This window comes from Jaculus jaculus, chromosome 17, assembly GCF_020740685.1.
Source record: "Jaculus jaculus isolate mJacJac1 chromosome 17, mJacJac1.mat.Y.cur, whole genome shotgun sequence".
Taxonomy (NCBI): domain Eukaryota; kingdom Metazoa; phylum Chordata; class Mammalia; order Rodentia; family Dipodidae; genus Jaculus; species Jaculus jaculus.
In genome coordinates this window covers 29901464-29973552 of record NC_059118.1, presented here as the reverse complement: position 1 = coordinate 29973552, position 72089 = coordinate 29901464, and the positions used below count along the sequence as shown (strand labels likewise).

General features: G+C 43.7%; 2 protein-coding genes and 3 non-coding genes across 5 annotated transcripts; 3 read left to right on the top strand and 2 right to left on the bottom strand.

Annotated features, from left to right (window-relative positions):
• Window positions 1-5614: 5614 nt before the first annotated feature.
• LOC101616439 (proline-rich protein 23A-like) lies at window positions 5615-6346 on the top strand. Its single transcript, XM_012949892.2, has one exon. The coding sequence runs from the start codon at window positions 5615-5617 to the stop codon at window positions 6344-6346; it is 732 nt and encodes a 243-aa protein (XP_012805346.2).
• Window positions 6347-16563: 10217 nt separating this feature from the next.
• On the top strand, window positions 16564-16666 carry LOC123455647. Its single transcript, XR_006634036.1, has one exon. It is a non-coding gene; the product is annotated as a U6 spliceosomal RNA (small nuclear RNA).
• Window positions 16667-33706: 17040 nt separating this feature from the next.
• On the bottom strand, window positions 33707-33809 carry LOC123455643. The gene has a single exon (XR_006634032.1). It is a non-coding gene; the product is annotated as a U6 spliceosomal RNA (small nuclear RNA).
• Window positions 33810-37546: 3737 nt separating this feature from the next.
• On the top strand, window positions 37547-38149 carry LOC105944417 (proline-rich protein 23A-like). The gene has a single exon (XM_012949891.2). It carries the CDS (start codon window positions 37547-37549, stop codon window positions 38147-38149), a length of 603 nt encoding a protein of 200 aa, XP_012805345.2.
• Window positions 38150-58592: 20443 nt separating this feature from the next.
• On the bottom strand, window positions 58593-58699 carry LOC123455652. The gene has a single exon (XR_006634041.1). It is a non-coding gene; the product is annotated as a U6 spliceosomal RNA (small nuclear RNA).
• Window positions 58700-72089: the final 13390 nt, after the last annotated feature.

Genomic DNA, 72089 nt, shown 5'->3' with positions numbered 1-72089 from the left:
CTTGGCACGTAAGGAACCTAGTATACAAATAAAGATCTGTGCTATTAAAAAAGTGGCACTGGCAAAATCAGATGCATAATATTGAAATTTTTATAAGGATTTTTAACAAAATAAAATAAGGGAAAAGTGAGGCTTAGGAACAAGAAAGTACCAAATGTGACATCACTGTGTTTTCTTCAATTGGATAAAATAAATCACCAAAGATACACTACATAAACATTCAGATTAAAATGCATTTTATTTATTAAAACAGGATACAGATAGCTGAAAAACAATTAGAGATCTATAGAAGCAAATTGCAAATTATCATAGAAGAAAGGAGACAAAAAAAATACCAAATGGTAAATAAGAGATCTTATAGGAGAAGTTGCCTAACTTATATGTACATGGAGATCCAGAGGAATAAACAGAGAAAATGGAATGGAAGACAATATTTGAAAAGACATAATGAATCAAAACTGCTCATGGTTGGTGAGAAAACATTCATTTAATCAATATGGATTTTTGAGTGGCCATTATACAGCAGTGTTACAAAATTAGGAGTACAGCAAAATAGTTTTAAAAGTCATTGCTGGGCTGGAGAGATTGCTCAGTGGTTAAGGCACTTGCATGCAAAGCCTAATGACCTGGGTTCAATTCCCCAGTACCCACATAAAGCCAGATGCACAGTGTCACATACACCTGGAGTTAAATTTCAGCAGTTGGAGACCCTGGCAAACCCACTGTCTGTCTGTCTGTCTGTCTGTCTGTCTGTCTCTCTCTCTCTCTCTCTCTCTCCCTCTGTGTGTGTATATGCACAAATAAATAAAATCATTTAAATTATTTTAAAAAATCATTGCCATTATGAGCTTATGCTCTAGTAAAAAGAAAACAGACTGAAAGCAAAATAAATAAAATGTACAGCATATTAAATACAGATGGTCCTCATTTTACAATGGAATTATATGCCAATAAACTCCCTGTTAAACTGAAAATATCTAAGTCAAAATTGCATTTCATTCACTTCAACTTAGAGAGCATCGCAGCCTAGCCTACTGTCCTAGTTAATATTGATTGTTAACTTGACAATCACCTAGGAAACAAATCTCTGGGCATGTTTGTGAGGAGGATTCTAGGTTAAGTTAACGGAAGTCCTAATTGTGAGTGGCATGATTCCATGGGCTGGGGTCCTGGGCTCAGTTAAAAGGAGAAAGCAAGCTGAACACCAGCATGCATTGCTTTCTACTTCCTAAATGGCAAATTGAATGTGACCAACTGCTTCATGCACCTGACACCATGCCTTCCCCTCCATGATGGGCTTTATCGCTCTGAACTGTAAGCCATAATAAGCCCTTTCTCCCTTAAATTGCTTCTTCTCTAATATTTTGTCACAGCAAAAAGGAAAGTAACTAATACACGTGTCCTACTTTAAACATGCTCAGAATACCTACACTGACCTATAGCCAAACAACTCATTGAGCACAAAGCATTTTACAACGAAGTGTGAATTATCTCATGTATGCACATCCGTGTGCTTTTGTAGAGATAATTGGCTAGGAAAAAAAAAAAACACATACAAAACACAATCTCCAATAAATACCAGGAACACAGAAAACTGTAGAGCATTGGTTGTTTACTCTTACCACCATGTGGCTGGCTGGAAGCTACAGCAGTCTGCGGTTGCCCAGCCTCATGAGAAAGGATCATACTATATACATTTCACTAGCCTAGGACAAGAGTAAAATTCAAATGATTAATTTCCACTAGCACTTTTAGAGAACCAGATTGAGGAAAACATGAAGAACTCAGATAGTGACCTGAAGTATTGAGGTTTGTCAAAATAGTGGAAGTAGATCTACCATATGACCCACGTATACCATTCCTGGGTATTTACTCCAAGTCAACATATCACAGACATCCCTGCACATCAATGTTTATTGCAGCACTACTCAATAATAGCTAAATTAGGGAACCAACCTAGATGTCCAACAACAGAGGAATGAATAAGAAAAATGTGGCATATATATAAAATGGAAATTTTCAACCATAAAGAAGAATTAAGTTAGGTCATTTGAGGTAAATATAACTAGAGGTGATTACATTAAGTGAATTAAGCAAGTCTTAGACAAAGATTACGTTTTCCTTCCTTTGTGGTTCCTAGATTTCATATAGTCACATAAGAATCATGTGCATATATATTAATGAAAGTAAAAATGAAAATGTCGAGGGGACTAATGGAAGGCAAGAAGGGCAAGAAAAAGTAGGAAGGAAAAAGGCTTGGTGAATATGATCACAAATAATATATACTTGTAAGACATTTTTCAAATATTTATTTATTTGCAAGCAGAAAGAGATAGACTGTGCATGCCAGGGCCTCCAGCCGCCGCAAACAAACTCCAGATGTATGCGCAACTTTGTGCATCAGGCTTTAAGTGGGTACTGAAGAATCGAACCCAGGTCATTAAGCTTTGCAAGCAAGCACCTGAACTGCTGAGCCATATCTCTAGCCCCAATAAATTTTTAAATAAATAAGATTTAAATATCTAAAGGAGAAAATTGATTCAGAAACTGAAAGGGGTTAATTAGAGAGAAGTCTTATTCTAAAATGGGAGAGGTGATGTCTGTTACATATAAAGGATTTTTAAAATATTTTATTTATTTATTTATTTATTTATTTATTTATTTATTTGAGAGAGAGAGAGAGAGAGAGAGGATGTTGGAACATGCCTCTAATCCCAGCACTCAGGACCAAAAGTTCAAGGTCATCCTCTACTACATAGAACATTCAAGGCCAGCTTGGGATACATGAGACCCTGTTTCAAAAACAAAAATAAGCAATGATAAATACCAGCTATAGATATAGATATATGTAGACAAATATTAAATGCTAAATTAAAACCTTTTAATATTTTATTTATTTATTTGCAAGCAGAAAGAGAAAGGAGAGATGGGGGAGAGAATAGGCGCACAAGAGTTTTTTGCTACTGGAAATGATTCCAAATGCATGTGCCATCTTTGTGCATCTGGCTTTAGGCGGGTACTGAGGAATGGAAGCTGGGTCATTAGGCTTTGCAAGCAAAAGCCTTTAACTGCTGAGCTGTATTTCCAGCTCTAAAATCATAATTATACTGACACTATTTCCATTTATGATTCTATCAATAATAATTTTATTTTCGTTTCATTTTGTTTTTGAGATATTATCAGTTCAGACTGATCTCTCTCTGTTGTAGCCTCCATTTCCCAAGTCTTGAGATTATGGTCAAAACAGCCAATCCTGGCCTATTATTCACAATTCTATGACAACCCTTAACCTCCTACCATAAATGTTTTACTTTAGTATTTAAAAGAACTTTTGGGGTGTCTGGGAAGATGGCTCAGCAGTTAAAGGTGCTTGCTTGCAAAGCCGGAGGGTTTGGTTCAATTCTCAAGCTGCACACATAAAACACACTGCCCAAAAATTGGCAAAAGTGGGCTGGATAGGTGGCTTAGTGGTTAAGGTGTTTGCCTGCAAAGCCAAAGGGCCCAGGTTAGATTTCCCCAGGACCCACGTTAGCCAGATACTCAAGGGGGCCCACGCATCTACAGTTCATTTGCAGTGGCTGGAGGCCCTGGAGCACCCATTCTCTCTCTTTCTTGCTCTCACTCTCTCCTTCTTGGCCAAATAAATAAAAATAAAATATTAAAGATATGGCAAAAGTATCTGTTGTTTCTTTGCTGGCAAGAGTCCCTAGGGCACCCACCCATACACACACATAAATAACTATTTTAAAGGGGGGAAGGAGGCTAGAGAGATGACTTAGCGGTTAAGGCATTTGCCTGCTAAGCCAAAGGACTTCGGTTCAATTCCCCAGGACCCACAAAGCCAAGAGGCACAAGGGGGTGCATGCGTCTGGAGTTCATTTGCAGTGGCTGGAGGCCGTGGTGCGTTCTTGCACTCTCTCTCTCTCCCTCCCTCCCTCTTTCTCTCTTATAAATAAACAAACAAACAAACAAAAAACACTTTTCCTAGAACTGGAGAAATAAGTCAGTGTTTCTTTTTTAATGCTGTTGTTCTGTAATTTTTTTTATTTTTATTTTATTATTTTTATTATTTATTTATTTTTTTATTTTTTTTGGTTTTTCGAGGTAGGGTCTCACTCTAGACCACGCTGCCCGGGAATTCACTATGTAGTCTCAGGGTGGCCTGCAACTCATGGTGATCCTCTTACCTACCTCTGCCTCCCGAGTGCTGGGACTAAGGGCATGTGCCACCTCATCTGGCTTTTTCTGAAATTTTTAATAGAGAATTTAAGTATACGAATATAATGTAAATTTGGTTCTGTTCCTAGCCTTTTAGCCTTTTTTGTCCCTCCTCCTCCACTACCCATCTCCTGAGGACCTTTCCTTCCTGTTTTCGTGTCTCCTTCTTTCTTACTTCCATTTTTCCATGTCAAAATGTCCATGGTAAATAAAAATATTTTTTTAAAAATTTAAAAAACGGCTGGAGGGATGGCTTAGTGTTAAGGCATTTGCCTGCAAAGCCAAAGGACCCAGGTTCAATTCCCCAGGACCCACCATTAGCCAGATGCACACGGGGACGCACGCGTCTGGAGTTCCTTTGCAGTGGCTGGAGGCCCTGGTGCACCCAATTCTCTCTGTCTCTCTCCCTCTTTCTCTGTCAAATAAATAAAGAAAAATATTTGTTTTAAGTCCACGGCTCAGAACCACACCGGTCTTGTGAGGGTCTTAGTAACCACAGTGGGGTCATAAAATGCACCACTTGGTTCATGTCAGGAGAATACCACCCTCTTAAACCTGCGTATCCTAAAGCTCTAAGTCAGTGTTTTTCATTTGAACTTTGTCTGTTTTGGAGACATGGTCTCAGTTCGTAGACCAGGATGTCCTCAATCCTGAGAAGATCCATGTTCAGCATCCTCAAGGCCCGCATTCCAGTCTTTTTAGCACCAACTGCAAGCATGGGCTGAGGGAGAAGTGCCCGGAACACAACGCTGGCTTGAGCAATACCACGACCATCAATCAGAAAACGCTAGCTTAAAATAATTATCGTTTGTCAATTATTATTAATTAATAACTTGACAAAGACTGGCACCAATCTCATGCGGCACGTGAGTTGGATTCCTGTGGGCGTATCGGCGGCGTCTTTTTTCCCCCAGTCTTTTTAGAACCCCCGAAACTATCGGAAGGCACGGGGTTCGGAACGCGAGCCATCTTGGAATTCCAGTCCGGATATGACATTGCTCTTCCCGGACGAGGATGCACGTGATTCCGCCCCCTGCAGGCCACGAAAGTGCTTCTCCGCAGCGACGTGCCAACGACCTGGGCGGCTATTGGCCAGCCGGAGACACACCCGGGCGGAGCCTGACGGGACCCTTCTGGGCTGCATTAGGTTCCGGTACGTCATTTCAGGCTCCCGCGGCGACCACGGCGCCTCCGCCGCCTCCGCGCCCCGGCGTGCGTGCGTGCGGGCGGGCGCGCGGGGGCAGAGCCGGGCCCGCGAGCTCGAGGCCGGGCCCCGCGGCTGCTCCCGGGGAGCGCGGTGCGGGCTACGCGCCCCCCGCGCCTCGCACCTGTGCATCCGTCCCCGCGAGGGCGGCGGCGAGCCCGCGCCCCAGGCCAGGCCCGCGGCGCCGTCCCCATGCTGGGCGTCCGGCCCCGCAGCCCCGGCGCCCGCCCCGCGCCCTGGTGGGCGCCGCAGCCCGACGGAGCCGGCCCCGCCAAGCGCCGCCGCCGCCTCCTCGACGAGCCCGCCGACCCCGAGCCCCCGGCGCCGCCCGGCCCGCCGGACCCCGCGGGCTCCCCCGCCGCCGCCGCCGCCGCTGCCGCCGCCGCCACCGCGTCGGTGCTGGTCGTGGCCGCGGGCTGCGCCGTGCAGGTCAGCGTGGACGGCGTGGACGTGCTGCTCGAGCCCGAGCCCACCTCGGTGCTGCAAGTGTCGCTGCAGGGCCACACGCTCATCCTCGTCCCCGAGGGCCTCCTGGGCTTGCCAGAAGCGCGCCCCGGAGAGCTGGGCGACGACGTCGTGGTCATCGAGCAGGGCGGCTTCTGCGCGGCCACCCCGGAGGGCGCCGGCCATCAGGAGGTCTGCCTCGTCGAGGACGCGGACCCCGAGTTCCTGGTGACCTGGGTGGACGCTGCCGCCGGCTGGGAGCCGGGCCGCGTCGCTGGACCGCGTCCTCTGTCGCCCTCGCCTAGTCCCGAGAGGCGCGCGGCGGGACCCGAGGGCGACCTGGTGCACCTGCTGAGCCCCTTCCCCCGCTCCCCTGGGTCGGCGCTGAAGCCTCTCCCGCCGTCGCCGCCTCCGAGTCCCCAGGCGAGCGTGCAGCGCCCTCCGCGCCCTTGGTGCAAGGCCCGGAGACGTCTCTTCTAGGGATGAATGATTGCTCCGTTCTCTTTAACACTTTCCTGGAGGTCCGATGAGAATCCCAGAGCTCTGCATGATGAATACCCAACAACCAGAAAATGAGCCTCCCGAGGGCAGACAGTTGCTTTTTTCCGTGGGCGCTACGGATGGATGGTACGAAACAAACACCTCAAGAGGAGAAAGAAGCTAGTCTTGAAAATTCGGCCCTAGAATACCAGAAAATATGCTTTCAGATTTCTGGGCTTGCTTCTCAAACCGCTTCCATTGCCCGTCGTTTTGCATTAGTGTTTTTCTTTCAAAATCCACTCTTGATTCAGCATAGTATGCATGACTGTTCCTGTTTCGTTTCAAAGCAAGAACTCACTGGGTTTTTAACGCTGAGTTTCCCCATGAATTTATGAAGTTGACGCCATGACTTGCCTCCTCCTGGATCTTTCCAGCTTCTAGACTAAGAAACTGCCAAATCCTGCGGTGGGGTGTGTTGGTTACCATACATGAATGTATGTTGTTTGTAGCAATCTCTTAACGAACTGAAGTTGTCTTCTACTCCCCTCATTAAAAATGAGAGTTTATGCTGAATTTTATCATGATTTCAGTATACATCGGGATAGGTGCATTTTTATATGATCATACTGGAATATGTTCACATTGTCACTCCATATTATATGTTTTAAATTATGTACTTTTTTACATAAACTTTTAATGTTTAAAATGTTAACTTATTACTATGTTTACTTTGTTCTAAAGTAAAAATAATTACTTTTTAAAAAAATTTTTTTGTTTTATTTATTTGAGAGCAACAGGCCAAGAAAGATAGAGGCAGAGAGAATGGGTGTACCAGGGCCTCCAGCCACTGCAAATGAACTCCAGATGCATGCATCACCTTGTGCATCTGACTTACATGGGTACTGGGGAATCGAGCTTTGAAAGGGGGGTCATTAAGCTTCACAAGCAAGTGCTTAACAGCTAAGCCGTCTCTCCAGCCCCTAAAATTAACTACTTCTAAAGTATGTCAGTTATTTCATAATACAATAATTGTTCAGATTTACCACCATAACTTGCCAATTGTTTATCTTTTTGCTTTTATCCTCCCTCAGTCTGGCCTCAATTTTCTCTCTCAAATGAAAATATATTGCAGTACTGGAAATTCAACCTAGAGCCTGACACATGCTAGGTGCTTTACCACTAAGCTACATGCCATCTTTTACATTTTGTTTTGAGACAGAATCTCACTAAGTTGCCAAGGCTTCAACTCACTCTGTAGCCCTAGAAAGCCTTGAATTTTCACCATCTGTCTCAGTCTCCTAAGGAGCTGTGTGTGTGAGCCTGTGCCACCAAGACCAGATGAAAAATATATTGTAAATTTTTTATTTATTTGAGAGAAGGGGGCAGACAGAAAGAGTAAATAGGTGTGTCAGGAGCTCCTGCCACTACATATGAACTCCAGACACATGCGCCACTTTGTGCATCTGACTCTATGTAGGTATTGGGGAATAGAACCCAGGTCGTTAGTTTTTGCAGGCAAGTGCCTTAACCGTTAAGTCATCTTTCCAGCCTCTCCCCGTCCCCCAAAATATACCTTTTAATATGCATTTCATTATATTCTGTGTCTGTAAGTCAGAAAATTTGTGATAAATTCTCAGTATTATATGACTGAAAACATGAATTTATATTCATTCTTCAGGAATCTAGGATGGGTTTACATTAAACCTGACATAGGAATGGCTGGATGGAAAAAAATAGACAGTGAACAAGTTCTATTTTATTTGCAAAAGTTCATTAACATATGTATAGTGAGCCAGGTGTGGTGGCACATACCTTTAATCCCAGCACTCAGAAGGCAGAGGTAGGAGGATCGCTGTGAGTTCGAGGCCACCCTGAGACTACGTAGTTAAATCCAGGTCAGCCTGAGACAGAGTGAGACCCTACCTCGGAAAACCAAATATATATATATATATATATATATATTGGATTCTAAGACAGCAGTTCATCCTAGCTATTGATGACAAAAGGGAGGCAGGGATTCTAAATGTGACCAGATGCTTATACCTGCAGCCTTCACTTGTTTCCCTAGCTCCTGGGGTTTCTTCATTATTATTATTAGCAAGCAGAGTGAAAGGAGAGAGTGAACCAGGGCTACTAGCCACTAACAATGAACTCAGATACATGCACCACCTTATGCATCTGGCTTTTTTACATGGGTACTGGGGACTCGAACCTTAGGCTTTGCAGACAAATGCTTCAATCACTAAGCCATCTCGCTAGCCCTTTAACATAGTTGAAAATATGTGCTTGCCTTTGATATTGTCCAGTTGTTCTGGGATATGACTAGAAGTAAACACTTTCTCTTTGGCTTAATGGAATGTAGTAAACTGCCACGGTTAGAAATGATCTCTTCTTGCTCCCAAAAATTATTTGTTGCCTGAATCCCGCAAAATCTTAGGTTCTATCTTAGAATATTTCATTTATCTCTATGTTGAAAATTCAGTCAAATACATAATGGCACTGTGCAATCTTCTATGACTTGAAGTATTTTAACATCTTAATTGTCTTATAATTAACTACACCTTCTCGTTTCCAGCATTCTCTTAATCATACTTCCATAAGAAAACTCATACTTCAAGGGTCTTGGAAAATGGACCAACAGTTAAAAGTGCTTGCTTGCAAAGCCTGCAAGCCTGGGTTCAATTTCCAAGTAGATAAAGCCAGGTACATAACTTGGCACTTGCATCTGGAGTTTGCTTGCAGTGGCAAGAAGCCCTGGCGAGCCCATTTCCTCTGTTTCTCTCAAAAATTAAAAATATTTTTAATATTTTACTTTCATTTATTTGTTAAAGAGAGAAGGAGGCAGATAGAAAGAAAGAGAAAATGGTGCCCCAGAGCCTCCAACCACTGCAAACAAACTCCAGACGTGTGCAACACCTTGTGCATCTGGCTTACGTGGGCCCTGAGGGAATCGAACCTGGGTCTGTTGGCTTTGCAGGCATACACCTTAATCTCTAAGCCATCTCTCCAGGCCTAAAAAATATTTTTTTTAATTCTTATTTCAAAATATTTTAATTTCAAGATTTTTATCTTCTTACTTTTAAACTTCCCCAAGTTAGAAACAAAGTCCTAAGTTTGTTTCAGGTGTACAATTCCATCACTTGCATCCTAAATTTTTATAAAATATGTGAGTCATTCAATTTCTTTATAAAACCTTACTTAATTTTGATCATTGTTTTGCCTCATATCCTTAGTAGTTTTCATTGGTGGACACGGTTTGAGTAGACATTTGAGTAGATGTTTTGCACCCTTCCTTGGTTGTATGTTATATGTGATGTGTGTTATGCATGTAGTGTATGCACGTGTGCAAATGCACATGCCCTGTGTCCACAACAGGAAGAAAACCATGCTCCTCATTCCCTTCACTGGCCTATTTCCTTGCTCACACTCAACCCAAAGCTGGGCTGGGTGTGGGGGCATTACACCTAAATCAACAAGCCCAGCATTTCACCAGTCTCTGCCCCACCCTAGTCTCCCCTCCCCCTAGTATAAACACCCAGATGTTTACATGGTTTGGGGGAAAATCAAATTTAGCCTAGGGACTTAGGTCCTCATACATGAGCAGCCACTCTACTGCTGAGCCATCACGTCAGCCCTTACATCCCACTTTGTTGTTGTTTTTTGTTGTTGCTGTTTGTTTATTTCAAGGTAGGGTCCCATTCGAGCCCATACTGATCTGGAACTCACTCTATAGCCCTAAGCTGGTTTCAAACTCACAGTGAATCTCCTACCTCAGACTTCCTAGTGCTGAGACTAAAGGTGTGTGCTACCATGCCAGGCACATCCTACATTAAATATATATATATGATTTGGAAGCAGAGAGAGAAAAGAGAGTGGGGCTTCCAGTCACTGCAAATGAACTTCAGATGCATGAGCCACTTTGTTCATCTGGCTTTACATGGGTACAGGGAAATCAAACCCATGTCATTAGGCTTTGCAGACAGGCACCCTAACCACTTAGCTATCTCTCCAGCCTAAATCCTACATTTTTAATCCTTATGTTTTCTACTTGCTAGTTCTCTAAGGACCTCAACTCAATCACCTTTTGAATTCTTATAACTTGTCTCTAAGGAAATCACAAGCCTAATTCTTTTTTAATACTTTATTTTTATTTATTTATTTATTAGAGACAGAGAGTTGGAATGGACACATCAAGGCCTCTAGCCACTGTAAACGAACTCCAGATGTGTGTGCCACCATGTGCATCTGGCTTACATGAGACATGGAGAATCAAACCTGGGTCCTTGGGCTTCGCAGGCATGTGCCTTAACCACAGAGCCATTTCTCCAGCCCAAAACCTAATTCTTAAGCAGTCATCCATTAGCTGCTCATTTCCAGCCTCAATCTGTCTTTTCTCTATTTATTTAGGCTTTTCAAAGTAAAGTCTTGCTGTAGCCTAGGCTAGCCTGGAACCCTGTGTAGTCTCAGGCTGGCCTCGAACTCACAGAGAGCCTCTCCCTCCATTTCCCTAGTTCTGGGATTAAAGGTGTGTGCCACCACACCCACCCTGCTCTATCTGTCTTTTCAAGATCAGCCACAGGCACTTGACCATAGACAGTGAGGAGACTTTCAGTCCTGCAGAGCAGTGAAAATCCTAATTACCACAATATTTGTTAGTCTCAGTACCATCAATACATTAATATGTTGGCTGTATACTCAGTGATTGAGAGTTCTACTTCATTTCTAGTCCCTAGAGTTTCTAACTTTTGGTTAAAAAAAATAGAGTCTGTGAGGCTGGAGAGATGGTTTAGCAGTTAAGGCACTTGTCTGCAAAGCCTAATGACCCAGGTTTCCTTCCCCAGTACACACATAAGGCCACATTCATAAAGTGATGCACGCATTTGGAGTTCTTTTGCAGCTGCTGGAGGCCCTAGTGTGACCATCCTGTTTGTCTTTCTTCAATTTCTCTCTGCTTGCAAGTAAATAAATAAAAATATTTTTAAATTGTGTATAATATTTTGTGACTTCTTTTAATTTTTATTTTTTTTAAATATTTTATTTTTATTTATTTGTTTATTTGACAGAGAAAGAGAGGGGGAGGGAGGGAGAGAGAGAGAATGGGCGTGCCAGGGTCTCTAGCCACTACAAACAAACTCCAGATGCTGTGGCCCCTTGTGCATCTGGTTAATGTGGATCCTGGGAAATCGAACCTGGGTCCTTTGGCTTTGCAGGCAAATGCCTCAACTGCTAAGCCATACCTCCAGCCCTTTATTTATTTACTTACTTACTTACTTACTTATTTATTTATTTATTTATTTATTTATTTATTTATTTATTTATTTATGAGAAAGAGAGAGAATGGACCAGGTCTTCTGGCCACTACAAATGAACTCCAGACGCATGTGCCACCTTGTGCATCTGGATTACATGGGTTCTGGGGAGTCAACCCAGAGTCTTTAGGCTTCACAGGTCAGTGCCCTAACTATTAAGCCATCTCTCCGGCCCTCTTTTTTATACTTCTCTAAATAAAAGGGGTTTATTTGGGTCACATGGGATAGCCATCTTCTCAACTCTGGAAAGGGCCCGCTGACCGTCAAAGCATGATGGGTGGTTTGCTGGGCGTGGTGGCACACACCTTTAATCCTAGCACGCAAGAGGCAGAGGTAGGAGGATTGCCCTGAGTTCAAGGCCACCCTGAGTCTACAGAGTGAATTCCAGGTCAGCCTGGACCAGAATGAGATCCTACCTCGAAAAGCAAAAAAAAAAAAAAAACCACTAAGGCTCAGGAAATTTTGCAGAAGAGGGGGTGGGAAGATTGTAAGAGCCATAGCATCAGGGGTGGGGGGAACATCCAGAGGCACTGCTCCCCTCCCCCAGTGACTGACTGCGCTGTCACAACTTATAACCCAGAACCCGGTGGTGAATACCAGCAATCCCACTGAGGAATGGGGACAGGGAAATGGCACCAACACATGATGTACACACATGATAAAAAAAAAAATAGAATTTTTCCTTTCCTTTCCTCTTTCATGATTCCCTTTCTAGTTTCATGAAGTATATATATGGAGGAGGCATGTAGCATTTGTCTTTCTGAGTCTGTCTTACTTAAGCATTTCTAGTTTCATCCATTTTCCTACAAATATCATTTCATGTCTCTTTTTGTATATGTTCCACATATTCATTATTCATTCACTAGTTGATGAACGTCTAGGTGGGTCCCATTCCTTGGCTATGGTGAATAATGTAACAGTAAGCATGGACATGCAGGTATCTCTCATAGGAATGCAGGTGGTGTGTTGTCTGAAAGACCTTTGAGTATATACCCAAGAGTTAGTGGGCCGTATCACTGAGTGATATGATGAATGTAGTTTTAGCTGTTTGTAAAACCTCCATAGTTACCTCCATAGGAACTATTCCCTTTTGTGTTCATGCCCACAGACAACAAATAATGATTCCTTTCCCCATTTCCTTGTCAACATTTGTTAGCATTTTTGTTTTCATTATGACTGGGGTATGATATACTCTCAAAGTAATTTTAATTTGTATTTTCTTTTGTTGTTGTTGCTTTCTTTGTTTTTTTATATTTATTTATTTATTTTTATTTGAGAGCAACAGACAGAGAAAGAGGTAGAGAGAGAGAGAGAGAGAGAATTGGCACACCAAGGCCTCCAGCCATGGCAAGAGAACTCTAGATGCATGCACCCCCTTGTGCATCTTACTAATGTGGGTCCTAGGGAATCCAGTCTCTAACCGGGGTCCTTAGGCTTCACAGCCAAGCGCTTAACCACTAAGCCATCTCTCCAGCCCTTGTTTTTGTTTTTTGATGTAGGGTCGTACTCTAGCCTAGGATGACCTGGAATTAGTCTCAAGCTGGCCCAGAACACACAGCAATCCACCTACCTCAGCCTCCTGAGTGTTGGTATTAAAGGTGTACATCACCATTGCCCTGCTTAATTTTCATTTTCTTGATGGATGCTCAACTTAATTTGCATTTGCTTTTAATATTTTATTTATTTATTTATTTGAGACAGAGAAGGAAGCAGGAGCACAAGAGAGAATTGGCACACCAGAGCCTTCAGCCACTGTAAATGAACTCCAGATGCATGCACCCCCTTATGCATCTGGCTTACATGGGTCCTAGAGAGTCGAACCAGGATCCTCTGGTTTTGCAGGCAAATACCTTATCCACAAAGCCATCTCTCCAACCCTAGTTTGCATTTGCTTGATGACTAAGAATGCTGAACACTTTAAAAATATATTACTTAAATATTTGTTGTTGTTTTTTTTTTTTCCTTTCAGAACTGTCTGCCATTAGCCAATTTTTTTGTTTGTTTGTTTTTGATTTTGAGGTAGGGATTCATGCTAGCCCAGGCTGAGTTGGAATTCACTATGTAGTCTCAGTTGGACTCAAACTCACAGCGATCCTCCTACCTCTGCCTTCCCAGTGCTGGGTTTAAATGTGTGTGCCACCATGACCAGCAGAGAGAGAGAGAGAGAGAGAGAGAGAGAGAGAGAGAGAATGGGCACACCAGGTCCTCCAGCCACAGCAAACAATTCCAGACGCATGAACCACTTCGCGCATCTCAACCAGCTTATGGATTGGAAGATTTGAGATTCTGGGTTCAATTATTGCAGTTCTTTATATACTTTAGATAGTAAACTCTAATGACAAAGATTTTCTCCCTTCCTATAGGCTATGTGTTCGCTCATGATTGTGTGTGTGCGTGCGTGTGTGTGTGTGTGTGTGTGTGTGTGTGTGTGTAGAAACTTTTCAATCTATTAGTCAATTTTTTTGTTTGTTTTTTCAAGGTAGAGTCTCACTCTAGATGAGGCTGACATGGAATTCACTATATAGTCCCAAGCTGACCTCAAACTCACTTTAATCCTCCTACCTCTGCCTCCCAAGTGCTGGGATTAAAGGCGAGTGCTACTATAAGCAGATCCAATAGTCAATTAAAGCTTATTTCCATACCTAAAAGGTCTTCATCCAGTACTGCTAAAAATTTGCATCCAAGGATGGAGTGATGACTTAGCAATTAAGGTGCTTGCCTGCGAAACCTAAGGACCTAGGTTCAATTCTCCAGGTCCCACATAATCCAGATGCTCAAGGTGGCCGATGTGTCTGAAGTTCATGTGTAGTGGCTAGAGGTACTGGCATGCCCATTCTCTCTCTCTCTCTTTTCTCTTTTCTCTTTTCTCTCCTCTCTCTCTCTCTCTCTCTCTCTTTCTCTCCCCCCTTCTCTCTGTCTCAAATAAAATTTTTTAAAGTTGCATCCAAACTTTCACCTGAGATTAATTCATTTCCTTCAAATTGTGACCTTCCCTTAAAGAGTAGCTTCTCTCTCTCTCTCTCTCTCTTTTCTCTTTTCTCTCCTCTCTCTCTCTCTCTCTCTCTCTCTCTCTCTCTCTTTCTCTCCCCCCTTCTCTCTGTCTCAAATAAAATTTTTTAAAGTTGCATCCAAACTTTCACCTGAGATTAATTCATTTCCTTCAAATTGTGACCTTCCCTTAAAGAGTAGCTTCTCTCTCTCTCTCTCTCTCTTTTCTCTTTTCTCTCCTCTCTCTCTCTCTCTCTCTCTCTCTCTCTCTCTTTCTCTCCCCCTTCTCTCTGTCTCAAATAAAAATTTTTAAAGTTGCATCCAAACTTTCACCTGAGATTAATTCATTTCCTTCAAATTGTGACCTTCCCTTAAAGAGTAGCTGCCCCACCCATACCCACAGTGAACAGTATAACTCCACTTAAAAGACCCCAGGGTAATGGGAGCAGGGAAGGGAGTAAAAAAAAAGTGTAATTCGTTAAATATATAAAACAAAACAATTTTAAAATAGTAGCGGCCCTTTCATGGATTTAATTCAAAATGGGCTACACAGTGAGTTTCAATTAAACCAGAGCTAAAGTAAGACTTTGCTTCAAATAGAAAGAATGAAAGATCAAAAGAGATAAAGAAAGGAAGGAAGGTAGTATAGATAGATAGATAGATAGATAGATAGATAGATAGATAGATAGATAGATAGATAGATGGATGAAAGGGAAAGAAAAGGAAGGAGGAGGAAGGGAAGGAAAGGGAAGCAAAATTTTATTTCAAATTTCTGACATGAATAAAGAAAATTTCTAAAGCCTCATAATTGGGAGTAGGAATAATGAAGACATTAACTGTTTCACAAAGTCTACTGGAAAATCAACCTGGGCTATACAAAGACCTTGTCTCAAAAACATAAAATAAAAGAACTAAAGATCAAAAAGGAGAAGACAGAAAGAAAGGAGGAAAAAGAAAGGAAAGGAAAGAAGGGAAGGAAAGGAAGGAGGCACTTTCATCAAAGCAAAATTTTATTTCGTTTTCATAAATAAAGAAAATTTCTACAGTCTCACAGGTAGGGTTGCGATGAGTGATGAAATTAACATGTTTACAAAGTCTCCTGCAAAATCTTCTAAAAGGCATTACAAAACCAGAGTTGATGACATAATGCCTCGATTATTATCCTTGTTGCTCTGACAGACGTCTGATAAAGACAACATAAGGGAGGATTGGCTTGGCTGAGGTCAAGGGCACAGTGCATGGTGGTGGGAAAAGGCAGAGCTGCAAGAGCAGAGAGACGCTGACCACATTCACTCCATAGTCAGAAAGCACAGACAGGAATTTTGGGGCTCAAACTGGGATGGCCCTGAGTTCGAGGCCACCCTGAGAATACAGAGTGAGTTCCATGTCAGCCTGGACTACAGTGAAACCCTGCCTCAAAAAGCCAAAAAGCCAAAAAAAAAAAAAAAAAAAAAAAAAAAAAAAAAAAAAAAAAAAAAAAACAAGAATAAAAAGAAAGAAATGAAAAAAATAGTTTGTGCATCTGGTAATCTGGAAATAAGAACTTAAACCCCTGAGCCACCTCTCCAGCCTACAGTGCTGTCTTTAAAAAGTTCTTTCCAGAAGCCAGCTGTGGTGGTGCACGCGTTTAATCCCAACCCTGGGGAAGCAGCAGTAGGAGGATCACTGTGAGTTCGAGGTCACCCTGAGATTACATAGTGAATTCCAGGCCAGCCTGTGCTAAAGTGAGACCTTACATTAAAACAATTAGCAAAAACAAAAAAAAAAAAAAAACTTTTTCAGGTGGAGTTTAGCAGTTCAAGTCTTTAATGATACTGCACTCAGAAAGCTGAGGTAGGAGGATCACTGTGAGTTCAAGGCCAGCATGGGCTACCCAAAGTATGGGCATGCCATGGCCTCTAACCACTGCAAACAAGGTACTTGCTTCCAGAACAGATATACTAAAATTGAAATGATACAAAGAAGAGTAGCATGGACCCTGTGCAAGGATGACACACAAATTCATGAAGCATTCCATATCAAAAACACACACACACACACAAAACTCCAGGGACGGCTTTGCAGTTAAGCGCTTGCCTATGAAGCCTAAAGACCCCTGTTTGAGGCTTGATTCCCCAGGACCCATGTTAGCCAGACGCATAAGGAGGCACATGCGTCTGGAGTTCATTTGCGGTGGCTGGAGGCTCTGGGGTGCCCATTCTCTGATTTCTCTCTCTCTCCCCCCTTCTCTCTCTGTTGCTCTCAAATAAATACATAAACAAAAAACTTTTTAAAAAAATCTCCAGAAATAGTCGGGCGTGGTGGTGCACTCTTTTAATCCCAGCACTGGGGAGGCAGAGGTAGGAGGATCGCTGTGAGTTCAAAGCCACCGTGAGACTATAAAGTGAATTTCAGGTCAGCCTGAGCTAAAGTGAGACCCTACCTCAGAAAAACAAAACAAACAAAGGAAAAAAAAAAAAACCCTCCAGAAATATGTGCCACTTTGTACATCTGGTTTACGTGGGTACTGGGAAGTCAAATCTGGGTCATTAGGCTTCGAAGGCAAACATCTTAAACCACTTAGCCATCTCTCCAGCCCAAAGGACATGAATTTTGAAGCCTTTCACTGGAGAGCAGACTCACAAACCCTCAGGGAGAGAAGCTACTACTGTTTGGATAAATGGATTTATTATACCCATCACATTGCCCTATGATATTGTTATGCTCATGACCACATAATAATCCTCTCACATCTCCTCTTCTACCCAGCTGGAAAGTGAAGGTCAGAAGCTTCTTGGTGACTTTCAGTGGCCACCTACCTTCCTATATACAAAATCAAATTTAATTTAAAAAGAACAGTGAATTTCCACTAATTTGATTTTCTCCCTTGGAAAATGGAGCAGTCTCTACTTCTTTTTAATCTTAATCTGCCATTTTAGAATTCTTTCTAATTTGGAATTAGAGAGAGAGAGAGAATGGGCATAAGAGGCCTATTGCCACTTCAAAGGAAATACAGCTTCAGGGCACCTTTGTGATCCGGCTTTACTGACTTTCCCTATGTGACCCTTTCTCTCTTTCTCACTCTCACTCAAATAAACAAGTTAAATTAAATTTTCAAAAATTGAAGTTCTCAAAGGTCTAAACATAAGAACTGGAACCTTAAACGTGCTACAGAAAAAAATGTAGGAAAAACACTTTTCCATCTGTATTTATAAAGAGAACACTTTTACATCTGGCTTTACGTAGTTACTGGGGAATCAAACCTAGGCAGGCAGGGTTTAAACAAGAGCCTTGAACCCCAGAGCCATCACTCCAGCCCACAGTGCTGTCTTTAAAAGGTTATTTCCAAACTGGGTGTAGTGGCGCATCCCTTAAAAAAGTTTTTTTTTTAAAAAAGGTTTTTTCCAGCAGGGATTAGCGGTTCAAGCCTTCAAACACAAACACTCAGGAACCAAAGGTAAGGGGATCACTATGAGTTCAAGGCCAGCGTGGGCTACAGAGTGAGTTCCACATTAATCTGGTCTAGAACAACACCGTGTCTCAAAAATAAACAACTAAAAATAATACAGATCCAAAGGAGAAAAGAAGATACAAGGAATGGAGGAAAAGGAAAGGAAAGAATGGGAGGAAAGGAAGGAGGCACCTTCACCAAGCAAAATTTTATCTCCTTTTCATGAAAGAAAGAAAATGTACATAGCCTCAGAGGTGGGGGTGGGAAGTGACGACATTAACTCTTTTACATAGTCTCCTGCAAAATATTCTGAAAAGTATTCCACACACACAAAGAGTTGATGAAATCCTGTGTGAGGTTTGAGTGTGCGTGCTTTGCTCACGCATTAGTTATTTTGCGTGTTCCTGTGACAGATGCCTCATAAGGACACAGGAGGAAGGACTGGCTTTGGCTGAGGTCGCGGCCCAGCGCACGGTGGCTGCGGAGGCAGAGATGCAGGAGCAGAAAGACGCTGCCGCCTTCACTCGGCGCTCAGGAAGCGCTGACCCGAATTCTGTGGCTCAACTGGGGTCTCCTCTATATTCAGTGCGGAGCCTGGCCCAAGGAGCAGTGTCGCCCACAACCGGGCTGCACCTCCCCATTTCACATAACTTACCCTAGGATCCTCCCCACAGACATGCCCAAGGACTTGTATCCATGGTGAACAGTGAACCTATCAAATTGACAATCTAGATTGGTGCTTTACAGTTTGTAACCAAAAGTAAAAGCAATCAGGAACAACTGGGCATCCAACAGCTGTTCTCCACCACACCCTTCGGGTCTCCCCCCACCCCCTTGACACACAGTGTCCCTTCCTCTCTGGACCACACCTTGGGCGGAGCTTTCTTGGCTCCCTTGGGTATATAAGCACCTCAGATCTGCTCACAACTCACAGGTCAACCAGCCCCAGCGCACTGCATCCCTCTCGCTGGAAAGCTGACAAAGGTTGACCTCCCCATCAGGTCCTGCCGCCCTGGAGGAGAGCTCTGCGGTTCGCACCAGGCTGGCCACTACCTCGCAGCTGTCCATCGCCTTCGACATGCAGCGCAGTCGACCCCGCAGCCCTGGTGGTGACCCCGATATTTGGGGTAGACAAGACAACATGGAACCCGGCCCTGCCAAGCGCCAACGCCTCAGTGAGCCTGCAAACCCTGAGACCTGGAGACCACAGCGCGAAGTTCCTGGTCCTGCAATGCGCCAACACCTAGAACAGCCCGCTGACCCTGATCCCTGGCTGAGACCACAGCCTGCAGCTCCCGGCCCTGCCCTGCGCCAACGCCTGCAAGTGCCCACTGACCCTGAGCCCTTCTGGGGAGCCGAGACAGAAGTTGGCCACCTTGCCATGCGCCAAAGCCTGCAAGAGCCCGCTGACCCTGAGCCCTTCTGGGGAGTCCTGCCTGAAGTTGGCCGCCATACCATGCGCCCACACCTGGAAGAACCTGCTGGCCCTGAACCCTGGTGGGGAGCCCAGCCTGAAGTAGGTCACCTTGCCATGCGCCAATTCCTGAAAGAGCCCGCTCACCCTGATCCCTGGTGGGGAGCACAGCCTCAAGTAGGTCACCGTGCCATGCACCAACACCTGCAAGAGCCCGCTCAACCTGACCCCCGGTGGGGAGCCCAGCCTCAAGTAGATCACCTTGCCATGCACCAACACCTACAAGAGCCCGCTGGCCCTGTGCCCTGGTGGAGACCACAGCCTGAAGGTCCCGGCCCTGCCATGCGCCAACACCTCAGGGAGCCTGTCCACCCGCAGCCCCTCGGTCTGCCACTCCAGGCAGGACCCGCCGCCACATCTGTGTCCCTGATGATCCTGCCGACAGGCTGCCTGGTGAGTGTCCCAGGGGAGGGCACCGACCTGCTGCTGGAGCCCCCACCCACCTCCGCCCTGCAAGTGTTGCTCCCAGACCACGAGCTCTTCGTCATCCCAGAGGGCCTTGTGCACACCATCAACATGCGCCCTGGAGACCCAGGCTTGTTGGGGGGCGCCCCACGGATCCCCAGGATGGATGCTGCAGCCAATTGTGGGGACGTCCTCTTCCCTGGGCCCTGCCCTCCTGCGCTCTGCCCTACTCCAGAGAGGCACACTGCTGGGCCTTCGGATGAAATGGTCCACATGCTGAGACCCTTCCCTGGCTCACCACTGAATCCTCTGCCTCCATCCCCGCCTGAGAGTCCCCAGCGGAGTCCTCCGAAAGCGCCCAAGCCTCGGCGTCCCCCCTCCAAGGTCTGCAGGCGCCTTTTCTGAACTTGCCAAGGTTCCTTCCACTCTGCAGGTAAGAGACTGCTCGAGGCCGCAGGGTGAGGTGCTGGCCCCACAGTGTAGATACTGACCACAGCTTGTTCGTCACCCTCCTGTTTTGCAGAATGCTGGGGCAGTGACTGGAAGGAAGACCGCCTCCCACAACCCCTCCATCCCTCTGAGGTACTGGAGACCCATCACAGTGCACTGAGGACTCGCTCCGCCCGGATCTGCCACATCGGCTCTCCCACACAGCGCCCAGCCGAGGACTCTTGAGTATGGACTGAGATTTCAGTTTCTTCGCTCCTTTGTTCCTCTTTTGGACAACGACGAACACTTCATCTTCAGCAGCAGGTGAAGATGCTGAAGGAAAAGGACCTTTAGTCAAGCAACTTTGGGAAAGACTCTGACACAGACAGACGTGGATTTCCATTCCCCTGCTGCCCCAACTGTCCCTCACGCCTGTGCCCCTTAAGCCAAATGTCTCCTGATTTGCCCCGATTCTTGCTTAAAACTGACCTTGAGACTCTCACCCGTTTATCCTATTTTTCATCCCTTCCCCATACAACACTCTGTGCTCCCCAACCCACGATCTGGTATTGCCTTTGGTTTGTAATTATGGATTTATGATGTCCCCAATGCCAGTGTAATTTTTCTCTCTCCTTGCTTTCCTTAACACCTTTTCCTGCACCTTGTCAATCAAGATAAATATATATTGAATAAACAAATGATACACAAATGTAACCAACTTCATCTTCTTGAGAGGTTTTTTTCAAGTTAGGATAAAAACTAGTGAAAGCAATCTTTAGTAGAGGTGGGAAAGAGAGAAACTGATATGGGTTCCTCACCGGGGTCTTGCACGGTGCTCTGACATGCACATGGGGATTCCTGACTTTCATGCTCATGAGCCCATTATTAAGTGCTATTCCTTACACATGATGTCACATGTCCTTTGACCCTGTCCTCTTGTCTGAGAAGAGGATTTCCATCATAGCATGAGCTCCAGGGGTACCATTTTGTACAGTGCAAATCACCTACATGTGTGTGGTACTGCGTGAACAATGAAGTTTCTTAGCTGCCATCCTCTCTGCAGTGTGGTTTATCCTGAACTGATCCTTTAATCATAACTTATAAGTATGTGTAGCTTATTTATAATAAATACTTGACGTTTTCTAATCGTATGAATGTTTTCAATAAAAGTATTTTTAAAAGATTTGAATTTCTAAAGTATTTTCTTGGAGAGAAAGACATGGAGAAAGAAGGAGTGAAAGAATGGGCATACTAGGGACTTCCAGCCAATGGAAACTAACCCCAGACACATGCGCCACCATGTCCATGTGGTTTCCGAGGGTCCTGGGGAATCAAATGTAGGTCCTTAACTGCTAAGCCATCTCTTCCGCCCTAATATGTCTTTAATGTTTATCTATTTCTGAGGGATAAAAAGAGGCAAATAGAGGAAAGAGAGAGAAGGAGAGAGAAAAAGAAAGAGTGGCATGTGAGGGCCAAGCACCTCACTGCAAACAAACTCCAGAAGCAGGTGCTACTTTGGACATCTGGCTTATGTGGGTATTGGTGGGGGTCACACCTCGGTCCTTGGGCTTCACAGGAAAGCACCTTAAGCACTACGCCATTAGTCCAGCTCAAAGGACTTGAATTTTGAAGACATTCTTTGGGGAGCAGACTCACAAGCCCTCAGAAAGGGAAGCTACTACTGTTTGGCTAACTGGATTTCTTATATACACCACATTGCCCTCTATATTGCTATGCTCATGACCATTTACTAATCCTCTCACTTCTCCTCGTCTATCCAGCAGGAAAGTGAAGATCAGGTCTGAGAGCAATGACACTGAGATTGTTGGCTCACTGGGGTCTTGCCCAGTGCTCCAAGATTCACATGGGATTCCTGAATTTCCACCTCATGAGCCCGTCACAAGTGTTGTTTCTTACAGATGATGTCAAACCTGTCTTCCCTTGGAAGAGTATCACCATCATTTCAATTATTTCTTTGTGCATAGTGAAAATAAATGACATACATAGTACTTCATGAAGAAGAATTAAGTTTCATGACTGCCATCTTCTTCAGTTAGCCTTTTCCTGAACTGAATTTAAATCATCATTTATAAATATGTATTATTTATTTACAAGAAGTACATGAATTTTGCCAATTGTAATTTTCTATAAAAATATTTTAAATACTTGAAATTTGAAGGATGGGATGTTGTGAAGTAAGGTCAGCCCAGGCTGAGCTGGATCTCACTCTGTAGTTCCAGGCTGACTGCAAAATTATTTCAATTCTCCTCCCTTTGCCTCTGTAGGTCTGGAATTAAACGTCAGGAACAATGAACATGTGAATATTTAAGGTTATCGCTGGGATCAAACTACTAAGCCTTTGGGGGTTTTGCATTCCGGTTCTCATCCCTGGTAGAAATCACCCAACCAAGAGACGCATCTGGGAAAAAGAGGTTTACTTTGGCTTAAAGGCTCAAGTGGAAGCTCCACAATGGCAGGGGGAAACGATGGCCTGAGCAGAAGGTGGACATCACCTACAGGTCATCATAAGGTGGACAACAGCAACAGGAGAATGTGCCAAACACTGGCATGGGGAAACTGGATTTAGCACCCATAAGCCCACCCCCAACAACACACTGCCTCCAGAAGGCATTAATTCCCAAATCTCCATCAGCTGGGAACCTAGCATTCAAAACACCTAAGTTTATAGAGGACAACTGAATCAAATCACCACAAAGGGGAAGCTACTCATGCTATTGACCTATGTGGTTATATAATGCCCACCAAATTGGCCTCTTATATTGTTAAGTTCATATGCATGTATTAATCTCTCAGTTTACCTTATCCATCCATAAAGAAAATAAAGGTTTGGATTTTCCTTGGTGACTTTCAGCCGCCTCCTGCCTGCCTATGACAATAAGAACCAGGGACTTCTAGCCAATGTAAACTAACCCCAGACACATGCGCCGCCTTGTGCCTGTGGTTTACGTGGGCCCTGGGGAATTAAATGTAGGTACTTACCTGCTAAGCAATCTCTCCAGCCCTAATATATTATCTCTTTATGAGGGAGAGAAAGAGGCAAAAAGAGTGAAAAGAGAGAGGGAGACAGAGAAAGAAAGAGTGGGCATGCAAGGGCCAAGCACCACACTGCAATCAACCTCCAGAAGCATGTGCCACCTTTCATATCTGGCTATGTGGGTACTGGTAAGGTGAGCCCAGGTGGAGCTGAATCTCACTCTGTAATTCCAGGCTGACAGCAAAATCATTTCAATTCTCTGCCCTCTGCATCTGGAGTTCTGGAATTAAAGTTTAGGACAAATGAAGTTGCGAATCTTTTTTTAATTTTTTTATTTTTATTTATTTATTTGAGTGCAACAAATAGAGAGAGAAAGAGGCAGAGAGAGAGAGAGAGAATGAGCGTGCCAGGGCCTCCACCTACTGCAAATGAACTCCAGATGCGTGCGCCCTCTTGTGCATCAGGCTAACGTGGGTCCTGGGGAACTGAGCCTCAAACCGGGGTCCTTAGTCTTCACAGGCAAGCGCGTAACTGCTAAGCCATCTCTCCAGCGTGAAGTTCTGAATTTTTAAGGCTATCAATAGGGTTCAAGCTACCAAAACTTGGGGGGAGCTTCTGTTGTTTTTGATCTAAGAAGTTATATCATGCCCCCATAATTGACCTCTTATATTGTTATATTCATGCACATGTATTAATTTCTCACTTTTCTTCATCCATCTATCAAGAAAAGAAAGGTTTGAATTATCCTTGTTGACTTTCAGCAGCCACCTGCCTTCCTATGACAATAGTCTATAACCTGTTATAATATACATAAAATATATTTTTTTTAAAAAAAGGACTGGGGTCCTTCTACTGATTTGAATCTATCCCCTGGAGGAGTTAGCAATCACTAAGCATTTCTAACTCTAACCTGCCATTATGGAATCCTCCCTGTCTTTTTGTTTTTGTTAGCTTCTATTTCTTTTCTTTTTCTTTTTGAAAATAGGGTCATTGTGTAGTTCTGGCTGGACTGGAAAGTTGAGCTGGAATTTATGGCATTGCTCTTACCTTGAGATTGTAGGCATGTGTAAATCTGCCCAACTGGAGCCCAACCCCCATCCTAAGGTTGTTGAGGATTCTATCAGTGCTCCACCTCAGGTCTATGGAATACCAACGTGCTCCCATCCTGACCACAGTCCCCACCACAGCCCCAGTCCTTCTCCCTTCCCCCACCGCAAAGCATCTAGTAAGTCCCAAATGTTTGCCTGATTATCTAGTCTGAAGAGAGACAGTGGTCCTTTCTGCAAACCTCTGTCTTCCATTGCAAGTGCAAAAAATGTAAATATCAAGGACATCCCTTTTCAGCAATTTTTGAAACCAATTTTCAAAATACTATGAAGCGTGATAGAAAAATATTTTAATGTATTTCAAAGACATAATACAGCTTATTAACATTTAACATGACGCCTGGCTGGGTGGCGCAACCCCTTATTCCCAGCACTTGGGAGGCAGAGGTAGGAGGATCACTGAAAGTTCAAGACAAGCCTGAGACTACAAAGTGAATTCCAGGTTAACCAGGGCAAAGATTTTCTGAACATAACCCCAGTTGCTCAGGCACTAAAACTACAGATTAATCCCTGGGACCTAATGAAATTAGAAGTCTTATGGCAAAAGACCCTGTGAATAGAGCAAAGATGCAACCTACCGAATGGGGACAAAATCTATTCAGCTATACATCTAATAGAGGATGGATATCAAGGATATACAAAAAATTCAAAAATTAAATAATAAGAAATCAAAGAAACCAATTAAAAATGGGCTATGAAGCCAGGCGTGGTGCCACACGCCTTTAATCCCAGTACTCTGTAGGCAGAGGTAGGAGGATCACCATGAGTTCGAGGCCACCCTGAGACTCTACAGTGAATTCTACGTCAGCCTGACCTAGAGTGAGACTCTACCTGGAAAAGCAAACAATAAAAGGGGGGAGGGAGGACTATGGAAATAAATAGAGACTTCTCAAAAGAAGAAACATGGTTGGTACATAACATCTGAAAAAAATGTTTGACATCCCTAGTCATCAGGGAAATGCAGATTAAAATTAAATGGGATTCGATCTGCCTCCTGTCACATCGGCTACCATCCTGAAAACTAATGAACATAACTTCTGGCTAGTATGCTGAAAAAGAGGAACCCTTCTACACTGTTGGTGGCATTGCAATCTGGTCCAGCCATGATGGAAATGAGTGTGGAGGTTCCTGAGACAGGTACAAATAGATCTCCCATATGACCCAGCTACAGCACTCCTAGGCATGTAGCCTAAGTGCTCGTCCCACTACCTTAGAGACACTTGCTCAACCATGTTTACTGCTGCTCTATTCACCATAGATGGGAAATGGAACCAGCCTAGATGTCCCTCAACTGATGAGTGGATAATGAAGTTGCGGCACATTTATACAATGGAGTGCTACTCAGCAGTAAAGAAAAAGGAAGTTATAAAATTTGCAGTCAAATGGATGGATCGGGAAAGGATTATACTAAGTGAGATAACTCAGGCCCAGAAAACTAAACACCACATGTTCTCTCTCATATGTGGATCCTAGCTACACATAACTGGACTTCTGTGTGAGTAGGAAGAAAATTCGGTAGCATAGGCCAGTAAGCTTGAAAGGAGGTATAAAGGGAATAGAAAGGGAGGGAGGGGGGACCAGGAAGGATGGTATTGTACATGTGTAATTAGAGGAACAGATTAATGGGGGTGAAAAGGTCTACGCGAGGTCAGGGGAAGAGATTGATTAACGAAAGGTGGAGGGAGGGTTATCAAAATCTAAGAGGATATAAAAAAGTCATATAGAAACCTAACTTTTTGGACAATGGAACACTCAGGAGCCATATATTTTTACTAGAAATTTTTCAGTGCCAGTGATGGGATATCTTCCAGTGAGTTGTTGGCTAGGAAGGTCCCTGATGCCCTCCAAAACACTACAGGCCATTGCCAAGGCCCTTGGTTTCCTACCAGGAATGGATGGTAGGACCCCATTGCTGAAGACTCCACATACTTGGGCTGCAAGGTCACTGAGAAACCCTGCTGATGCTGAACTGAAAACCTCCTCCACACAGAATGCTGCAAAAAGCCATGCTGCAAGCAATTCAATTGGAGAGAGAAATCACCAGTGAAAATACGCAACAGTGGACACTGCAAGACTTAAATTTGGCCAGCCAGGCCAAATGAGCCAACTGGTGCAATAGTGGAACATCAGTTATAAGGGAAACCAATTCCCTCTAATTGGACTTGAGGCCCGCTCCATGGGAGGGAATACATCCCTGATACTGTACACCTATTCTATTCACCATAGCTGGGAAATGGAACCAGCCTAGATGTCCCTACAACAGGGGTAGTCATGAGCCCTAGGGATGTAACACCTGCTGCTGTCTTGCTAAAAGTATATACTATGCTCTCCAAACTGCCGAGTAAGTACTTCTTTTAACATTCGTACCCATATATTAACACTACTCTCACTTTTTTTAATTTTGTTTATTTTTATTTATATGAGAGTGACAGAAGGGAGAGAAAGAAGCAGAGAAGGAGAGAGAGAGAGAGAGAATGGGCGCAACAGGCTCTCCAGCCACTGCAAATGAACTCCAGATGCATGCTCCACCTTGTGCATCTGGCTAACATGGATCCTGGGGAATCAAGGCTCAAACTGGGGTCCTTTCGGCTTCAAAGGCAAGTGCTTAGCCACTAAGCCATCTCTCCAGACCAATAAAAATATCTTTAAAGAGGAGGTGGGAATATAATTGGATAAAATAAATCACTCTTTTCAAATGCTGGTGACCTTGGGATGTCTCAGAAGACACCATGGGGCTCAGACCAAGGGATGGAGGGAGGAGTGCTCAACACTAGAATATCTCTATCACACCTTCCAAGGGTAGGACTCCTTACAACATGCTCCTCCAGACACAAAATGGCCTGGATATCCATGACCTCACAGTGCCTGACACTATCTACACAAGATCATCATAATACAAAGAAAAGATCATGACATCAAAATAAAATAAAGTCTGATTGAGAGAGGGATACAGAGTGGATATTCAAAGGGGAAAGTGGAGTAAGGGCTGTCTCAAAATAAGTAAATCAATAAGATATTAATAAATAAATAAGAAAGTAACACAATGATTCAAGGGCTGGGCAGATGGATGAGCAGTGAAGGCTCTTGCCTGCAAAACTTAATGACTGGAGTTCAGTTCCAAAGTACCCATATAAAGGCAAAGGGAAGAAGTGGTGCATGCATATGGAATTCGTTTGTAGTTGCTAGAGGCCTTGGTTCCCCATTCCACCTCTCATTTCTCTCTCTCTCTTTCCCCTTGAAAATCAAAGAAAAATATTTTGAAAATAAAAAATTATTTCAATTCAATTTAAAATCACTGCCTTCAACAAGTGCAATCATTCCTCAAATAAATCACATGGTCTTCGATGAAAATTATGGCAGGAAAAACAGATTGAGTAGGATTTTGGTTTCTTTTTGGCTATTTTTTGAAAAGAGATAAAACAGAAGTTCACAAAAATGAAGGGTAAAGTAGGCAAAAACTAATTCAGAGGGCTGGAGAGATGGCTTAGCAGAGAAGCACTTGGCTGTGAAGCCTAAGGACCCTGTTTGAGGATCGATGCCCCAGGACTCACGTTAGCCAGATGCACAAGGGGGCACACTCATCTGGAGTTCTTCACAGTGGCTGGAAGCCCTAGTGCGCCTATTGTCTCTCTCTCTCTCTCTTGCCCTCCCTCCCCCCTTCCTCTCTCCTTCCTTCTGTCTGTCACTCTCAAATAAATAAATTCAATTAAACAAACAACAAAATAAGTTAACTCAGAGGCAAACTTTCAGCGTTTGGAGGCTAAACACAAAGAAGATGGAGCTGTTCCCTCAGAGAGAACTTGAAGTGACAAAGTTGTTTGAAATAATGTGTCTTAAGCGGGGCAATGCCTTAGACAGCAAAGTGACTGCTCTACAAGCATGAGGACCTGAGTTCAGGTCCCAAGCACCATGCTGCTGACCCAAAAACCCAGTGCTAGGAGGCTCTGTGTGACAGAAAGAAGTCTGGGGCCTGATGGCAAGCTCATATAGTCAAATTGGTAAGCCACAGGTTTGATGAGAAATCCTGTCTCAAAAAGGAAAGTGGAGCTGGGCATAGTGGCACACGCCTTTAATCCCTGTGAGGTTGAGACCACCTTGAGATAACATAGTGAATTCCAGGTCAGGCTGGGCTAGAGAGAGGCCCTACCTCCAAGAAAGCCAATAATACATATACATACATACATACATACATACATACACACACATACACACACACACACACACATATTATATATATTATTATATATATTATATATATATATATGCTCTCCATATAATTTGCAGTAAAATAGATGGATCTGGAAAGGGTTATACTAAGGGCTAGAAAGATGGCTCAGCAATTAAAGGCGCTTCCTTCCCAAGCCCGACAGCCCTGATTCAATTCTCCATTCGCTACATAAAGCCATATGCACAAAGTGGTGCATCGGTCTGGAGTTTCTTTGCAGGGGAAGAAAGCTCTAGCCCACTCACTATACTCACTCTCCTTCCTATTGCCTCTTTTGCTCTCTCTCTCTCTCTGTTGAGTAAATAAATTAACTTTTTTAATAAAAATGACTAAGAAAGAGCATAAAACAATGGATTCAATTCAACATTAGGTCTTTATAAAAGTTGAAATACGGGAGCCTGGTTTATGAGGGTGGTGACATGGGTAGTTTAGGAGAGAATTTCAGTGAGAGGGAATATGACTTTGAAATCGATGACACAGCATGATGGCTACAGCTCATGTGACTTCCTGAGGAGTATATTCCTGCTCTTCCCACACAGAAGGCAATAACTCAACAAAGGACAGACTCCATCCAGGTCCAGCTTGGGGACCCAATGAGTTTCAGGACCATGGGTGACTTGGACAGCTGTATCACTGAATGGACCACCACTGCACAGGGCATGACTCACAACATCTGCATCCCTGGAAGCCAGTGCACCTTGGAAATGCCAAGGAAGACTTTTCTGTCCTCTCCCCTCCTCTCTTCTCCTCTTCTCTCTTCTCTTCTTCCCTCTTCTCCTCTACACTTGTTTTTACAGCTGATGTGACCTTCAAGAGAGCTCTTGAAAGGAGGAGTCTTGCTTCTTGTAAGCCTTGTAAGCCTCCCCTCAACTCCTGGGAGAGAAGGTTTCAACCTGAAGGAAAGAGTTGCACACTGACTACACTTCAGAATTACCATGGAATTTTAAATGTTCACACCACGAAAAGATTTGAAAGTGAGGTAAGAAGTGTGTTAATTAGCTGCCATCATTATTTCATAATGTGTACATCTATATAAACACCACATTGTGCTTCATAAATATATATATATAATTATTAGCTATATGAGAAATGAAAATATTTAAATGAAGATAAATATTTGTTATATGAAGTTAATTAGTTTTTATATCAGATTTATGTTTCATATATATGGTAGCGTATGTAACATTAAAAATACCATTTGTGAGGCTGGGTGTGGTGGCGCATGCCTTTATCCCAGCACTCAGGAGGCAGAGGAAGGTGGTTTGCCATGAGCCCAAGGCCACCCTGAGACTACATACTGAATTCCAGGTCAGCCTGAGCTAGAGTAAAACCCCACCTTAAAAAAACTATATATATATATATATATATATATATATATATATATATATATATATATATACACATATATATATTCATATTTATATGTATGTATATATATATACGCGATTATCTATAGATAAATAGATAGATAGATATATAGATATATATACAATTGGTTTTGCACATGGGAAGAAACTAATGTTTCAAAACAGCCCATTCTATCCAGATAAAGAGATTGTTCTGGCTATAGTGGAGTTTGCTGTAACACCAGCCTTCTTGATGCTGAGACAAGAGGAGCTAGAAGTCAAGGCCAAGGGCTAGGGAGATGGCTCAGTGGTAAAGTGTTTGCCACACAAGCATAGGACACAAGTTTGGAAGCCCGTTATCCACAAGAGCACAGGGTTTGTACCTGTAATCTTAGCACTGGGAGGTGTAGACAGGAATACCTAGGGTTTGATAGAAAGCCAAATTGGTCAATTATGGGTTTGGAGAAAGAAATCCTGTTTCAAAACAGTCTTACAGGCCAGATATGGTGGTACAGACCTTTAATCCCAACACTAGGCAAGCAGAGGTAGAAGGATCACTGTGAGTTCAAGGATACCCTAAGACTACACAGTGAGTTCCAGGTCAGCCAGGGATAGAGTGAGACCCGACCTCAAAAAAACAAAACAAACAAACAAAATCTATCATAAAAAAAAATTGTGCTGTCCAAAAGGACTGAATGTAAGACCTGAAAATGTCAACCTGATATAGAAAAATATTTAATAAACACTTCCAGATCTAGACATTGGCATACCTTTCTTTTAGGACTCCAATAGCAAGAATTAACAAATAGGGTTTCATTAAGTATGAAAGGTTCAGGATGCCAAACAAAACAATAACCTGAATGAAGAATTACCCTACAAAATAGTAGAAAATCTTTTCCAGTTATCCATCCGACTGAGGATTAGCACCCAAAATATATAAAAAAGACAACAACATAAATATCAAAGGAGCAAACAATTGAATTAATAAATGGGCAAATGAATAGCAAAGATACTCCTCAAAAGCAGTACAAATGGCTAGGACATGAAGAAATAGAACACTCAATGCAAATTAAAGTCCATTGAGATATTTTTTCAATTTACCCAACACAAAATACCTAACATCAAGAAAAAAACAGAGGAAAGTCATGCATGGTGGCACACACCTTTTAATCCAACATGCAGGAGGCAGAGGGACGAGGGTCACCATGAGTTCAAGGACACCTTAAGACCACTTAGTAAATTCCAGGTCAGCCGGAACTACAGTGAGAACCTACCTTGCAAAACAAAAACAAAAACAAAAATAAAGAGGTGACAGTCACCTAAGTATTGTGGGAAAAGCTATAAGAAAACCTGCTACATTGTAAACTAATTTTTAAAAATTAGTCCACATGACTGAGAGATGGCTTATTGGTTAAGTGGCTTGCTTGTGAAGCCTAAGGACCCATGTTCTACTTTCCAGGTCCTTTGTAAGCCAGATGCTTAAGGTGATATATGTGCATAAGGTCGCACATACACACAAGGTAGTAATGCATCTGGAGTTTGATTGCAGTGCCTGGAGATCGTGGCATGCCAATTCTCTATCTCTCTCTCTTTCACACACACACTCATACACACACACACACACACACACACACACACACACATATTTAAACATTTTTACAAAGATCAATCTGTTGGGTTGGCTTTAAAAAAATTTCTCCACGCATGGTGGTACACGCCTTTAATCCCTGCACTCAGGAGTCAGAGGTAAAAGGATTAATGTGACGTGAGGCCAGCCTGAGTCAACGTACTAATTCAAGGTCAGCTTGGGATAGAACAAGATGCTACCTCAAAAAAGAAAAAGAAAGCCAAGTGTGGAGGTGAATGCCTTTAATCCCAGCACTCAGAAGTCAGAGATAGGAAGATCAGATCGGCATGATTTTGATGCCACCCTGGGAATACACAGTGAATTCCAGGTCAGCCTGGATTACAGTGAAACGCTACCTTGGAAAAAAAAAAGAAAACAATAATATTCAAATGAAATTAAAAAAATAGTTTATGCATCTGGATTTACAAGGTTATGGGGAATCAAACCCAGGCATGTAGGCACACACACTCAAACCTCACACAGGATTTCATCCATTCTTTGTGTGTGTGGAATACTTTTTAGAAGATTTTGCAGGAGACTATGTAAAAGAGTTAATGTCATCACTTCCCACCCCACCTCTGAGGCTGTGTACATTTTCTTTCTCTCATTAGATTGAGATAAAATTTTGCTTTGGTGAAAGTGCCTCCTTCCTTTCCTTCCATTCTTTCCTTTCCTTTTCCCCCTTTCTTTCTATCTTCTTCTCTCCTTTGGATCTGTAGTTTTTTTAGTTGTTTATTTTTGAGGCATGATGTTGGTCTAGACCAGGTTAATGTGGAATTCACTCTGTAGCCCACACTGGCCTTGAACTTACAGTTATCCTCTTACCTCAGCTTTCTGAGTGTTTGTGTAAATAAAGGCCTGAACCGCTAATTCCTGCTGGAAAGAACCTTGTTTTCTTTTTTTTTTTTTTTTTTAATGCATGCGCCACCACACCCAGTTAAAGACAGCACTGTGGGCTGGAGTGATGGCTCTGGGGTTCAAGGCTCTTGTTGAAAACCTGCCTGCCTAGGTTTGATTCCCCAGTAACCACGTAAAGCCAGATGTAAAAGTATTTTCTTCATAAATACAGATGGAAAGTGTTTTTCCAACATTTTTTCTACAGCACATATAAGTTTTCAGTTCTTATGTTTAGACCTTTGGGAACTTCCATTTTTGAAAATTTAACTTGACTTGTTCATTTGAGTGAGAGTGAGAAAGAGAGGAAGGGTCACATAGGGACAGTCAGTAAAACCAGATGCACAAGGATGCCCTGCGCCTGTGGTTCCTTTGAAGAAGCAAGAGGTCTACTATGCCCATTCTCTCTCTCTCTCTCTCTCTCTCTCTCTCTAATTCAAAATAAGAAAGAACTCTAGAATGGCAGATTAGGATTAAAAATAGGCAGAGATTGCTCACTTTTCCAAGGGGCAAAATCAAATTAGTGGAAAGACACTCTTCTTTTTAATTTAATTTAATTTTGCATATATTATAACAGGTCATAGACTATAGTCACAGGAAGGTAGGTGGTCACTGAAAGTCACCAAGAAGCTCATGAACTTCACTTTCCAGCTGCATAGATGAGGGGAAGTGAGACGATTAATATGTGGTCATGAGCATTGAGCATAACAATATCAGAGGGCAATGTGATGGGCCTAATAAATTCGTCTAGCCAAACAGTAGTAGCTTCCCTCCCTGAGGGCTTGTGAGTCTGCTCCCCAGAGAAAGGCTTCAAAATTCAAATCCTTTGGGCTGGAGAGATGGTTAAGTGGTTTAAGGTGTTTTCTTTTGAAGCCTAAGGACCAGGTTTGAGTCCACAGTACCCACGTAAGCCAGATGCACAAAGAGGCACATATTTCTGGAGCTTTTTTTTTTTTTTTCATTTCTTTGCTTGTTTGTTTTGTTTTACTGAGGTAGGTCTCACTTTAGCTCAGTCTGACCGGGAATTCACGAGTGGCCTCGAACTCACAGCCATCCTCCTATCTCCTCCTCCCCACGGCTGGGATTAAAGGCGTGTACCACTAAGCCTGGATATTTCTGATGGTTTTGGTTTTTTAAAGTGGCATGCTTCACGAATTTGCATGTCATCCCTGTGCAGGGTCCATGCTAATCTTCTGTGTATTATTTTAATTTTAGTATTTGTGCTGCAGAAGCACGTACTATTTCTGGATTTTGCTTACAGTGGTTAGAGGCCCCGGCATGCACATTCTTTGGTTGATTTGGAAATCACTCTCTAGCCCCGGCTGGCATTGAACTCACAGTGATCCTCCTACACCAGCTTTCTGAGTGCTGTGTAATTAAAGACTTGAACTGCTAAGCTCCACGGGGAAAATCTTTTTTTTTTTTTAATTTTTTTTTGAAGGTAGCCTCACTGTAGCTCAGGCTGACCTGGAATTCACTATGATACCTCAGGGTGGCCTCGAACTCACACTCCAACCTCACTCCCACCTCTGCCTCCCCAGTGCTGGGATTAAAGGCGTGTACCACAACACCTAGATTCTGGAAAGAACTTTCTGAAGACAACACTCGCTCAGGGGTTAAAGTACTTCTTTGCATGCCAGGGTTTGATTCCCTAGTAACCTTGTAAATCCAGATGAATAAACTATATTTTCATTTCATTTAAATAATTTCTTTTTTCTTTTATTTTTATTTTTTTTTTTTTTTTTTTTGAGGTAGGGTTTCACTCTATTCCAGGCTGACCTGGAATTCACTCTGTATTACCAAGGTTTCTTTGAACTCATCCTGATCCTCCTACCTCTGCCTTCTGAGTGCTGGGATTAAAGGCATTTGCCTTCACTTCTGGCTTTCTTTTTCTTTCTTGAGGTAGCATCTTGGGCTAGCCCAGGCTGCCCTTGAATTCGTACATTGTCTCAGACTGGCCTCAAGTCACATCAGTCCTCCTACCTCTGACTCATGAGTGCAAGGATTAAAGGCTTCCACCACCATGCCTGAAGTCACTTTTTTTTTTTTTTTTTTTTTTGTATTTGAGGCATGGTCTGGCTCTAGATCAGGCTGACCTGGAATTCACTATGTAGTCTCAGGGTTGCCTCGAACTCATGGCAGTCCTCCTACTTTTGCCTCCCAAGTGCTGGGATTAAAGGCGTGTGCTACCACGCCCAGCTACATGTTTTTTAAAGCCAACCCAACAGACTAATCTTTCTAAAAATGTTTGTGTGTGTGTGTGTGTGTGTGTGTGTGTGAAAGAGAGAAAGAAAGAGAGAGAGAATTTGCATGCCAGGGTCTACAAGCACTGCAATCAAACTCCAGATGTATCACTACCTTGTGTGTATGTGCGAATTTATGCACATATATCACCTTAAGCATCTGGCTTACAAGGGCCCTAGAAAGTAGAACATGGGTCCTTGGGCTTCAGAAGCAAGCAACTTAACCAATGAGCCATCTCTCCAGTTATGTGGTCTAATTTTTTAAAATTAGTTTACAATGTAGCAGGTTTTCTTATGGCTTTTCCCATAATATTTAGGTGACTGTCACCTCCTTATTTTTGTTTTTGTTTTTTTGGTGTTGTTGTTGTTTTGCAAGGCAGGTTCTCACTGTAGTTCAGATGACCTGGAATTTACTATGTGGTCTTAGGGTGTCCTTGAACTCATGGTGATCCTCTAACCTCTGTCTCCTGAGTGCTGGGATAAAAGGTGTGTGCCACCATGCATGACTTTCCTCTGTTTTTTTTCTTGAGGAAAGCTATTTTGTGTTGGGTAAATTGAAAAATCTCAGTGGACTTTAGTTTGCCTTGACACCTCTACTTCTTCATGTACTACCCATTTATACTGCTTTTGAGGAGTATCTTTGCCATTCATTTGCCCATTTATTAATTCAATTATTTGCTCCTTTGATATTTATGTTGTTGTCTTCTTCCACTCGTGTTTATGAGAAAAAAACACTTCTACATCTGCCTTTACGTGGTGACTGGGGAATCAAACCTAGGCAGGCAGGCTTTAAACAAGAGCCTTGAACCCCAGAGCCACCACTCCAGCCCACAGTGCTGCTGGAAAAGCTTCTTTCCAGCAAGGAATAGCTGTTCAAGCCATTAAGTTCGCAACACTCCCGAGGCTGAGGTAAGAGGATCACAGAGTTCAAGGCCAGCATAGCCTACAGAGTGAGTTCCACGTTGGCCAAGACAAACACCTTGCTTCAAAAGTAAACAATAAAAAAATAAAACCCTACAGATCCAAAGGAGAAAAGAAGTTAGAAAGAAAGAGGAAAAGGAAAAGAGAGAAGGGAAGGAAAGGAAGGAGGCACATTCACCAAAGCACAATTTTGTCTCCTTATCATGAAAGAAAGAAAATGTACACAGCCTCAGGTGTGGTGGGAAGTGATGACATTAACTCCTTAACATAGTCTCGTGCAAAATCTTCTGAAAAGTATTCCACACACACAAAGAGTTGATGAAATCCTGTATGAAGTTTGAGTGTGCGTGCTTTGCGCACGCGTTGGTTATTTTGCCTGTTCCTGTGACAGATGCCTCATAAGGACACAGGAGGAAGGACTGGCTTTGGCTGAGGTCGCGGCCCAGCGCACGGTGGCATCAGAAGCAGAGCTGCAGGAGCAGAAAGACGCTGCCGCCTTCACTCCGCGCTCAGGAAGCGCTGACCCGAATTCTGTGGCTCAACTGGGGTCTCCTCTATATTCAGTGCTGAGCCTGGCCCAAGGAGCAGTGTCGCCCACAACCTGGCTGGACCTCCCCTTTTCACATAACCTGCCCTTGAAACTTCCCCACGGACATGCCCAAGGACTTGTCTCCCTGGTGAACAGTGAATCTATCAAATTGACAATCTAGATTGATGCTTTACAATTTGTAACCAAAAGTAAAAGCAATCAGGAACAACTGGGCATCCAACAGCTGTTCTCCACCACACCCTTAGGGTCCGCCCCCCCCCCTTGCCACACAGTGTCCCTTCCTCTCTCGACCACACCTTGGGCGGAGCTTTCTTGGCTCCCTTGGGTATATAAGCAGCTCAGATCTGCTCACAACTCACAGGTCAACCAGCCCTGGAGCACTGCATCCCTCTCGCTGGAAAGCTGAGAAAGGTTGACCTCACCATCAGGCCCTGCCGCTCTGGAGGAGAGCTCTGCGGTTCCAACCAGGCTAGCCACTACCTCACAGCTGTCCATCGCCTTCGACATGCAGTGCAGTCGACCCCGCAGCCCTGGTGGTGACCCCGATATTTGGGGTAGACAAGACACCATGGAACCCGGCCCTGCCAAGCGCCAACGCCTCAGTGAGCCTGCAAACCCTGAGACCTTGAGACCACAGCGCGAAGTTCCTGGTCCTGCAATGCGCCAACACCTAGAACAGCCCGCTGACCCCCATCCCTGGCTGAGACCACAGCCTGCACCACCCGGCCCTGCCCTGCGCCAACGCCTGCAAGTGCCCGCTGACCCTGAGCCCTTCTGGGGAGCCCAGCCAGAAGTTGGCCACCTTGCCTTGCGCCAAAGCCTGCAACAGCCCGCTGACCCTGAGCCCTTCTGGGGAGTCCTGCCTGAAGTTGGCCGCCATACCATGCGCCCACACCTCGAAGAACCTGCTGGCCCTGAGCCCTGGTGGGGAGCCCAGCCTGAAGTAGGTCACCGTGCCATGCACCAACACCTGCAAGAGCCTGCTCACCCTGGCCCCTGGTGGGGAGTCCAGCCTCAAGTAGGTCACCGTGCCATGTACCAACACTTGCAAGAGCCCGCTCACCCTGACCCATGGTGGGGAGTCCAGCCTCAAGTAGGTCACCGTGCCATGCACCAACACTTGCAAGAGCCCGCTCACCCTGACCCATGGTGGGGAGTCCAGCCTCAAGTAGGTCACCGTGCCATGTACCAACACTTGCAAGAGCCCGCTCACCCTGACCCATGGTGGGGAGTCCAGCCTCAAGTAGATCACCGTGCCATGCACCAACACCTAAAAGAGCCCGCTCACCCTGGACCCTGGTGGAGACCACAGCCTGAAGGTCCCGGCCCTGCCATGCGCCAACACCTCAGGGAGCCTGTCCGCCGGCAGCCCCTCGGTCTGCCACTCCAGGCAGGACCCCCCGCCACATCTATGTCCCTGATGATCCTGCCCACAGGCTGCCTGGTGAGTGTCCCAGGGGAGGGCACCGACCTGCTGCTGGAGCCCCCACCCACCTCCGCCCTGCAAGTGTTGCTCCCAGACCACGAGCTCTTCGTCATCCCAGAGGGCCTTGTGCACACCATCAACATGCGCCCTGGAGACCCAGGCTTGTTGGGGGGCGACCCACGGATCCCCAGGATGGATGCTGCAGCCAATTGTGGGGACGTCCTCTTCCCTGGGCCCTGCCCTCCTGCGCTCTGCCCTACTCCAGAGAGGCACACTGCTGGGCCCACGGATGAAATGGTCCACATGCTGAGACCCTTCCCTGGCTCACCACTGAATCCTCTGCCTCCATCCCCGCCTGAGAGTCCCCAGCGGAATCCTCCGAAAGCGCCCAAGCCTCGGCGTCCCCCCTCCAAGGTCTGCAGGCGCCTTTTCTGATCTTGCCAAGATTCCTTCCGCTCTGCAGGTAAGAGACTGCTCAAGGCCGCTGGGTGAGGTGCTGGCTCCACAGTGTAGATACTGACCACAGCTTGTTCGTCACCCTCCTGTTTTGCAGAATGCTGGGGCAGTGACTGGAAGGAAGACCGCCTCCCACATCCCCTCCATCCCTCTGAGGTACTGGAGACCCATCACAGTGCACTGAGGACTCGCTCCGCCCGGATCTGCCACATCGGCTCTCCCACACAGCGCCCAGCTGAGGACTCTTGAGTATGGACTGAGATTTCAGTTTCTTCGCTCCTTTGTTCCTCTTTTGGACGATGACGAACACTTCATCTTCAGCAGCAGGTGAAGATGCTGAAGGAAAAGGACCTTTAGTCAAGCACCTTTGGGAAAGACTCTGACACAAACAGACGTGGGTTTCCATTCCCCTGCTGCCCCAACTCTCCCTCCCGCCTGTGTCCCCTTAAACCAAATGTCTCCTGATTTGCCCCGATTCTTGCTTAAAACTGACCTTTAGCCTCTCACCCGTTTATCCTATTTTACATCCCTTCCCCATACAACACTCTGTGCTCCCCAACCCACGATCTGGTATTGCCTTTGGTTTGTAATTATGGATTTAGGATGTCCCCAATGCCAGTGTAATATTTCTCTCTCCTTGCTTTCCTTAACACCTTTTCCTGCACCTTGTCAATCAAGATAAATATATATTGAATAAACAAATGATACACAAATGTAACCAACTTCATCTTCTTGAGAGGTTTTTTTCAAGTTAGGATAAAAACTAATGAAAGCAATCTTTAGTAGAGGTGGGAAAGAGAGAAACTGATATTGTTTCCTCACCGGGGTCTTGCACGGTGCTCTGACATGCACATGGGGATTCCTGACTTTCATGCTCATGAGCCCATTATCAAGTGCTATTCCTTACACATGATGTCACATGTCCTTTGACCCTGTCCTCTTGTCTGAGAAGAGGATTTCCATCATAGCATGAGCTCCAGGGGTACCATTTTGTACAGTGCAAATCAGCTACATGTGTGGTCCTGCGTGAACAATGAAGTTTCATAGCTGCCATCCTCTCTGCAGTGTGGTTTATCCTGAACTGATCCTTTTATCATAACTTATAAGTATGTGTAGCTTATTTATAATAAATACTTGACGTTTTCTAATCGTACGAATGTTTTCAATAAAAGTATTTTTGAAATATTTGAATTTCTAAAGTATTTTCTTCTAGAGAAAGACATGGAGAAAGAAGGAGTGAAAGAATGGGCATACTAGGGACTTCCAGCCAATGGAAACTAACCCCAGACACATGCGCCACCATGTCCATGTGGTTTCCGTGGGTCCTGGGGAATCAAATGTAGGTCCTTAACTGCTAAGCCATCTCTTCCGCCCTAATATCTCTTTAATGTTTATCTATTTGTGAGGGATAAATAGAGGGAAATAGAGGAAAGAGAGAGAAAAAGAAAGAGTGGCATGTGAGGGCCAAGCACCTCACTGCAAACAAACTCCAGAAGCAGGTGCTACTTTGGACATCTGGCTTATGCGGGTACTGGTGGGGGTCACACCTGGATCCTTGGGCTTCACAGGAAAGCACCTTAAGCACTACGCCATTAGTCCAGCTCAAAGGGCTTGAATTTTGAAGACATTCTTTGGGGAGCAGACTCACAAGCCCTCAGAAAAGGAAGCTACTACTGTTTGGCTAAATGGATTTATTATATACACATTGCCCTCTATATTGCTATGCTCATGACCATTTACTAATCCTCTCACTTCTCCTCGTCTATCCAGCAGGAATATTTATTCATAGTACTTCATGAAGAAGAATTAAGTTTCATAACTGCCATCTTCTTCAGTTAGCCTTTTCCTGAACTGAATTTAAATCATCATTTATAAATATGTATTATTTATTTACAAGAAGTACATGAATTTTGCCAATTGTAATTTTCTATAAAAATATTTTAAATACTTGAAATTTGAAGGACGGGATGGTTTGAAGTAAGGTCAGCCCAGGCTGAGCTGGATCTCACTCTGTAGTTCCAGGCTGACTGCAAAATTATTTCGATTCTACTCCCTCTGCCTCTGTAGGTCTGGAATTAAACGTTAGGAACAATGAACATGTGAATATTTAAGGTTATCGCTGGGATCAAACTACTAAGCCTTTGGGGGTTTTGCATTCCGGTTCTCATCCCTGGTAGAAATCACCCAACCAAGAGACGCATCTGGGAAAAAGAGGTTTACTTTGGCTTAAAGGCTCAAGTGGAAGCTCCACAATGGCAGGGGAAAACGATGGCCTGAGCAGAAGGTGGACATCACCTACAGGTCAACATAAGGTGGACAACAGCAACAGGAGAATGTGCCAAACACTGGCATGGGGAAACTGGATTTAGCATCCATAAGCCCACCCCCAACAACGCACTGCCTCCAGAAGGCATTAATTCCCAAATCTCCATCAGCTGGGAACCTAGCATTCAGAACACCTAAGTTTATGGAGGACACCTGAATCAAACCACCACAAAGGGGAAGCTACTAGTGCTGTTGACCTATGTGCTTATATAATGCCCACCAACTTGGCCTCTTATATTGTTAAGTTCATATGCAGGTATTAATCTCTCACTTTACCTTATCCATCCATAAAGAAAATAAAGGTTTGGATTTTCCTTGGTGACTTTCAGCCGCCTCCTGCCTGCCTATGACAATAAGAACCAGGGACTTCTAGCCAATGTAAACTAACCCCAGACACATATGCCACCTTGTGCATGTGGTTTACGTGGGCCCTGGGGAATTAAATGTAGGTACTGACCTGCTAAGCCATCTCTCCAGCCCTAATATATTATCTCTTTGTGAGGGAGAGAAAGAGGCAAAAAGAGGAAAAAGAGAGAGGGAGACAGAGAAAGAAAGAGTGGGCATGCAAGGGCCAAGCACCACACTGCAATCAAACTCCAGAAGCATGTGCCACCTTGCATATCTGGCTTATGTGGGTACTGGTAAGGTGAGCCCAGGTGGAGCTGAATCTCACTCTGTAATTCAAGGCTGACAGCAAAATCATTTCAATTCTCTGCCCTCTGCATCTGGAGTGCTGGAATTAAAGTTTAGGACCAATGAAGTTGTGAATTCTTTTTTATTTTTTTATTTTTATTTATTTATTTGAGAGCAACAAACAGAGAGAGAAAGAGGCAGAGAGAGAGAGAGAATGAGCGTGCCAGGGCCTCCACCCACTGCAAATAAACTCTAGATGCGTGCGACCTCTTGTGCATCTGGCTAACGTGGGTCCTGAGGAACTGAGCCTCAAACCGGGGTCCTTAGTCTTCACAGGCAAGCGCTTAACTGCTAAGCCATCTCTCCAGCGTGAAGTTCTGAATTTTTAAGGCTATCAATAGGGTTCAAGCTACCAAAACTTGGGGGGAGCTTCTGTTGTTTTTGATCTAAGAAGTTATATCATGCCCCCCTAATTGACCTCTTATATTGTTATATTCATGCACATGTATTAATTTCTCACTTTTCTTCACCCATCTATCAAGAAAAGAAAGGTTTGAATTATCCTTGTTGACTTTCAACAGCCACATGCCTTCCTATGACAATAGTCCATAACCTGTTATAATATACATAAAATATATATTTTTTTAAAAAAGGACTGGGGTCCTTCCACTGATTTGAATCTATCCCCTGGAGGAGTTACCAATCACTAAGTATTTCCAACTCTAATCTGCCATTATGGAATCCTCCCTTTCTTTTTGTTTTTGTTAGCTTCTATTTCTTTTCTTTTTCTTTTTGAAAATAGGGTCAACATTTAGTTCTGGCTGGACTGGAAAGTTGAGCTGGAATTTATGGCATTGCTCTTACCTTGAGATTGTAGGCATGTGTAAATCTGCCCAACTGGAGCCCAACCCCCATCCTAAGGTTGCTGAGGATTGTATCAGTGCTCCACCTCAGGTCTATGGAATACCAACGTGCTCCCATCCTGAACACAATCCCCCCCACAGCCCCCAGTCTTTCTCCCTTCCCCCACAGCACAGCATCTAGTAAGTCCCAAATGTTTGCCTGATTATCTAGTCTGAAGAGAGACAGTGGTCCTGTCTGCAAACCTCTGTCTTCCATTGCAAGTGCAAAAAATGTAAATATCAAGGACATCCCTTTTCAGCAATTTTTGAAACCAATTTTCAAAATACTATGAAGCGTGATAGAAAAATATTTTAATGTATTTTAAAGACATAATACAGCTTATTAACATTTAACATGACGCCAGGCTGGGTGGCGCAAGCCCTTACTCCCAGCACTTGGGAGGCAGAGGTAGGAGGATCACTGAAAGTTCAAGACAAGCCTGAGACTACAAAGTGAATTCCAGGTTAACCAGGGCAAAGATTTTCTGAACATAACCCTAGTTGCACAGGCAATAAAACTACAGATTAATCCCTGGGACCCAATGAAATTAGAAGGCTTATGGCAAAAGACCCTGTGAATAGAGCAAAGATGCAACCTACAGAATGGGGAAAAAATCTATTCAGCTATACATCTAATAGAGGATGGATATCAAGGATATACAAAAAATTCAAAAATTAAATAATAAGAAATCAAAGAACCCAATTAAAAATGGACTATGAAGAAAGGCGTGGTGCCACACGCCTTTAATCCCAGTACTCGGTAGGCAGAGGTAGGAGGATCACCATGAGTTCGAGGCCACCCTGAGACTCTACAGTGAATTCTAGGTCAGCCTGACCTAGAGTGAGACTCTACCTGGAAAAGCAAACAATAAAAGGGGGAGGGAGGACTATGGAAATAAATAGAGACTTCTCAAAAGAGGAAACATGGATGGCATATAACATCTGAAAAAAATGTTTGACATCCCTAGTCATCAGGGAAATGCAGATTAAAATTAAATGGGTTTGATCGGCCTCCTGTCAGATCGGCTACCATCCTGAAAACAAATGAACATAACTTCTGGCTAGCATGCCGAAAAAGAGGAACCCTTCTACACTGTTGGTGGCATTGGAATCTGGTCCAGCCATTATGGAAATGAGTGTGGAGGTTCCTGAGACAGGTAAAAATAGATCTCCCATAAGACCCAGCTACAGCACTCCTAGGCATGTAGCCTAAGTGCTCGTCGCACTACCTTAGAGACACTTGCTCAACCATGTTTACTGCTGCTCTATTCACCATAGCTGGGAAATGGAACCAGCCTAGATGTCCCTACAACAGGGGTAGTCATGAGCCCTAGGGATTTAACACCTGCTGCTGTCTTGCTAAAAGTATATACTATGCTCTCCAAACTGCTGAATAAGTACTTCTTTTACATTCGTACCCATATATTAAAACTACTCTCACTTTTTTAAAATTTTGTTTATTTTTATTTATATGAGAGTGACAGACAGGGAGAGAAAGAAGCAGAGAAGGAGAGAGAGAGAGAGAGAATGGGCGCACCAGGCTCTCCAGCCACTGCAAATGAACTCCAGATGCATGCTCCACCTTGTGCATCTGGCTAACATGGATCCTGGGGAATCAAGGCTCAAACTGGGGTCCTTTAGGTTTCAAAGGCAAGTGCTTAACCGCTAAGCCATCTCTCCAGACCAATAAAAATATCTTTAAAGAGGAGGTGGGAATATAATTGGATAAAATAAACCACTCTTTTCAAATGCTGGTGACCTTGGGATGTCTCAGAAGACACCATGGGGCTGAGATGAAGGGATGGAGGGAGGAGTGCTCAACACTAGAATATCTCTATCACACCTTCCAAGGGTAGGACTCCTTACAATAGGCTCCTCCAGACACAAAATGGCCTGGATATCCATGACCTCACAGTGCCTGACACTATCTACACAAGATCATCATAATACAAAGAAAAGATCATGACATCAAAATAAAATAAAGTCTGATTGAGAGAGGGATACAAAGTGGATATTCAAAGGGGAAAGTGGAATAAGGGCTGTCTCAAAATAAGTAAATCAATAAGATATTAATAAACAAATAAGAAGGTAACACAATGATTTCAAGGGCTGGGCAGATGGATGAGCAGTGAAGGCTCTTGCCTGCAAAACTTAATGACTGGAGTTCAGTTCCAACGTGCCCACATAAAGGCAAAGGGAAGAAGGGGTGCATGCATATGGAATTCGTTTGTAGTTGCTAGAGGCCTTGGTTCCCCATTCCTCCTCTCATTTCTCTCTCTCTCTCTCTTTCCCCTTGAAAATCAAAGAAAAATATTTTGAAAATAAAAAATTATTTCAATTCAATTTAAAATCACTGCCTTCATCAAGTGCAATCACTCCTCAAATAAATCACATGGTCTTCGATGAAAATTATGGCAGGAAAAACAGATTGAGTAGGATTTTGGTTTTTTTTTGGCTATCTTTTGAAAAGAGATAAAACGGAAGTTCACAAAAATGAAGGGTAAAGTAGGTAAAAAATAATTCAGAGGGCTGGAGAGATGGCATAGCAGAGAAGCACTTGGTTGTGAAGCCTAAGGACCCTGTTTGAGGCTCGATGCCCCAGGACCCACATTAGCCAGATGCACAAGGGGGCACACTCATCTGGAGTTCCTTCACAGTGACTGGAAGTCCTAGTGCTCCTATTGTCTCTCTCTCTCTCTCTCTCTCTCTCTCTCTCTCTCTCTCTCTTGCTCTCCCTCCCCCGTTCCTCTCTCCTTCCTTCTGTCTGTCACTCTCAAATAAATAAATTCAATTAAACAAACAACAACAAAAAAAAGTTAACTCAGAGGCAAACTTTCAACGTTTGGAGGCTAAACACAAAGAAGATGGAGCTGTTCCCTCAGAGAGAACTTGAAGTGACAAAGTTGTTTGAAATAATGTGTCTCAAGCGGGGCAATGCCTTAGACAGCAAAGTGACTGCTCTACAAGCATGAGGACCTGAGTTCAGGTCCCAAGCACCATGCTGCTTACCCAAAAACCCAGTGCTAGGAGGCTCTGTGTGACAGAAAGAAGTCTGGGGCCTGATGGCAAGCTCATGTAGTCAAATTGGTAAGCCACAGGTTTGATGAGAAATCCTGTCTCAAAAAGGAAAGTGGAGCTGGGCATGGTGGCACACGCCTTTAATCCCTGTGAGGTTGAGACCAACTTGAGATAGCATAGTGAATTCCAGGTCAGGCTGGGCTAGAGAGAGGCCCTACCTCCAAGAAAGCCAATAATACATACACACATACATAAATACATACATACATACATACATACACACACATACACACACACACACACACATATATATGTGTGTGTATATATATATAATTTGCAGTAAAATAGATGGATCTGGAAAGGGTTATACTAAGGGCTAGATAGATGGCTCAGCAATTAAAGGCGCTTCCTTGCCAAGCCCGACAGCCCTGATTCAATTCTCCATTCGCTACATAAAGCCATATGCACAAAGTGGTGCATCGGTCTGGAGTTTCTTTGCAGGGGAAGAAAGCTCTAGCCCACTCACTATACTCACTCTCCTTCCTATTGCCTCTTTTGCTCTCTCTCTCTCTGTTGAGTAAATAAATTAACTTTTTAAATAAAAATGACTAAGAAAGAGCATAAAACAATGGATTCAATTCAACATGAGGTCTTTATAAAAGTTGAAATATGGGAGCTGGTTTAGGAGGGTGGTGACATGGGTAGTTTAGGAGAGAATTTCAGTGAGAGGGAATATGACTTTGAAATCGATGACACAGCATGATGGCTACAGCTCATGTGACTTTTCCTGAGGAGTATATTCCTGCTCTTCCCACACAGAAGGCAATAACTCAATAAAGGACAGACTCCATCAGGTCCAGCTTGGGGTCCCAATGAGTTTCAGGACCATGGGTGACTTGGACAGCTGTATCACTGAATGGACCACCACTGCACAGGGCATGACTCACAACATCTGCATCCCTGGAAGCCACTGCACCTTGGAAATGCCAAGGAAGACTTTTCTCTCCTCTCTCCTCCTCTCTTCTCCTCTTCTCTCTTCTCTTCTTCTCGCTTCTCCTCTTCCCTCTTCTCCTCTACACTTGTTTTTACAGCTGATGTGACCTTCAAGAGAGCTCTTGAAAGGAAGGAGTCTTGCTTCTTGTAAGCCTTGTAAGCCTCCCCTCAACTCCTGGGAGAGAAGGTTTCAACCTGAAGGAAAGAGTTGCACACTGACTACACTTCAGAATTACCATGGAATTTTAAATGTTCACACCACGAAAAGATTTGAAAGTGAGGTAAGAAGTGTGTTAATTAGCTGCCATCATTATTTCATAATGTGTACATCTATATAAACACCACATTGTGCTTCATAAATATATATATATAATTATTAGCTATATGAGAAATGAAAATTTTTAAATGAAGCTAAAGATTTGTTATATGAAGTTAATTAGTTTTTATATCAGATTTATGTTTCATATATTTGGTAACATATGTAACATTAAAAATACCATTTGTGAGGCTAGGTGTGGTGGCGCGTGTCTTTATCCCAGCACTCAGGAGGCAGAGGAAGGTGGTTTGCCATGAGCCCAAGGCCACCCTGAGACTACATACTGAATTCCAGGTCAGCCTGAGCTAGAGTAATACCCCACCTTATAAAAACTATATATATATATATATATATATATATATATATATATATATATATATATATATATTCATATTTACATGTATGTATATATATATGCGATTATCTATAGATAAATAGATAGATATATATATAGATATATATACAATTGGTTTTGCATATGGGAAGAAACTAATGTTTCAAAACAGCCCATTCTATCCAGATAAAGAGATTGTTCTGGCTATAGTGGAGTTTGCTGTAACACCAGCCTTCTGGATGCTGAGACAAGAGGAGCAAGAGGTCAAGGCCAAGGGCTAGGGAGATGGCTCAGTGGTAAAGCGTTTGCCACACAAGCATAGGCCACCAGTTTGGATGCCCATTATCCACAAGAGCACATGGTTTGTACCTGTAATCTTACCACTGGGAAGTGTAGACAGGAATACCTAGGGTTTCATAGAAAGCCAAATTGGTCAATTATGGGTTTGGAGAAAGAAACCCTGTTTCAAAACAGTCTTACAGGCCAGATATGGTGGTACAGACCTTTAATCCCAACACTCGGGAAGCAGAGGTAGAAGGACCACTGTGAGTTCAAGGCTACCCTAAGACTACACAGTGAGTTCCAGGTCAGCCAGGGATAGAGTGAGACCCGACCTCAAAAAAACAAAACAAACAAACAAAATCTATCATAAAAAAAAATTGGGCTGTCCAAAGGACTGAATGTAAGACCTGAAAATATCAACCAGATATAGAAAAATATTTAATAAACACTTCCAGATCTAGACATTGGCATACTGTTGCAGTCCGTTTCGCATTGCTGGTAGAAATCACCCAACCAAGAGTAGCTTCTGGGAAAAAGAGGTTTATTTTAGCTTACAGGCTCGAGGGGAAGCTCCACGATGGCAGGGGAAAACGATGGCATGAGCAGAGGGTGGACATCACCCCCTGGCCAACATAAGATGGACCACAGCAACAGGAGGGTGTGCCAAACACTGGCATGGGGAAACTGGCTATAAAGCCCATAAGCCCGCCCCCAACAATACACTCCCACCAGGAGGCATTAATTCCCAAATATCCATCAGCTGGGAACTTAGCATTCAGAACACCTAAGTTTATGGGGGACACCTGAATCAAACCACCACATTCCGCCCCTGGCCCCCATAAACTGATATCCATACATGATGTAAAATACAATGCTTTCAGTCTGACTTTAAAAGTCCCCATAGTTTTTAATCAATCCCAATGATGTTCATACATCCCCATAGTTCAAGATCTTTTAACTGAGCCATAATACCAAAATATAACCTCAAAAAACCCAGAATGGCACAGAATAAATATTCACACTGCAATAGATGGCATTGGGCATAGCAAAGAAACATTCAACCAATACAAGATTTAAAACAACTGGGGCAAACATCTGTAGCTTCAAGTCCAGCAACTCTAGCCAGTGACAAATCTTCAAGTCCGATAATTCTAACCAGCAACAAGTCTCTGGCATTCCAATTCCACCCCTCCAGCTAGGCTACTCACAGTCCTGGGAAACTTCATCGGGGCCGGCAGCTCCTTGGCAGTCATCTCATGGTCCCGGCATCTCCACTGGGTCTCCACTGCAAGCCACGGTTCATCCTCATGGCCCCATGGGGTCTCTATGCAGGCAACCAGCAAACCCGCTTCACACTGCCCATGGCCATTTTCAAAACACAAGACCGTGTTGCAAACTCAATGGCCCTCTTTCCAGCATTTCTTATACTCCACAATACCAGGTAGGTGCCAATTTGTTAATCCAGGGGGGAATAAAGCAGACTTTGAAGAACAGGACACTCCTTGAGCACTCAGACCCCTTCAAAAGAGTTGACATTCTTCTTGTTGCCCCAGCATAGGTCAGCTAGCCCAGTCTCAAAGGTTGTTATCTCTCAGTTGCAGCTGAACGGGCAGCAGTTTACCCAAAGATTTTTCTTTCTGTGCCATATCCCTCTGCACACACCAGTTCATTTCTATGCTAAGCAACCCTGCACAACTTCTCAGGACATGGGCACAAGAGCAAGCTTCTCACACAAACTGCTAGCCCAGTCCAGGCACAGCTCTTTCTCACCCTCATAAACCAAACCTCACAGTCCATAGTTCTTACTGCATTCAGGTCTTGCAGCTCAGACCAGAATAGTCCATCAAGCTGTACTTACAGCACTGCAAGGCATCTCTTAGGCCAAGGTTTCAAATCCTCCCACATTCCTCTTGAAAATCAGCTACAAAAGGCCGAAGCCACACAGTCAGGTGTCTAACAGCAACCCCACTCCCGGTACCACTTTACTGTTGCAGTCCGTTTCGCATTGCTGGTAGAAATCACCCAACCAAGAGCAGCTTCTGGGAAAAAGAGGTTTATTTTAGCATACAGGCTCGAGGGGAAGCTCCACGATGGCAGGGGAAAACGATGGCATGAGCAGAGGGTGGACATCACCCCCTGGCCAACATAAGATGGACCACAGCAACAGGAGGGTGTGCCAAACACTGGCATGGGGAAACTGGCTATAAAGCCCATAAGCCCGCCCCCAACAATACACTCCCACCAGGAGGCATTAATTCCCAAATATCCATCAGCTGGGAACTTAGCATTCAGAACACCTAAGTTTATGGGGGACACCTGAATCAAACCACCACACATACCTTTCTTTTAGGACTCCAATAGCAAGAATTAACAAATATGGTTTCATTAAGTTTTAAAGGTTCAGGATGCCAAACAAAACAATAACCTGAATGAAGAATTACCCTACAAAATAGTAGAAAATCTTTTCCAGTTATCCATCCGACTGAGGATTAGCACCCAAAATATATAAAAAAGACAACAACATAAATATCAAAGGAGCAAACAATTGAATTAATAAATGGGCAAATGAATGGCAAAGATACTCCTCAAAAGCAGTACAGACTTCTGGTTAAGATGGCGGCGTAGGTACCACTCCAAAGCAGCCTTAGGGGAAAAAGACCAAAAAAACTCAGCAAAATACACCCTTTTACTAAAAAGTGAGCTGTATAGGAAATTGAGGCGGCAGCGGAGAAGTAGAAGACTTATAGAGCATCCAGAGCCTGCACAGGCGGGAAAAGCGGCTCCGGCAGCTCGGCCAACCACCGCAGTCGCGGTGCAGCAGAAAGCCGCCGGACTCTCGGCTCCAGCCGCAGGAAAAGCCAGGTGCGGGATTTTCCCCTCACACCGCGCTCTCCGCAACTCGGGAAACGTGAGGGGAGAGCGGCAGCGAGCAGCGGAGGAGAAGACCGCGAGGTAGAAGAACACGTGGAGCAGCCGCGGCTCCCTCCCCTCCCCCACCGCCTGAGCCCAGCTCCAGCGAACACAGCAGCACAGTAGCAGCCCGGAACCGGGCCATGCCAACTTGGGCTGATAGCGGGACCCAAGCAGGAGCAGAGTTCGGCAGCAACTTCAGCGGCTCCAGCACCAGTACCAGCGGCCCCTGCAGCAGCGGACCCAGGAGCGGCAGTGGCGGCAGATACCGCAGCAGCGGCTTCCGTGGGAGCAGCGGCGGTGGACACGGCAGTGGCAGCTTCAGCAACAGTGGTGGCTCCGGTGGTGGCAGCTACGGCAGCAGCAGAGGCTCAGTTTGCCCCGTAGGAAAAGCAAGTGCCCAGCTCCAGAAATCAGAACAGCAGCCCAACGACCCAGGCAGCAACTTGACTGAGACCACAATCACCCAAGGTAACTGGGATTGCACCAGGGAAGGGTCTCACTTGGTCACAAGCTGACTTGGATCCCTCAACAGACCAGAAATCTAAACCTCTTTGTTGATAGAAGATCTGGTCATTATAATAACTATTCTTGCATACATACTCGGGGCTGTTTTTGATTGAATGTGTACAGTGTTTAGTTAAATTTTAGAATCTACCTGTATTTTATTCCACTCAGCTTGCTTGAATACTCCTATAGCAGGGAAACTCAACCCCTAAGAACATCTTTGTAGATACTCTGAGAGTCTTAAGAGCCACACCTAATACCTTAAGGTCCTACCCTGAAAATATATTACATCAAATCAATTGATACAGTTAAGAATACACAGCTAGCTAGAAAATCCAAGCATTAACTTAATCCAAGATGCAAAAATATATACATTATAACACAAGAAACACTAAAAAGCAAGATGATATAAATCCACCTAAAAGTATTAATGCATCAGAAATGTCCTCCAGTGAGAAAGAGTTAGAGGAAATGCCTGAGAAAGAGTTCAAAAGAATAATTATAAATATGTTCAAAGAGGTCAAAGAACACATGAAAACAATCAAAGAAGAAATCAAAGAGGAAATAAAAGGAATCAAAGAAGAGGCAGGACAACAATTTAATGAAATAAAGAAGGCAATACAAGACATAAATAGGGAAATAGAAATAATAAAGCAAAACCAGTCACAATTACTAGCAATGAAGAACACAGTTAATGAAATAAAAAACTCGGTAGAAAATCTCACCAGTAGGATGGGTGAGGGAGAGGACAGAATATCTAAGCTAGAAGACCAGGTGGCAGACCTAATGCAGTCCAACAAAGAGAAAGACAAACTTATAGAAAAGTATGAGTGGGAATTTCAAGATATTCGGGACACTATGAAAAGATCCAATATAAGAATTCAGGGCATAGTAGAAGGAGAAGAACTCCACTCCAGAGGCATAGTAGGCATCTTCAACAAAATCATAGAGGAAAATTTCCCCCAAATTGGGAAAGAGGTGCCAATACAGATACAGGAAGCCTTTAGAACCCCAGCCAGGCAAAACCCAGAAAGAACCTCTCCTCACCATATTATAATCAAACTTCCAAACACACAAACCAAAGAAAAAATATTGAAAGCAGTTAGAGAGAAAAATCAAGTTACCTACAAAAGCAAGCCCATCAGGATTATAGCAGATTATTCAACACAAACTTTTAAAGCCAGAAGGGCTTGGAGTGATATATTCCCAGTTCTGAAAGATAACAACTGTCAACCAAGGTTACTTTATCCTGCAAAGTTATCCATTCAAATAGATGGAGAAATAAAGACATTCCATGACAAAAGCAGGTTAAAGGAGTATTTGAAGACAAAATCAGCTCTACAGAAAATACTTGATAGAATCCTCCATGCTGAACAAAAGGAAAAGCACACATATAAGGAACCTAGAAAAAACAAGCTATACTCAAATACCAGTTAACAGAAGAGAGCACAGGTAGAACCAGTAACACACACACACACACACAAAAATGGCAAACATAAATACACACCTTTCAATAATATCTCTTAATATCAACGGTCTCAATGCCCCAACGAAATGACATAGATTTGCAGACTGGGTTAAAAAGCAGGATCCTACAATTTGTTGTCTCCAAGAAACTCACCTTTCTACAAAGGATAGACATTATCTTAGGGTGAAAGGTTAGAAGACGGTGTTTCAAGCAAATGGGCCTAGAAAACAAGCAGGGGTTGCTATCCTAATATCAGACAGGGTAGACTTTAGTCCGACGTTAGTCAAGAAAGATAAGGAAATTCACTTTATATTCATTAAGGGCACACTCCAACAGAAGGACATTACAATCCTAAACATATATGCACCTAACATGGGGGCTCCCAAATTCGTCAAACAAACACTATTAGAACTAAGGTCACAGATAACACCAAACACAGTGGTGGTGGGGGACTTTAACACCCCACTCTCATCAATTGACAGGTCATCCAGGGAAAGAATAAACAGAGAGGCATCTGGACTAAATGAGGTCATAGAAGGAATGGACCTAACAGATATATACAGGACATTTCATCCAAAGGCTGCAGAATATACATTCTTTTCAGCAGCACATGGAACATTCTCTAAAATAGACCATATATTAGGACACAGAGCAAATCTTAACAAATTCAGGAAAATTGAAATAATTCCTTGCATTCTATCTGACCACAATGGAATTAAACTACAAATCAGTAGCAAGAAAGGCTTTAGAGCATACACAAAATCATGGAAACTAAACAATACACTACTAAATGATGAGTGGGTCAATGAAGAAATCAAAAAGGAAATCAAAAAATTTATAAAGTCAAATGATAATGAGAACACAACATACCAAAATCTCTGGGACACAATGAAGGCAGTTCTAAGAGGTAAATTTATAGCCTTGAGTGCCTATCTTAAGAAATTAGAAAGGTCGCAAGTAAACGACCTAATGCTTCGCCTTAAAGCCGTGGAAAAAGAAGAACAAGGCAAACCAAAAATTAGTAGACGGGAAGAAATAATAAAGATTAGGGCAGAAATTAATGAAATAGAAACAAAAAGAACAATCCAAAGAATTAATGAAACAAAGAGTTGGTTCTTTGAAAGGATAAACAAGATTGATAAACCCTTAGCAAATCTGACCAAAAGAAAGAGAGAAGAGACACAAATTAATAAAATCAGAGATGAACAAGGTAACATCACAACAGACTCCAGAGAAATTCAAAAAATCATAGGGACATATTATAAAAGCATATACTCCACAAAGTATGAAAATCTGAAAGAAATGGATGATTTCCTTGATCTATATGACCTACCTAAATTAAATCAAAATGAGATTAATCACTTAAATAGACCTATAACAAACATGGAGATCCGAACAGTTATCAATAGTCTCCCAACTAAAAAAAGCCCAGGCCCGGATGGATTCACTGCTGAATTTTACCAGACTTTTAAGGAAGAGCTAACACCATTGCTTCTTAAGCTTTTCCAGGAAATAGAAAAAGAAGGAATTCTACCAAACTCCTTCTATGAGGCCAGCATCACCCTGATACCAAAACCAGGCAAAGATAGAACAAAAAAAGAAAATTACAGACCAATCTCCCTCATGAACATAGATGCAAAGATTCTCAACAAAATATTGGCAAACAGAATACAAGAGTATATCAAAAAGATCATTCACCCTGACCAAGTAGGCTTTATCCCAGAGATGCAGGGATGGTTCAACATACGCAAATCTGTAAATGTAATACATTACATAAACGGGTTGAAGGACAAAAATCACATGATCATCTCATTAGACGCAGAGAAAGCATTTGACAAAATCCAACATCCCTTCATGATAAAAGTCCTACAGAGACTGGGAATAGAAGGAACATATCTCAATATGATAAAGGCTATTTATGACAAGCCTACAGCCAACATATTACTAAATGGGGAAAAACTGGAAGCTTTTCCACTAAAATCAGGAACAAGACAAGGGTGTCCACTGTCCCCACTTTTATTTAATATAGTTTTGGAAGTCTTAGCCATAGCAATAAGGCAAGAGACACACATAAAAGGGATACAACTTGGAAAGGAAGAAATCAAGTTATCATTATTTGCAGATGACATGATTCTATACATAAAGGACCCTAAAGACTCTACTAGCAAGCTGTTAGAGCTGATCAAAACCTACAGCAATGTAGCAGGATACAAAATAAATACACAGAAATCAGTAGCCTTCATATATGCTAACAACAAACACACAGAGGATGAAATCAGAGAATCACTCCCATTCACAATTGCATCAAAAAAAATAAAATACCTTGGAATAAACCTGACCAAGAAAGTAAAGAATCTATACAATGAGAACTTTAAAACACTCAAGCGAGAAATTGCAGAAGACACTAGAAAGTTGAGAAACATCCCTTGTTCCTGGATTGGAAGAATCAATATCGTGAAAATGGCAATCTTACCTAAAGCAATCTACACATTTAATGCAATCCCTATCAAAATTCCAAAGGCTTTCTTCATGGAAATAGAAAAAACAATCCAAAAATTCATTTGGAATCACAAAAAACCTCGAATATCTAAAATAATACTGAGCAACAAAAAAGAGGCTGGTGGTATCACCATACCTGATTTTAACCTATACTACAGAGCCATAGTAACAAAACAGCATGGTACTGGAACAAAAACAGGCATGTAGATCAGTGGAACAGAACAGAGGACCCAGATGTAAGCCCAAGTAGCTATAGCCACCTGATATTCGATAAAAATGCCAAAAATACTCATTGGAGAAGAGACAGCCTCTTCAGCAAATGGTGTTTTGAAAACTGGATAAATATCTGCAGAAGGATGAAAATAGATTCTTCTCTCTCGCCATGCACAAGAATTAAGTCCAAATGGATTAAAGACCTTAACATCAGACCGGAAACTTTGAAACTGCTAGAGGAAAAAGTAGAGGAAACCCTTCAACATATTGGTCTTGGCAAAGACTTTCTGAATACAACCACAATTGCTCAGGCAATAAAACCACAGATAAACCACTGGGACCTAATGAAATTACAAAGATTTTGCACCACAAAGGACACAGTGAAAAAAGCAAAGAGGCAACCTACAGGATGGGAAAAAATCTTCGCCAGCTATATATCTGATAGAGGATTAATATCTAGGATATACAAAGAACTCAAAAAGTTAAATAATAAGGAATCCAACAAGCCAATCAAAAAATGGGCTATGGAGCTAAATAGAGAGTTCTCAAAGGAAGAAATACGAATGGCATATAAGCATCTAAAAAAATGTTCTACGTCACTAGTCATCAGGGAAATGCAGATTAAAACTACATTGAGATTCCATCTCACTCCTGTCAGATTGGCCACCATCATGAAAACAAATGATCATAAATGTTGGCGGGGATGTGGAAAAAAAGGAACCCTTCTGCACTGCTGGTTGGAATGCAATCTGGTCCAGCCATTGTGGAAAACAGTGTGGAGGTTCCTAAAACAGCTAGAGATTGATCTACCATATGACCCAGCTATAGCGCTCCTAGGCATATATCCAAAGGACTCATCTCATTTCCTTAGAAGTACATGCTCAACCATGTTTATTGCTGCTCAATTTATAATAGCTGGGAAATGGAACCAGCCTAGATGTCCCTCAACAGATGAGTGGATAATGAAGATGTGGTACATTTATACAATGGAGTTCTACTCAGCGGTAAAGAAAAATGAAGTTAAGAAATTTGCAGAAAAATGGATGGACCTGGAAAGTATTATACTAAGTCAGGTAACCCAGGCCCAGAAAGTCAAGCGCCACATGTTCTCTCTCATATGTGGATCCTAGCTACAGATGACTGGGCTTCTGCGTGAGAATGAAAATACTTAGTAGCAGAGGCCAGTAAGTTGAAAAGGAGACATAAAGGGTGGAGAAAGGAAGGGAGGAGGATACTTAATAGGCTGATATTGTATATATGTAATTACAATGATTGTAATGGGGAGGTAATATGATGGAGAATGGAATTTCAAATGGGAAAGTGTGGGGGTGGGGAGGGAGGGAATTACCATGGGATATATTTTATAATCATGGAAAATGTTAATAAAAATTTTTTAAAAAAAGCAGTACAAATGGCTAGGACATGAAGAAATAGAACACTCAATGCAAATTAAAGTCCATTGAGATATTTTTTCAATTTACCCAACACAAAATACCTAACATCAAGAAAAAAACAGAGGAAAGTCATGCATGGTGGCACACACCTTTTAATCCAGCATGCAGGAGGCAGAGGGAAGAGGGTCACCATGAGTTCAAGGACACCCTAAGACCACATAGTAAATTCCAGGTCAGCCTGAGCTACAGTGAGACCCTACCATGCAAAAAAAAAAAACAAAAACAAAAATAAAGAGGTGACAGTCACCTAAGTATTGTGGGAAAAGCTATAAGAAAATCTGCTACATTGTAAACTAATTTTTAAAAATTAGTCCACATGACTGGAGAGATGGCTTATTGGTTAAGTGGCTTCCTTGTGAAGCCTAATGACCCATGTTCTACTTTCCAGGTCCCTTGTAAGCCAGATGCTTAAGGTGATATATGTGCATAAGGTCGCACATACACACAAGGTAGTGATGCATCTGGAGTTTGATTGCAGTGCCTGGAGACCCTGGCATGCCAATTCTCTATCTCTCTTTCTCTCTTTCATACACACACTCATACACACACACACACACACACACACACACACATATTTAAACATTTTTACAAAGATCAATCTGTTGGGTTGGCTTTAAAAATTTCTCCACGCATGGTGGTACACGCCTTTAATCCCTGCATCAGGAGTCAGAGGTAAAAGGATTAATGTGACATGAGGCCAGCCTGAGACAACGTACTAATTCAAGGTCAGCCTGGGATAGAACAAGATGCTACCTCAAAAAAGAAAAAGAAAGCCGAGTGTGGAGGTGAATGCCTTTAATCCCAGCACTCGGAAGTCAGAGATAGGAGGATCAGTACGGCATGATTTTGATGCCACCCTGGGATTACACAGTGAATTCCAGGTCAGCCTGGATTACAGTGAAACGCTACCTTGGAAAAAAAAAAAAAAAAGAAAAAGAAAAAGAAAATATTCAAATGAAATAAAAAAATAGTTTATGCATCTGGATTTACAAGGTTATGGGGAATCAAACCCAGGCATGTAGGCACAACACTCAAACCTCACACAGGATTTCATCCATTCTTTGTGTGTGTGGAATACTTTTTAGAAGATTTTGCAGGAGACTATGTAAAAGAGTTAATGTCATCACTTCCCACCCCACCTCTGAGGCTGTGTACATTTTCTTTCTCACACTAGATTGAGATAAAATTTTGCTTTGGTGAAAGTGCCTCCTTCCTTTCCTTCCATTCTTTCCTTTCCTTTTCCCCCTTTCTTTCTATCTTCTTCTCTCCTTTGGATCTGTAGTTTTTTTAGTTGTTTATTTTTTAGGCACGATGTTGGTCTAGACCAGGTTAATGTGGAACTCACTCTCTAGCCCACACTGGCCTTGAACTTACAGTTATCCTCTTACCTCAGCTTTCTGAGTGTTTGTATAATTAAAGGCCTGAACCGCTAATCCCTGCTGGAAAGAACCTTTTTTTTCCTTTTTTTTTTTTTTTTTTTAATGCATGTGCCACCACACCCAGGTAAAGACAGCACTGTGGGCTGGAGTGATGGCTCTGGGGTTCAAGGCTCTTGTTTAAAACCTGCCTGCCTAGGTTTGATTCCCCAGTAACCACGTAAAGCCAGATGTAAAAGTATTTTCTTCATAAATACAGATGGAAAGTGTTTTTCCAACATTTTTTCTACAGCACATTTAAGTTTTCAGTTCTTATGTTTAGACCTTTGGGAACTTCCATTTTTGAAAATTTACTTGACTTGTTCATTTGAGTGAGAGTGAGAAAGAGAGGAAGGGTAACGTAGGGACAGTCAGTAAAACCAGATGCACAAGGATGCCCTGCGCCTGTGGTTCCTTTGAAGAGGCAAGAGGTCTACTATGCCCATTCTCTCTCTCTCTCTCTAATTCAAAATAAGAAAGAACTCTAGAATGGCAGGTTAGGATTAAAAATAGGCAGAGATTGCTCACTTTTCCAAGGGGCAAAATCAAATTAGTGGAAAGACACTCTTCTTTTTAATTTAATTTAATTTTGCATATATTATAACAGGTCATAGACTATAGTCACAGGAAGGTAGGTGGTCACTGAAAGTCACCAAGAAGCTCAAGAACTTCACTTTCCTGCTGCATAGATGAGGGGAAGTGAGACGATTAATATGTGGTCATGAGCATTGAGCATAACAATACCAGAGGGCAATGTGATGGGCCTAATAAATTCGTCTAGCTAAACAGTAGTAGCTTCCCTCCCTGAGGGCTTGTGAGTCTGCTCCCCAGAGAAAGGTCAAGTCCTTTGGGCTGGAGAGATGGCTAAGTGGTTTAAGGTGTTTTCTTTTGAAGCCTAAGGACCAGGTTTGAGTCCACAGTACCCACATAAGCCAGATGCACAAAGAGGCACATATTTCTGGAGCTTTTTTTTTTTTTTTCATTTCTTTGCTTGTTTGTTTTGTTTTACTGAGGTAGGTCTCACTTTAGCTCAGTTTGACCGGGAATTCACGAGTGGCCTCGAACCCACAGCCATCCTCCTACCTCCTCCTCCCCAGGGCTGGGATTAAAGGCGTGCACCACTTAGCCTGGCTATTTCTGGTGGTTTTGTTTTTTTAATATGGCATGCTTCACAAATTTGCGTGTCATCCCTGTGCAGGGTTCATGTTAATCTTCTGTGTATTATTTTAATTTTAGTAATTGTGCTACGGAAGCAAGTACTATTTCTGGATTTTGCTTACAATGGTTAGAGGCCCCGGCATGCACATTCTTTGGCTGATTTGGAAATCACTCTCTAGCCCAGGCTGGCCTTGAACTCACAGTGATCCTCCTTCAGCAGCTTTCTGAGTGCTGTGTAATTAAAGACTTGAACTGCTAAGCTCCACGGGGAAAATCTTTTTTTTTTTTTAAATTTTTTTTTGAAGGTAGCCTCACTGTAGCTCAGGCTGACCTGGAATTCATTATGATACCTCAGGGTGGCCTCGAACTCACACTCCAACCTCACTCCCACCTCTGCCTCCCCAGTGCTGGGATTAAAGGCGTGCACCACCACACCTAGATTCTGGAAAGAACTTTCTGAAGACAGCACTCGCTCAGGGGTTAAAGTACTTCTTTGCATGCCAGGGTTTGATTCCCTAGTAACCTTGTAAATCCAGATGAATAAACTATTTTTTCATTTCATTTAAATATTTTCTTTTTTTTTTTGAGGTAGGGTTTCACTCTATTCCAGGCTGACCTGGAATTCACTCTGTATTCCCATGGTTTCTTTGAACTCATCCTGATCCTCCTACCTCTGCCTTCTGAGTGCTGGGATTAAAGGCATTTGCCTTCACTTCTGGCTTTCTTTTTCTTTCTTGAGGTAGCATCTTGGGCTAGCCCAGGCTGCCCTTGAATTCGTACATTGTCTCAGACTGGCCTCAAGTCACATCAGTTCTCCTACCTCTGACTCATGAGTGCAGGGATTAAAGGCTTCCACCACCATGCCTGAAGTCACTTTTTTTTTTTTTTTTTTTTTTATTGTATTTGAGGCATGGTCTGGCTCTAGATCAGGCTGACCTGGAATTCACTATGTAGTCTCAGGGTTGCCCCGAACTCACGGCAATCCTCCTACTTTTGCCTCCCAAGTGCTGGGATTAAAGGCGTGTGCTACCACACCCAGCTACATGTTTTTTAAAGCCAAGCCAACAGACTAATCTTTCTAAAAATGTGTGTGTGTGTGTGTGTGTGTGTGTGTGCGTGTGTGTGTATGTGTGAAAGAGAGAAAGAAAGAGAGAGAGAATTTGCATGCCAGGGTCTACAAGCACTGCAATCAAACTCCAGATGTATCACTACCTTGTGTGTATGTGCGAATTTATGCACATATATCACCTTAAGCATCTGGCTTACAAGGGCCCTAGAAAGTAGAACATGGGTCCTTGGGCTTCAGAAGCAAGCAACGTAACTAATGAACCATCTCTCCAGTTATGTGGTCTAATTTTTTTAAATTAGTTTACAATGTAGCTGGTTTTCTTATGGCTTTTCCCATAATATTTAGGTGACTGTCACCTCCTTATTTTTGTTTTTGTTTTTTTGGTGTTGTTGTTGTTTTGCAAGGCAGGTTCTCACTGTAGTTCAGATGACCTGGAATTTACTATGTGGTCTTAGGGTGTCCTTGAACTCATGGTGATCCTCTAACCTCTGTCTCCTGAGTGCTGGGATAAAAGGTGTGTGCCACCATGCATGACTTTCCTCTGTTTTTTTTCTTGAGGATAGCTATTTTGTGTTGGGTAAATTGAAAAATCTCAGTGGACTTTAGTTTGCCTTGACACCTCTACTTCTTCATGTACTACCCATTTATACTGCTTTTGAGGAGTATCTTTGCCTTTCATTTGCCCATTTATTAATTCAATTATTTGCTCCTTTGATATTTATGTTGTTGTCTTCTTCCATTCGTGTTTAGGAGAAAAAAACACTTCTACATCTGCCTTTACGTGGTGACTGGGGAATCAAACCTAGGCAGGCCGGCTTTAAACAAGAGCCTTGAACCCCAGAGCCACCACTCCAGCCCACAGTGCTGCTGGAAAAGCTTCTTTCCAGCAAGGAATAGCGGTTCAAGCCATTAAAGTTCGCAACACTCCTGAGGCTGAGGTAAGAGGATCACAGAGTTCAAGGCCAGCATGGCCTACAGAGTGAGTTCCACGTTGGCCAAGACAAACACCTTACTTCAAAAGTAAACAATAAAAAAAAAAACCCTACAGATCCAAAGGAGAAAAGAAGTTAGAAAGAAAGAGGAAAAGGAAAAGAGAGAAGGGAAGGAAAGGAAGGAGGCACATTCACCAAAGCACAATTTTGTCTCATTTTCATGAAATAAAGATAATGTACAAGCCTCAGGTGTGGTGGGAAGTGATGACATTAACTCATTAATATAGTCTCGTGCAAAATCTTCTGAAAAGTATTCCACACACACAAAGAGTTGATGAAATCCTGTGTGAGGTTTGAGTGTGCGTGCTTTGCGCACGCGTTGGTTATTATGCCTCATAAGAACACAGGAGGAAGGACTGGCTTTGGCTGAGGTCGCGGCCCAGCGCACGGTGGCAGCAGAGGCAGAGATGCAGGAGCAGAAAGACGCTGCCGCCTTCACTCCGCGCTCAGGAAGCTCTGACCCGAATTCTCGGGCTCAACTGGGATCTCCTCTATATTCAGTGCTGAGCCTGGCCCAAGAAGCAGTGTCGCCCACAACCTGGCTGGACCTCCCCTTTTCACATAACCTGCCCTTGAAACTTCCCCACGGACATGCCCAAGGACTTGTCTCCCTGGTGAACAGTGAACCTATCAAATTGACAATCTAGATTGGTGCTTTACAGTTTGTAACCAAAAGTAAAAGCAATCAGGAACAACTGGGCATCCAACAGCTGTTCTCCACCACACCCTTCGGGTCTCCCCCCACCCCCTTGACACACAGTGTCCCTTCCTCTCTGGACCACACCTTGGGCGGAGCTTTCGTGGCTCCCTTGGGTATATAAGCAGCTCAGATCCTCTCACAACTCACAGGTCAACCAGCCCTGGCGCACTGCATCCCTCTCGCTAGAAAGCAGAGAAAGGTTGACCACACGATCAGGCCCTGCCGCTCTGGAGGAGAGCTCTGCGGTCCGCACCAGGCTAGCCACTACCTCGCAGCTGTCCATCGCCTTCGACATGCAGCGCAGTCGACCCCGCAGCCCTGGTGGTGACCCCGATATTTGGGGTAGACAAGACACCATGGAACCCGGCCGTGCCAAGCGCCAACGCCTCAGTGAGCCTGCAAACCCTGAGACCTGGAAACCACAGCGCGAAGTTCCTGGTCCTGCAATGCGCCAACACCTAGAACAGCCCGCTGACCCCGATCCCTGGCTGAGACCACAGCCTGCAGCTCCCGGCCCTGCCCTGCGCCAAGGCCTGCAAGTGCCCGCTGACCCTGAGCCCTTCTGGGGAGCCCAGACAGAAGTTGGCCACCTTGCCATGCGCCAAAGCCTGCAAGAGCCAGCTGACCCTGAGCCCTTCTGGGGAGTCCTGCCTGAAGTTGGCCGCCATACCATGCGCCCACACCTGGAAGAACCTGCTGGCCCTGAGCCCTGGTGGGGAGCCCAGCCTGAAGTAGGTCACCTTGCCATGCGCCAATTCCTGAAAGAGCCCGCTCACGCTGACCCCTGGTGGGGAGCACAGCCTCAAGTAGGTCACCGTGCCATGCACCAACACCTGCAAGAGCCCGCTCAACCTGACCCCTGGTGGGGAGCCCAGCCTCAAGTAGATCACCTTGCCATGCACCAACACCTACAAGAGCCCGCTGGCCCTGTACCCTGGTGGAGACCACAGCCTGAAGGTCCCGGCACTGCCATGCGCCAACACCTCAGGGAGCCTGTCCGCCCGCAGCCCCTTGGTCTGCCACTCCAGGCAGGACCCGCCGCCACATCTGTGTCCCTGATGATCCTGCCCGCAGGCTGCCTGGTGAGTGTCCCAGGGGAGGGCACCGACCTGCTGCTGGATCCCCCACCCACCTCCGCCCTGCAAGTGTTGCTCCCAGACCACGAGCTCTTCGTCATCCCAGAGGGCCTTGTGCACACCATCAACATGCGCCCTGGAGACCCAGGCTTGTTGGGGGGCGACCCACGGATCCCCAGGATGGATGCTGCAGTCAATTCTGGGGACGTCCTCTTCCCTGGGCCCTGCCCTCCTGCGCTCTGCCCTACTCCAGAGAGGCACACTGCTGGGCCCACGGATGAAATGGTCCACATGCTGAGACCCTTCCCTGGCTCACCACTGAATCCTCTGCCTCCATCCCCGCCTGAGAGTCCCCAGCGGAGTCCTCCGAAAGCGCCCAAGCCTCGGCGTCCCCCCTCCAAGGTCTGCAGGCGCCTTTTCTGATCTTGCCAAGATTCCTTCCACTCTGCAGGTAAGAGACTGCTCAAGGCCGCTGGGTGAGGTGCTGGCCCCACAGTGTAGATGCTGACCACAGCTTGTTCGTCACCCTCCTGTTTTGCAGAATGCTGGGGCAGTGACTGGAAGGAAGACCGCCTCCCACATCCCCTCCATCCCTCTGAGGTACTGGAGACCCATCACAGTGCACTGAGGACTCGCTCCGCCCGGATCTGCCACATCGGCTCTCCCACACAGCGCCCAGCCGAGGACTCTTGAGTATGGACTGAGATTTCAGTTTCTTCGCTCCTTTGTTCCTCTTTTGGACGATGACGAACACTTCATCTTCAGCGGCAGGTGAAGATGCCGAAGGAAAAGCAGCTTTAGTCAAGCACCTTTGGGAAAGACTCTGACACAAACAGACGTGGGTTTCCATTCCCCTGCTGCCCCAACTCTCCCTCCCGCCTGTGTCCCCTTAAACCAAATGTCTCCTGATTTGCCCCGATTCTTGCTTAAAACTGACCTTGAGCCTCTCACCCGTTTATCCTATTTTACATCCCTTCCCCATACAACACTCTGTGCTCCCCAACCCACGATCTGGTATTGCCTTTGGTTTGTAATTATGGATTTAGGATGTCCCCAATGCCAGTGTAATATTTCTCTCTCCTTGCTTTCCTTAACACCTTTTCCTGCACCTTGTCAATCAAGATAAATATATATTGAATAAACAAATGATACACAAATGTAACCAACTTCATCTTCTTGAGAGGTTTTTTTCAAGTTAGGATAAAAACTAGTGAAAGCAATCTTTAGTAGAGGTGGGAAAGAGAGAAACTGATATTTTTTCCTCACCGGGGTCTTGCACGGTGCTCTGACATGCACATGGGATTCCTGACTTTCATGCTCATGAGCCCATTATCAAGTGCTATTCCTTACACATGATGTCACATGTCCTTTGACCCTGTCCTCTTGTCTGAGAAGAGGATTTCCATCATAGCATGAGCTCCAGGGGTACCATTTTGTACAGTGCAAATCACCTACATGTGTGTGGTACTGCGTGAACAATGAAGTTTCATAGCTGCCATCCTCTCTGCAGTGTGGTTTATCCTGAACTGATCCTTTTATCATAACTTATAAGTATGTGTAGCTTATTTATAATAAATACTTGACGTTCTCTAATCGTACGAATGTTTTCAATAAAAGTATTTTTAAAAGATTTGAATTTCTAAAGTATTTTCTTCTAGAGAAAGACATGGAGAAAGAAGGAGTGAAAGAATGGGCATACTAGGGACTTCCAGCCAATGGAAACTAACCCCAGACACATGCGCCACCATGTCCATGTGGTTTCCGTGGGTCCTGGGGAATCAAATGTAGGTCCTTAACTGCTAAGCCATCTCTTCCGCCCTAATATCTCTTTAATGTTTATCTATTTGTGAGGGATAAAAAGAGGCAAATAGAGGAAAGAGAGAGAAGGAGAGAGAAAAAGAAAGAGTGGCATGTGAGGGCCAAGCACCTCACTGCAAACAAACTCCAGAAGCAGGTGCTACTTTTGAGATCTGGCTTATGTGGGTACTGGTGTGGGTCACACCTGGGTCCTTGGGCTTCACAGGAAAGCACCTTAAGCACTACGCCATTAGTCCAGCTCAAAGGACTTGAATTTTGAAGACATTCTTTGGGGAGCAGACTCACAAGCCCACAGAAAGGGAAGCTACTACTGTTTGGCTAACTGGATTTATTATATACACCACATTGCCCTCTATATTGCTATGCTCATGACCATTTACTAATCCTCTCACTTCTCCTCGTCTATCCAGCAGGAGGGTGAAGATCAGGTCTGAGAGCAATGACACTGAGATTGTTGGCTCACTGGGGTCTTGCCCAGTGCTCCAAGATTCACATGGGATTCCTGAATTTCCTCCTCATGAGCCCGTCACAAGTGCTGTTTCTTACACATGATGTCAAACATGTCTTCCCTTGGAAGAGTATCACCATCATTTCAATTATTCCTTTGTGCATAGTGAAAATAAATGACATTCATAGTACTTCATGAAGAAGAATTAAGTTTCATGACTGCCATCTTCTTCAGTTAGCCTTTTCCTGAACTGAATTTAAATCATCATTTATAAATATGTATTATTTATTTACAAGAAGTACATGAATTTTGCCAATTGTAATTTTCTATAAAAATATTTTAAATACTTGAAATTTGAAGGACGGGATGGTTTGAAGTAAGGTCAGCCCAGGCTGAGCTGGATCTCACTCTGTAGTTCCAGGCTGACTGCAAAATTATTTCGATTCTACTCCCTCTGCCTCTGTAGGTCTGGAATTAAACGTTAGGAACAATGAACATGTGAATATTTAAGGTTATCGCTGGGATCAAACTACTAAGCCTTTGGGGGTTTTGCATTCCGGTTCTCATCCCTGGTAGAAATCACCCAACCAAGAGACGCATCTGGGAAAAAGAGGTTTACTTTGGCTTAAAGGCTCAAGTGGAAGCTCCACAATGGCAGGGGAAAACGATGGCCTGAGCAGAAGGTGGACATCACCTACAGGTCAACATAAGGTGGACAACAGCAACAGGAGAATGTGCCAAACACTGGCATGGGGAAACTGGATTTAGCACCCATAAGCCCACCCCCAACAACACACTGCCTCCAGAAGGCATTAATTCCCAAATCTCCATCAGCTGGGAACCTAGCATTCAGAACACCTAAGTTTATGGAGGACACCTGAATCAAACCACCACAAAGGGGAAGCTACTAGTGCTGTTGACCTATGTGCTTATATAATGCCCACCAACTTGGCCTCTTATATTGTTAAGTTCATATGCAGGTATTAATCTCTCACTTTACCTTATCCATCCATAAAGAAAATAAAGGTTTGGATTTTCCTTGGTGACTTTCAGCCGCCTCCTGCCTGCCTATGACAATAAGAACCAGGGACTTCTAGCCAATGTAAACTAACCCCAGACACATATGCCACCTTGTGCATGTGGTTTACGTGGGCCCTGGGGAATTTAATGTACGTACTTACCTGCTAAGCCATCTCTACCCCTAATATATTATGTATTTGTAAGGGAGAGAAAGAGGCAAAAAGAGGGAAAAGAGAGAGCGAGACAGAGAAAGAAAGAGTGGGCATGCAAGGGCCAAGCACCAAACTGCAATCAAACTCCAGAAGCATGTGCCACCTTGCATATCTGGCTTATGTGGGTACTGGTAAGGTGAGCCCAGGTGGAGCTGAATCTCACTCTGTAATTCAAGGCTGACAGCAAAATCATTTCAATTCTCTACCCTCTGCATCTGGAGTGCTGGAATTAAATGTTAGGAACAATGAAGTTGTGAATTTTTTTTATTTTTTTATTTTTATTTATTTATTTGAGAGCAACAGACAGAGAGAGAAAGAGGCAGAGAGAGAGAGAGAGAGAGAGAGAGGATGAGCGTGCCAGGGCCTACAGCCACTGCAAATGAACTCCAGATGGGTGTGCCCTCTTGTGCATCCCTCTAACGTCGGTCCTGGGTACCAAGCCTTGAACTGGGGTTCTTAGGCTTCACAGGCAAGCTCTTAACTGCTAAGCCATCTCTCCAGCATGAAGTTCTTAATTTTTAAGGCTATCATTAGGGTTCAAGCTAACAAAACTTGGGGGGAAGCTTCTGTTGTTTTTGACCTACGAAGTTATATCATGCCCCCCTAATTGACCTCTTATATTGTTATATTCATGCCCATGTATTAATTTCTCACTTTTCCTCATCCATCCATCAATAAAAGAAAGGTTTGAATTTTCCTTTTTGACTTTCAGCAGCCACCTGCCTTCCTATGACAATAGTCAATAACCTGTTATAATATACATAAAATATATATTTTTTTAAAAAAGGACTGTTGTCTTTCCGCTGATTTGAATCTATCCCCTGGAGGAGTTAGCAATCACTAAGTATTTCCAACTCTAATCTGCCATTATGGAATCCTCTCTTTCTTTTTGTTTTTGTAAGCTTCTATTTCTTTTCTCTTTCTTTTTGAAAATAGGGTCATTATGTAGTTCTGGCTGGACTGGAAAGTTGAGCTGGAATTTATGGCATTGCTCTTACCTTGAGATTGTAGGCATGTGTAAATCTGCCCAACTGGAGCCCGACCCCCATCCTAAGGTTGGTGAGGATTCTATCAGTGCTCCACCTCAGGTATATGGAATACCAACGTGCTCCCATCCTGACCTCAGTCCCCACCACAGCCCCCAGTCCTTCTCCCTTCCTCCACAGTACAGCATCTAGTAAGTTCCAAATGTTTGCCTGATTATCTAGTCTGAAGAGAGACAGTGGTCCTGTGCAAACCTCTGTCTTCCATTGCAAGTGCAAAAAATGTAAATATCAAGGATATCCCTTTTCAGCAATTTTTGAAACCAATTTTCAAAATACTATGACGCATGATAGAAAAATATTTTAATGTATTTTAAAGACATAATACAGCTTATTAACATTTAACATGACGCCAGGCTGGGTGGCACAAGCCCTTATTCCCAGCATTTGGGAGGCAGAGGTAGGAGGATCACTGAAAGTACAAGACAAGCCTGAGACTACAAAGTGAATTCCAGGTTAACCAGGGCAAAGATTTTCTGAACATAACCCCAGTTGCTCAGGCACTAAAACTACAGATTAATCCCTGGGACCTAATGAAATTAGAAGGCTTACGGCAAAAGACCCTGTGAATAGAGCAAAGATGCAACCTACAGAATGGGGAAAAAATCTATTCAGCTATACATCTAATAGAGGATGGATATCAAGGATATACAAAAAATTCAAAAATTAAATAATAAGAAATCAAAGAACCCAATTAAAAATGTGCTATGAAGCCAGGTGTGGTGACACACGTCTTTAATCCTGGTACTCGGGAGGCAGAGGTGGGAGGATCACCATGAGTTTGAGGCCACCCTGAGACTCTACAGTGAATTCTAGGTCAGCCTGACGTAGAGTGAGACTCTACCTGGAAAAACAAACAATAAAAGGGGGGAGGGTGGACTATGGAAATAAATAGAGACTTCTCAAAAGAAGAAACATGGATGGCATATAACATCTGAAGAAAATGTTTGACATCCCTAGTCATCAGAGAAATGCAGATTAAAATTAAATGGGGTTTGATCTGCCTCCTGTCACATCGGCTACCATCCTGAAAACAAATGTACGTAACTTCTGGCTAGTATGCCGAAAAGGAGGAACCCTTCTACACTGTTGGTGGCATTGGAATCTGGTCCAGCCATGATGGAAATGAGTGTGGAGGTTCCTGAGACAGGTAAAAATAGATCTCCCATATGACCCAGCTACAGCACTCCTAGGCATGTATCCTTAGTGCTCGTCGCACTACCTTAGAGACACTTGCTCAACCATGTTTACTGCTGCTCTATTCACCATAGCTGGGAAATGGAACCAGCCTAGATTTTCCTCAGCTGTTGAGTGGATAATGAAGATGCGGCACATTTATACAATGGAGTGCTACTCAGCAGTAAAGAAAGAGGAAGTTATAAAATTTGCAGTAAAATGGTTGGATCTGGAAAGGATTATACTAAGTGAGATAACTCGGGCCCAGAAAACTAAACACCACATGTTCTCTCTCATATGTGGATCCTAGCTACACATAACTGGACTTCTGTGTGAGTAGGAAGAAAATTCGGTAGCATAGGCCAGTAAGCTCAAAAGGAGGTATAAAGGGAATAGAAAGGGAGGGAGGGGGGACCAGGAAGGATGGTATTGTACATCTGTAATTACAGGAACAGATTGTTGGGGCTGAAAAGGTCTACGTGAGGTCAAGGGAAGAGATTGATTAATGAAAGGTGGAGGGAGGGTTATCAAAATCTAAGAGGATATAAAAAAAGTCATATAGAAACCTACCTTTTTGGACAATGGAACACACAGGAGCCATATATTTTTACTAGAAATTTTTCAGTGCCAGTGATGGGATATCTTCCAGTGAGTTGTTGGCCAGGGAGGTCCCTGAATCCCTCCAAAACACTACAGGCCATTGCCAAGGCCCTTGGTTTCCTACCAGGAATGGATGGTAGGACCCCATTGCTGAAGACTCCACATACTTGCACTGCAAGGACACTGAGAAACCCTGCTGATGCTGAGCTGAAAACCTCCTCCACACAGAATGCTGCAAAAAGCCATGCTGCAAGCAATTCAACTGGAGAGAGAAATCACCAGTGAAGATACCCAACAGTGGACACTGCAAGACTTATATTTGGCCAGCCAGGCCAAATGAGCCCACTGGTGCAATAGTGGAACATCAGTTATAAGGGAAACCAATTCCCTCTAATGGACTGGAGGCCCACTCCATGGGAGGGAATACATCCCTGATAGTGTAAACCTATTCTATTCACCATAGCTGGGAAATGGAACCAGCCTAGATGTCCCTACAACAGGGGTAGTCATGAGCCCTAGGGATGTAACACCTGCTGCTGTCTAGCCTAAAGTATATATATACTATGCTCTCCAAACTGCCGAGTAAGTACTTCTTTTAACATTCGTACGCATATATTAACACTACTCTCACTTTTTTAAAATTTTGTTTATTTTTATTTATATGAGAGTGACATACAGGGAGAGAAAGAAGCAGAGAAGGAGAGAGAGAGAGAGAATGGGCGCACCAGGCTCTCCAGCCACTGCAAATGAACTCCAGATGCATGCTCCACCTTGTGCATCTGGCTAACATGGATCCTGGGGAATCAAGGCTCAAACTGGGGTCCTTTAGGCTTCAAAGGCAAGTGCTTAGCTGCTAAGCCATCTCTCCAGACCAATAAAAATATCTTTAAAGAGGAGGTGGGAATATAATTGGATAAAATAAATCACTCTTTTCAAATGCTGGTGACCTTGGGATGTCTCAGAAGACACCATGGGGCTGAGATGAAGGGATGGAGGGAGGAGTGCTCAACACTAGAATATCTCTATCACACCTTCCAAGGGTAGGACTCCTTACAGCAGGCTCCTCCAGACACAAAATGGCCTGGATACCCATGACCTCACAGTGCCTGACACTATCTACACAAGATCATCATAATACAAAGAAAAGATCATGACATCAAAATAAAATAAAGTCTGATTGAGAGAGGGATACAAAGTGGATATTCAAAGGGGAAAGTGGAGTAAGGGCTGTCTCAAAATAAGTAAATCAATAAGATATTAATAAATAAATAAGAAAGTAACACAATGATTTCAAGGGCTGGGCAGTTGGATGAGCAGTTAGGCTCTTGCCTGCAAAACTTAATGCCTGGAGTTCAGTTCCAAAGTACCCAATAAAGGCAAAGGGAAGAAGTGGTGCATGCACATGGAATTCGTTTGTAGTTGCTAGAGGCCTTGGTTCCCCATTCCTCCTCTCATTTCTCTCTCTCTCTTTCCCCTTGAAAATCAAAGAAAAATATTTTGAAAATAAAAAATTATTTCAATTCAATTTAAAATCACTGCCTTCATCAAGTGCAATCACTCCTCAAATAAATCACATGGTCTTCGATGAAAATGATGGCAGGAAGAACAGATTGAGTAGGATTTTGGGTTTTTTTGGCTATCGTTTGAAAAGAGATAAAACAGAAGTTCACAAAAATGAAGGGTAGGACTTCCGGTTAAGATGGCGGCGTAGGTACCACGCCAAAGCAGCCTAGGGGGGAAAAAGACCAAAAAAACTCAGCAAAATACACACTTTTACTAAAAAGTGAGGTGTATAGGAAATTGAGGCGGCAGCGGAGAAGTAGAAGAGTTATAGAGCATCCAGAGCCTGCACAGGCGGGAAAAGCGGCTCCGGGGCGGCTCAGCCACCCGCCGCAGCCGCGGCGCGGCAGAAAGCCGCCGGACTCTCAGCTCGAGCCGCAGGACAAGCCAGGTGCGGGATTTTCCCCTCACACCGCGCTCTCCGCAACTCGGGAAACGTGAGGGGAGAGCGGCAGTGAGCAACGGAGGGAGGAGCAGACCGCGAGGTAAAAGCACACGTGGAGTAGCGAGACAACCAGAGCAGCCGCGGCTCCCTCCCCTCCCCCACCGCCTGAACCTAGCTCCAGCGAACACAGCAGCGGCCCGGACCTGCCATGCCAACTTGGGCTGACAGCAGGACCCAAGCAGGAGCAGAGTTCAGCAGCAACTTCAGCGGCTCCAGCACTGGTACCAGCGGCCCCAGCAGCAGCGGACCCAGGAGCGGCAGAGGCGGCAGATCCCGCAGCAGCGGCTTCGGGGTGAGCAGCGGCGTTGGACACGGCAGTGGCAGCTTCAGCAGCGGTGGTGGCTCCGGTGGTGGCAGCTATAGGAGCAGCAAAGGCAGCAGCAGCGGCTCAGTTTGCCCCGTAGGAAAATCAAGTGCCCAGCTCCAGAAATCAGAACAGCAGCCCGACGACCCAGGCAGCAACTTGACTGAGACCACAATCACCCAAGGTAACTGGGATTGCACCAGGGAAGGGTCTCACTTGGTCACAAGCTGACTTGGATCCCTCAACAGACCAGAAATCTAAACCTCTTTGTTGATAGAGGATCTGGTCATTATAATAACTACTCTTGCATACATACTCGGGGCTGTTTTTGATTGAATGTGTACAGTGTTTAGTTAAATTTTAGAATCTTCCAGTATTTTATTCCACTCAGCCTGCTTGAATACTCCTATAGCAGGGAAACTCAACCCCTAAGAACATCTTTGTAGATACTCTGAAAGTCTTAAGAGCCACACCTAATACCTTAAGGTCCTACCCTGAAAATATATTACATCAAATCAATTGATACAGCTAAGAATACACAGCTAGCTAGAAAATTCAAGCATTAACTTAATCCAAGATGCAAAAATATATACATTATAACACAAGAAACACTAAAAAGCAAGACGATATAAATCCACCTAAAAGTATTAATGCATCAGAAATGTCCTCCAGTGAGAAAGAGTTAGAGGAAATGCCTGAGAAAGAGTTCAAAAGAATAATTATAAATATGTTCAAAGAGGTCAAAGAACACATGAAAACAATCAAAGAAGAAATCAAAGAGGAAATCAAAGGAATCAAAGAAGAGGCAGGACACCAATTTAATGAAATAAAGAAGGCAATACAAGACATAAATAGGGAAATAGAAATAATAAAGAAAAACCAGTCAGAATTACTAGCAATGAAGAACACAGTTAATGAAATAAAAAACTCTGTAGAAAATCTCACCAGTAGGATGGGTGAGGGAGAGGACAGAATATCTAAGCTAGAAGATCAGGTGGCACACCTAATGCAGTCCAACAAAGAGAAAGA

What these genes read in the sequence shown, in the direction of transcription:
- LOC105944417 (XM_012949891.2), top strand. Translation starts at nt 37,547, where the DNA reads ATGCACCAACACCTAAAAGAGCCCGCTCACCCTGGACCCTGGTGGAGA.
- LOC101616439 (XM_012949892.2), top strand. Translation starts at nt 5,615, where the DNA reads ATGCTGGGCGTCCGGCCCCGCAGCCCCGGCGCCCGCCCCGCGCCCTGG.